This window comes from Olea europaea, chromosome 17 (genome assembly GCF_002742605.1).
Source record: "Olea europaea var. sylvestris chromosome 17, O_europaea_v1, whole genome shotgun sequence".
In the NCBI taxonomy this organism is placed as follows: Eukaryota; Viridiplantae; Streptophyta; class Magnoliopsida; order Lamiales; family Oleaceae; genus Olea; species Olea europaea.
In genome coordinates, this window is record NC_036253.1 from 11,322,996 (window position 1) to 11,380,527 (window position 57,532).

The 57,532-nt window shown below is 34.9% G+C and overlaps 3 protein-coding genes across 4 annotated transcripts; 2 read left to right on the forward strand and 1 right to left on the reverse strand.

Annotated features, from left to right (window-relative positions):
* The first annotated feature begins 7,477 nt into the window (after positions 1–7,477).
* LOC111365623 (protein FAR1-RELATED SEQUENCE 5-like) lies at positions 7,478–9,410 on the forward strand. The gene is made up of 2 exons (XM_022986162.1): positions 7,478–9,317; positions 9,379–9,410. The coding sequence occupies exons 1-2, from the start codon at positions 7,478–7,480 to the stop codon at positions 9,408–9,410; spliced, it is 1,872 nt and encodes a 623-aa protein (XP_022841930.1).
* Positions 9,411–9,774: 364 nt separating this feature from the next.
* Positions 9,775–11,758, forward strand: LOC111365624 (protein FAR1-RELATED SEQUENCE 5-like). Its single transcript, XM_022986163.1, has 4 exons — positions 9,775–10,371; positions 10,483–10,941; positions 11,018–11,207; positions 11,293–11,758. The coding sequence occupies exons 1-4, from the start codon at positions 9,775–9,777 to the stop codon at positions 11,349–11,351; spliced, it is 1,305 nt and encodes a 434-aa protein (XP_022841931.1). The 3' UTR covers positions 11,352–11,758.
* Positions 11,759–22,889: 11,131 nt separating this feature from the next.
* LOC111366321 (nucleolar MIF4G domain-containing protein 1-like) lies at positions 22,890–31,990 on the reverse strand. Of its 2 annotated transcripts, none has more exons than XM_022987061.1 (14): positions 31,842–31,990; positions 31,630–31,740; positions 31,427–31,521; positions 30,216–31,284; positions 30,057–30,124; positions 29,532–29,614; positions 27,842–27,941; positions 27,588–27,673; positions 27,212–27,294; positions 26,241–26,368; positions 26,062–26,163; positions 24,498–24,791; positions 24,291–24,413; positions 22,890–23,436 (listed from the first exon to the last, which is right to left on the reverse strand). In XM_022987061.1, the coding sequence occupies exons 2-14, from the start codon at positions 31,631–31,633 to the stop codon at positions 23,053–23,055; spliced, it is 2,619 nt and encodes an 872-aa protein (XP_022842829.1). In that variant the 5' UTR covers positions 31,634–31,740; positions 31,842–31,990; the 3' UTR covers positions 22,890–23,052. The 2 variants fall into 2 exon arrangements, with proteins under 2 accessions (XP_022842829.1, XP_022842830.1); XM_022987062.1 differs by having other exon boundaries at positions 23,195–23,324.
* Positions 31,991–57,532: the final 25,542 nt, after the last annotated feature.

The following is a 57,532-nucleotide window of genomic DNA, read 5'->3' on the forward strand; positions in this document are numbered from 1 at the left end:
TAGATATCTCGAATAGTGCAATCTAAAATTTTTGAAATGTTTTAAATACCCTAAAACTCTAACAATTGCCTTCAAGTACTTAGGGCTCGGATTATTCAATTTAGTGTGATTGAGATAATATGAGAAGATCGAATGTTCTAGGAATTTTAATTTCTAATATAACATCGGCCATACTGACACCCTTCATTTCAAATTTACTTGTTAGCATCATTTTGATGTTTGAATTATGGTATCACTGTTATCCATAATTAACATGTCATCTATGTATAAACATACCATGACATATATATTTTGAGTGCTCTTGACATAAACATATATGTCACCCTCGTTCATTTTGAAACCATTTGATATCATAACCGTATCAAATTTTTCATGTCATTTCTTAGGAGCCTACTTTAATCCATAAAGTGATTTAACAAATTGATACACTTTCTTTTACTGTCCTGAGGCCATAAATCCTTCCGATTGCTTCATATAAATTTCTTCATCTAATTCACCATTCAAGAAAATCGTTTTAACATCCATTTGATATATATCCAAATTATTCAATGATGCTATTGCGATAAGCATACATATGAAAGTAATTCTTATCACAGAAGAATATGTCTCGAAATAATCAAGACCTTTTTTTTCTCTTATAATTTTTAGTGACAAGTCTAGCTTTATATTTGTCAATTGATCCATCTGTTTTCATTTTTTTTTTTGAAAATCCATTTAGAACCCAATAGCTTATTGCCAAAAGGAAGGTCAACTTATTTCCTTGTATGATTTTGTAGTATACATTCAATGTCACTATGAGCAGCCTCTTTCCAATATGAAGCTTTGATCGATGACGTAGCCTCTTTATAACTTTGAGGTCCATTTTCTAAAAAATATGTTTAAAACCAAGCCCAAATGAGGTTGTCATCCTAGCTCTCTTACTGCAAGCCCAAATGAGGTTGTCACCCTAGCTCTCTTACTGCATCTAGGTTCTTCACTTATTCCTTTTCATTTTCACAAGGTCTCTTTAGTGAATTTGATTCAGTTTACATATTATAAGGGAAAATATTTTTGAAAAATGTTGCATCCATCGATTCATTAATCGTATTAACATGCACATCAGGTATTTCAGATTTATGGACAATAAATCTATACACACTACTTGATAAGCATAACCAACGAATACGCAATCAATGCTTTTAGGTTCTATCTTAACCTTTTTAGGTTTAGAAACCCCTCCCTTAATCAAACATCCCCATACTATGTGTAGTTACTTTCCATAATTTATAAGGTATCTTATGCGTTTCTCGATGTGATAGTTTGTTGGGAATATGATTGGCAAAAAGCAAAACTTTTCCCTTCAAGTTCTGTGGTAATCCAGAACATCTCAACATAGCATTCATCATCTCCTTCAATGTTCAATTCTTGCGTTCTGCAATGCCATTAGATTAAGGAGAATAAGGCATGGTAGTTCGATGAATAATTTCATGTTCCGTGCCGAATTGTTCAACCGGAGGATTATATTCACCACCTCTATTACTTCTGACGACCTGAATCTTTTTGCTAAGTTAATTCTCAACCTCTAACTTATAGTGTTTAAACGCTTCAATTGCTTCGTCTTTGCTTTTGAATAAATACACATAATATCGAGTGCAATTATTGATAAAAGTGATAAAGTATTTTTATTGCCTCTAGTTTAAACAAAACTTTAAATCACAAATATCTGTGTAAATTAAATCTAGAGATTTGGTATTGCTTTCGATAGAATGAAAGAGTAAACGAGTCATTTTCGCTTCTACACATATATCGTATTTGCGATTAGGATCTGAATCGCACTTTGATAATAAATCCAATTTGATTAGTCTCCACAATGCATTAGAGTTTACATGTCCTAATCGTTCATGGCAAATATTAAACGATTCAAGCAAGTAAAAAGATGTAATTTTATTCATGGTAGGAGGTACAATAGTCATTACATTCAAGTTAAAGAGCACTCATTTAGGTAGTCATTCCTTACAAACATATCATTCTTTGTAAGTACAATATGTCCAAAACAAATACTAACTTAACCCCGTTATTGCTTAGCAAGGAACCGATACCAAATTCTTTCAAATATTGGACACATGAATAGCATCATTCAAAGTGAGCTCCTTTTCACTTGTCTTTTTAGCACTATAAAGATGTTTGGTGAGGATTAAAATTAGATTTTTAATATAATGTGATAGAAGTTTTTGAAATATGTGGTTAAAAAGTTTTGGGATCCATGAAAAATGTGGTTAATAATGACTGTTTAACTTTAACTTAGATTAAAATCAGATTTTAATCAAAACCAAACCTGGGCTATCTTTCCATTTCCGTCAACTTGGAAGATGAAGAGTTCTCCATGTAGAGTTGTTCATCATGATCCATCGTTTTGTAGGTAGAAAACATCCAGCGATTTGAACATATATTGATCTACCATTCCTTAGTGTTTCCAATTAAGTTGTATTCAGAAATGACAACAGAAAGATTTATGTTGAAAGTTCTAGGAACGCGCTACTACACTTAGAAAGTTCACGGGAACGCTATACAACGTCAAATTCAAATTTTAAGCATTTACCAAGTGTACGTTCCAATTACCAATTCGATCTTACGTGCGGAATTAATCTAACTAAAGTAACAAGTCACTTTTGTTAGTTATCTAGATGATTAGACATACAATCCAATTTAATCCTATGTTGAATTACCGCATATTATTCTAAATAACTGAAAGTAGTAAAAACAAAATCAACACAAGAATTGTTGACGGAGAAACCTAACACGGGAAAAACTCCAGGCACAAGCCAGTTACCTCCACTAACGATACTTCAAAGATTACAATGATTCGCCAATCAAAGAACCCATCAAGATCCACTGTCACAGCTTCACGATCTACTGCGTAGACTCTCTAGACTCCTGCTAGACTCCTAAGTCCACCTCTTGCAGCCCAATCTGCTGTCTCCTACAGTCTTCTGATCTTGTAGTGAATATCCTCACAAGTGGAACGTCAAGAACCTCATGTTCTTGTGCTTGTAACTGCACCTTGCACCACTCTCTCAATCCACCAAAGAGAGAGTTCCTTCCTTCAATCAGTTGAGGAAGCCAGGTGTTTGTCTTCAAGAATGTTTGATGTTTTCCCAAGAAATGGTTGCCGGATCACAAGAATTGCATAGATAAAATCTTCAATCAATATTGTCTTGGATCTCTTGAAGAAGATATAGAAGAAGAATATTATCTTGGATCTTCAATTGATTTGCCTTGGATCTCTTCAAGAATGGAGTAGAAGATGTTTTTCAAGAGAGGCACAATGAGCAACCACCCTAAAATTCGTGTTAGGGCTTAGGTATTTATATCTAAAGGTGTTTTGGTAGTATGGGCCGAGTAAAACACTTAAAAACGCGTACTAGGGATTTTTTCGGCGTAGAACGGTCGCTCGAGCGAGGGTGGGGCGAAACTCTAGCGAGACCCATTCTGTTATTATCGCTCGAGCGAGGGTCAAGCGAAAGTCGAGCGACTGCTGAGTAGTCGTTAGTATTTTCATCATAACTTTCTCTCCTGATATCCGATTAAGGTGATTCAGTTTTGTTGAACAGCTAACTCAAAGGGCTACAATTCTTCTAGAAATAGCCTTGTCCAAATTCCTACTGTTTCTATGTGTAAAATGTGTTCCAAGTGAAAACTGAAAATCCGAAACATAATTTGTGCGGCTCTTTGATATCTTTTAGACTTTCAATTGCATTCCGATGATCTTATGTGATCTTCTTGGATATCTTGGACTCCTTTAACGACTCAAACACTAATTTACCTCATCTATACAAAATTGCACCTCAAGTCCTTGACTTTTACAAGAATGTTCAATTGAGTCCCTGACTTTTACAAACATACGATTAAACCCATTTTGTTCACAGAATTGCCAATAACACATTTAGACCTAACATATGTCTTACATGTTGTCAGAAAAAGTTGTCATGTTTTGTTACATAGGCTTGAGGAGTTTTTTCTAGACACGCTTAGGCTTCCAACACACCTTGGATCAATGTCCTACCTTGCCGTAATTATAACAATTCGTTTTGAACTTTTTAAGAATTTTTGAAGAACTAGTTTGCCCTTCACCATTATGCTTCATCTTTTTGCTAGTTTTGAAACATCATTCCATAATGTTGTGATTTGGTTCCATCGAATGTGATGCATCACTCCTCCTTTTAGATTTATGATTGTCTTCCTCTATTTCTCAATCGAACAATGATATTTTCAAGTTTTATTTCCTCCCACTTATATTTTAAGTAATTCTTGAAGTCTTTCCAAGAAGCTAGCAATTTCTCAATCAGCAATCCAAAATGATTCGCTTCGTTTCATTCATTTAGCTTAGATATCACTGAATATGATTTGAAATTCATGAACCTAAAATTTGACGGTCTTGCTGTCAATCATTTTCTAATCCAAAAAATAATCGATAATGAATTTCTTCATGCCGACATCTTCAATTTTGTACTTGATATCCAAGGATTCCCACAATTCTTTACAGACTTCGTATTCCAGTACACATTACATAATGTGTTGTCTAGTAGAAAATTTGATTGCTTCTATACATCAACCTCGGCCAATTTTCTCAACATCACTTTCTTCCTTAGTGTATGAAGTTGCATCTTCTTTGAGAAATTTTATCAAACTTAATGTTGTCAGATAAAAAAGCATTTTGTTGCTAATGCTTAAATCTGGCCCATTAAATTTCTCCATTTTTCTTTGATCGTATTAGGGAGTGTAGTATCGAAAGTTACCATTTCTGATATATAATTAGAAGATAAACAGTAAGAGGGAGTAGAAATAGAATAAACTAGAATAAAAGAAAATTAGTTTTAAGATTGTGGTTTCTGGAGTATAAGTTTCTCCTTCGAACTATCTAAAAATAATACGCTAATAGAATTACCGTATTGTATCTTGCACAATGTAATGAAATGATCAACAAGATCAAAATGTTAATTCAAGCCCACCGATTTCTCGATATTTCCTTAAAATGAGTTTTCTATCTTCACAGTTGCTAAAGGCATTCAGCAATAATTTCTCAGGATAGAACGAATTTCATCTTTTACGGAAGCAGCACAACAATCTGCAGGAGTTCTAATGAATTTAATGGTATTTTCACTTTGAAAATAATATCAGAATGAGAGAGAAAGTGGGAGAGAAAGAGTGAGATTCAAAGCAGAGAACATTTGCAACGAGGATGATGTAACTTTTCTGATAGCGAGATAGGCTATTTGTGGACACGTACATGGACGTTCGAGCATTCTTCAAGCCTTTTCAAAACAGTTGATACTGTTCAGATAGTCTCTGTACTTGAACAAACAGCATTGTTTAGTATCGAGTCTATCAAGTCAATTAACAAATGTCTGTTACGTCAGTTAATAGACAATTCAGGCAATAAAATTACTCAAAAATATGCCAATTAATTCCATTAAATACCTAAGAATTTGGCCCAAAAAACTTAAATAAATTTTGTCCAAAAAGTTATTATAGTACAAGGACCTCCCGCACCCGAACACAACTCAGATTCGGACATGGGCATGAGCCGTGCCAAGCTGAGCCTACGGTGGCGACACCCATGTGGGCTAAGGATCGAACCCAATAGAATATAGGTTTCTCCCTTCAAAAGACTATTGATACCCATTGTGGCCCAACCCAATTCCCAAACTTCTACTATATAAATCATACCAAAGTTTCCTAATTTTTCTATGCGGGATAAGTGTTTGACAATTTTCAATAAATCAAATTCTTCACTAGTTTACAGTTTTAAGTGAGTCATTTTGATATCAAATATTTCATTCAATTCTAAATGATTTTCGATAAACAAATATATTACATTAATCACCTCGCGGAGTAGAACATGAATATGCTTGATCCTGTTAAAACTAAAATATGGATCTCACTGAAATTAGATCTTAAAGTTGACCTATTTCAATAATAATAAACCATTTCCAACAATAACTTGTAATCATAATACACATATTAAGGAACTGCTGACTTGACTGTTGCTATTTTCTCAATTAAGCTTTTCCTTAAGACTTGTTTGTTTTGTCTGTGTCCTAAAATTGAATGCAACCAGCAACCTCGTCCCTAATTTTTTTTTGCAATAGATACCTCCAAAAATTTAGTTGACATCATTCTTTATTTTAAAACCCTGTATTTTACCCTGTTTGCAAATCTGGATGAATAGCATTTTTCGCTAAATTTTTGGAGGGAAGGCCAAATATTTCTTTCTAGTGGTCTTTGTCCAACCAAATTATACATCCATTTCTAGCCTATTTCGGAGACAGAGTTTCCCCAAATTGACAAAGTTTAGTTCCTTGGTTTTTTGGTAGAAATTCCCGTCGAATTTGGTACTTTCGGGTTTTGGCAACGCGAAAGGAAAGCAGCCCATTATTTTTTGTAATTGTTCAGGAGCTTGTTGTTGCGGTCGAGGGAAGATATTCCTTTCATTTTTGCTACTTCCGATAATGTGGTAGATATCCCGTCGATTTTGCTACCTTCGGGTTTCTACAACGTGAAAGGAGAGCAGCCCAATTTTTTTTTTAATTGTTCTTGTCCGTTGAAACCCAACGTTCAGGAGCTTGTTGTCGTGGTCGATTAAAGATATTGTGAAGTTATTCCTTGCTACTGCCGGCAAGGTGGAAGGTGAATGTAATAAATTATTCATAATTTCAATGTATGTACTTCTTATGCTGTTTAATGCTTCATGGCCTTGCTCCTGTTTTTAGTTGAACTTGTACTCATGTTATTGCAGCAGATAATTATGTTTAGTATTGCAGTTTCAGGAGTTTTATGTACTTCTTATGCTGTTTAGTGCTTCATGGCCTTGCTCCCGTTTTTAGTCGAACCTGTACTCATGTTATTGCAGTAGATAATTATGTTTAGTATTGCATTTTTAGGAGTTTGAGCCCTTGATACAGACGCTGAATTCTATTGTCTATTTCCACTCCGCAGCATCATTTCAGGCGTGAGTTAATTTTCGTCGCTATCTTTTGCCCTTAACATCATTTTCCCTATTCTGGTCATTGGTTATTTGATCTAAAACCATTATTTTTCTCTAATTCATTTGTGCAATCTGGAAAAAGAATTTCAAGTTAAAAGAAAGATGGATGAATTTTTGTGCTGTTATGGCTGGCACTAAATAAAGTTTTGTGACTCACCCTCCATATTTTAGTCAGTTTTTAACAGATGGTACATGTTTGGCTTAGTTTAAAAAGAAGTTGCATGAAGTAACGTTTTTGTTTGCAAACATGGCACTGAACATGAATGTTGTTTTTTTTTTTTCACAGCGTAATAAAGTATGGATTTGAATGTGCAAGACAAGCAGGACGATGTTTTAGTACAATCTGATAATGTTGAGTTGCTGGAGTCCGTGAATGTAGTGGAAGGTGTAACATCAGGCGGAGATGGTGTAATTGTGCCCGAAGTGGGTATGTTGTTTAAAAGTGAAGTAGATATGTATGATTTCTACAAGAAATATGCTTATGTGGTGGGTTTTCCAGTTAAGAAAAGGAATTCAAAAAAAGGAGATGATGAAGTTGTGAGATACATGACGTTGACATGTAGTCATGAAGGGGGAATAAACAGTAATAGTAGCGGTTCTTTGAAGCCGCAACCCACAGTTAAAATGGGTTGTAAGGCTAGGATTTTTGGATCTTCCGATACTTTTGGAAATTGGAGAATTAATGCAGTAAACCTCGACCATAATCATGAAACAAGTCCTTCTAAATCCAGGTTATATCGGTGCAACAGACACTTGAGTGCACATGTGAAACGGCAGCTTCAAGTGAATGATTTAGCGGGAATCCCATTGCATAAAAGTTATAACTCTGTTGTTGTAGAAGCAGATAGATATGAGAACATGACATGTATTGAAAAAGATTGTCGTAACTACATAGAACAAGTAAGGTGTTTAAGACTTGGAGAAGGAGATGCTGTAGCAATTCAAACTTACTTTTCAAAAGTGCAAGCACAGAGCCCTGGATTTTTCTTTAGTATGGATTTGGACGACGATTTGCGACTGAGAAATGTATTTTGGACAGATAATTGGTGTAGGCAGGCATACAAGGAGTTCGGTGATGTCGTTATGTTTGATACCACTTATCTAACTAACAAGTATGACATGCCGTTCGCCCCTTTTGTCGGAGTAAATCATCATGGACAATCAACACTGCTTGGATGTGGTTTGGCATCCAGCGAAGACACAGGTACTTTTATATGGTTGTTCAGGACATGGCTTGAATGCATACACTATCATGCTCCACATGGTATAATTACCGATCAAGATAGAGCAATGCAAAATGCAATTCAGGTTGTTTTTCCAAATACGAAACACAGATTGTGTCTGTGGCACATTTTAAAGAAGCTACCAGAGAAATTTGGCTACCAGGTGGATAAAGGTTCCATATTTGGGGATATACATGGTTTGGTATATGATTCACAGTCTACTGGGGAATTCGAAGACGGTTGGAGAACAATAATTGACACATATGAGTTGCACGATAATGATTGGTTATCTGGACTATACGAGAACAGAGGGCATTGGGTTCCATGCTTCTTCAAAACCACTTTTTGGGCGAGTATGTCAACTACACAAAGAAGTGAAAGTATGAATGCATTCTTCGACGGTTACGTGCATTCAAAAACCTCGTTGAAGCAGTTCGTCAAACAATACGAACGTGCTCTTCGGAATAAGGTTGAAAAGGAATTTCAAGTTGATTTTAAGTCATTCTCGCAGATGGTACCTTGTGCAACACAATTAGAAATGGAGCAACAATATCAATCAGTTTACACCATCTCTAAATTTCGTGAAGTTCAAGCAGAATTCACGGGGAAGGTGTATTGTGACATTCAGTCCACTTCGAAAGATAGTTCCAAAGTGACATACGAAGTACGAGACACTATTATGTGTGAGGGCCATCGGAGGAAAAAGACGTATACCGTGTCTTATGAGAGAGATGAATGTGAAATTATTTGTAACTGTCACTTGTTCGAGTTTTGGGGAATACTTTGCAGACATGCGATCACAGTGCTGGCACTGAATGATGTCACACATATTCCGGACAAGTACATACTACGGAGATGGAGGAGAGATGTGCGTAGAGCACACACGAGGGTTGCCGTAAACTACAATGGGTTGGTTAGTACTTTAGCTCAAATGAGATATGACGAGATGTCAACTGGTTTTGCGCAGCTAGCAAACCTTGTTGCAGATGATGAAAGGCGTTCACGTGCGATAATAGAGTGGATAAAATGTCAATGTGAAGAGCTTACGTCTACAAAATCGAGTATTGGAAGTAATGTCGCAGCGCAAAACACTGTTCAGGTTCTCACTCAGTGTACTGATGTGGCAAATAGTACGAGTGTTAGCATATTGGATCCAAAGTTGACTCGAAGAAAGGGAACGCCAAAGAAACTCAGAAGAAAAAGTCCATTGGAGACTGCATCGAAGAAAGCGAAGGTTTGCTTGATTCTTTGCTTGTATTTTGCTGAGTTGTTTTGAACTAAGATTAAGAATAACTTTGTTGCACATGCAGTCCGGTTCGAAGTCAACCACCTGTAAGAGATCGACAAAGAGCAACACTAGTATGCTTGATGGAAGATTTGACGTCCAGCCTTATCAAGCACAACTCCATGTGACGCCGTTCCATATTTGTCCAACTCCATGCTGACATCGTTCTCCCTTCCACAATATTCCATTCCCACGCCGTTTTCCCTGCTCCACATGGTATAATTACCGATCAAGATAGAGCAATGCAAAATGCAATTCAGGTTGTTTTTCCAAATACGAAACACAGATTGTGTCTGTGGCACATTTTAAAGAAGCTACCAGAGAAATTTGGCTACCAGGTGGATAAAGGTTCCATATTTGGGGATATACATGGTTTGGTATATGATTCACAGTCTACTGGGGAATTCGAAGACGGTTGGAGAACAATAATTGACACATATGAGTTGCACGATAATGATTGGTTATCTGGACTATACGAGAACAGAGGGCATTGGGTTCCATGCTTCTTCAAAACCACTTTTTGGGCGAGTATGTCAACTACACAAAGAAGTGAAAGTATGAATGCATTCTTCGACGGTTACGTGCATTCAAAAACCTCGTTGAAGCAGTTCGTCAAACAATACGAACGTGCTCTTCGGAATAAGGTTGAAAAGGAATTTCAAGTTGATTTTAAGTCATTCTCGCAGATGGTACCTTGTGCAACACAATTAGAAATGGAGCAACAATATCAATCAGTTTACACCATCTCTAAATTTCGTGAAGTTCAAGCAGAATTCACGGGGAAGGTGTATTGTGACATTCAGTCCACTTCGAAAGATAGTTCCAAAGTGACATACGAAGTACGAGACACTATTATGTGTGAGGGCCATCGGAGGAAAAAGACGTATACCGTGTCTTATGAGAGAGATGAATGTGAAATTATTTGTAACTGTCACTTGTTCGAGTTTTAGGGAATACTTTGCAGACATGCGATCACAGTGCTGGCACTGAATGATGTCACACATATTCCGGACAAGTACATACTACGGAGATGGAGGAGAGATGTGCGTAGAGCACACACGAGGGTTGCCGTAAACTACAATGGGTTGGTTAGTACTTTAGCTCAAATGAGATATGACGAGATGTCAACTGGTTTTGCGCAGCTAGCAAACCTTGTTGCAGATGATGAAAGGCGTTCACGTGCGATAATAGAGTGGATAAAATGTCAATGTGAAGAGCTTACGTCTACAAAATCGAGTATTGGAAGTAATGTCGCAGCGCAAAACACTGTTCAGGTTCTCACTCAGTGTACTGATGTGGCAAATAGTACGAGTGTTAGCATATTGGATCCAAAGTTGACTCGAAGAAAGGGAGCGCCAAAGAAACTCAGAAGAAAAAGTCCATTGGAGACTGCATCGAAGAAAGCGAAGGTTTGCTTGATTCTTTGCTTGTATTTTGCTGAGTTGTTTTGAATTAAGATTAAGAATAACTTTGTTGCACATGCAGTCCGGTTCGAAGTCAACCACCTGTAAGAGATCGACAAAGAGCAACACTAGTATGCTTGATAGAGGATTTGACGTCCAGCTTCATCAAGCACAACTCCATGCTGACGCCATTCCATATTTGTCCAACTCCATGTTGACGCCAAACTCCATTCCACAAGATTCCATTCCCAAGCCATTCCTCCTCTCACAAGGTATAAAGTTATGTCTTTGATGTAAATTGAAAAATCATTTTCTTATGATTGCTTTATTGAACGTTGACAATGTATTTTATTGTAGGTCAAAATATGTTGTTTCACTATCCAAGCTTACCGGATGAAGGTGGAAGAGGCATTTGAGTGGGTTGTTTCACAATGTTATTGATTTTTTTTTTCACTATCAAAGCTTACCGGAAAATGAATTGTAGTTTTTCTTGGCTTTCTATCCTGAAGCGAAGGCATGGTGTTCTTTTTGGGTCAATGGAAAAAATCTCATAATGTGTGTATATTGTTGTTCACCATCGTATTGTTGCTGTTCATTTTTGTTTTCCGACATTGCGGCTTTGCTATTTTAAGAATTTTACCTCTTCTTCCAGATATGGAGGATTTCTTTCGGCTAGTTATATCCTGTTTCCCTATTAATGCGATAGAACAATTGCTGGTGCAGACACAACATGTCGGCGCATCAGCTGTAGTAAGGAAAAAGCCCATTGGTTCAGAAGTTGTCAAAGTTACTGGTTGTTTCAGTCGCTTATTGCTGGGAGGAATTCAATGAAGATGATAACTACGACCGGCGACAATGAGGGGTTTGACAGTGACCGAAAACAATGGGTCAAGCGATGGCGGAGCCCTTATATTACGTTGCTTGGAATTGTGGCTAGCGATGGAAACTTTTGCCGACGGTTTCGAATTTGGGAAGATAGATTTGGGGAATGGGGTTTTCTTCTGGTTCAGGGAGAGAGAGAGAGAGAGAGATTTGGGGGCTGCGTTCTGTCTTGGTTCGAGAAGAAAGAGAGAGAGAATTTGGTTGAGGAAATGGAGAGAGAAACAATAGGGTTTCTAATATATTTTGTTTATTTTTTAATTCTTTTCAGTCAAATTTTTTTTTCCACCTCAGTCTGTTTTCTAGTATGTTTGTGAGTCTATCCGAGTAGCACTAGTGAAATTTAGCTTACATCATTCTTTATTTTAAAACCCTGTATTTTACCCTGTTTGCAAGTCTGGATGAATAGCATTTTCCATATAATTATAGACTTTTGACCATGTCCACTATTTCTATATTTACAAGTCCTACATGAAATTTGGATGAAAAAAAAAAAAAAAAACCCACACACACGAAAACTAATAAAAATATAAAGTAGTATTTAAATTAATAAATTATTCATTTTTTGATAATTAAATAACTCGGCTAATATAAAAAGTAAAAATTTAAATCCTACTATTATTATTTTATGGGGATTTTAATGTGATTTTGAGGCAATAAGAGCAAGAATATATAATGCCTTACGGGCTAAGCATTACATATATTGCAACTGTCGTTCAACCATACGACTACTTAGCCCCTATATAATGGTTATTATTTGGTTAAAACAATATTTTGAATAGTAATTTTTAGGATATTGTTGTCAAAAAGTAAGGAAAAATTTTGAGTTTACGTGAAGAATATTTTATCGTGTGAATATATGATTGAAAATGAGTGCATCAACAAAAAAATTCAAATAATGATTGTCAAACAAGGGATTAATACCACACAATTTACTAACATTGATAAGCTTCAAACACAAGTTTTATTCATAAACTAAAACAGCAGCATAAATCTTCATACCTTAAACAGGCTTGAAGACCAAGGTCATGACTGATAATTTGGGGGTCTTATGCCAACTTTAAAGATGGAGTCCCTGTATTTTGAACTTTTTTATGCGGAGTTTTAATATAATTATGAAAAATCTAATACAAGACAATTAAGTCCAAAATTTGAAGAAAAAATAATAAATTTTTTCTTAATTTCAACATGCAAATACAAATTAGAAGTGAAGTATGGCAGGCAGAATTGCAATGAATAGCAATGGGGTCTATTCGTTTCTTTAATCATTTTCTCACTACAACTATTTCAAACAAAATTAAATATGCATTTGAGTGATTTATGTGCAAAATTTGAGAATGTTGACTGAAAGAAATAGTATAACAAAATAATGTAAATGACTTTCAAATACAAACGAGCTTCTAATTTATATTAATTTATAAGAAATTAACTTACAAATAAGAAGTATGTGTTACAGATCCGTTTCTTTCGCTCTCTTCAACGGTCAATTGATGGTCCAACATTCATGGAGTTTTTAGTTTCAACATTCATAGGAGTCTTAATTCCACCATTGATTGGAAAAATTGATAACTTAAATCATAACTTGATGAGAGTTTTGACTATATATATAGATGGGTTTGGTGCCTAAGTTCCACCAACGAAAATATACATTATACACCATCAATTTCAGTGTGTTGAGAGCTTGAAAGTGCCATTAACTAAAACAAATGAGAGCTTCTAAACAATATCAATGGCCGAAGGTATGAACTCAATCCATAAGTTTTCGTATAATTGTTTTGGATTGATTTTTAGTCTAAATTTGGTATCAAAGCCTATCTAACCTTTGCCTTGATAATTATGAAGCACTTTGCAAAAATCCATTGTTGTGGACCATTTTTTTTTTTCTCCATAAAATCATTTTCTTGGCTACTGTATGGTTTTAAACTTAAGATTTCACATTGGGAAGATGAGTTTGATCAGGTCTAGAGTCGGGTCAATTTCCATTTGGCTAGAGGTTGAAGATGACACTGTTTGAGACTGTTATTTTCAAATACGTGGCTTTTTTTTTTTTTGTGGGGTAGCCAGTGATGAGGATTTTTCATTTATCAAGCCATCTTATTATTTCCATATAAAAAGGTCATCTGATCATTTAATGGGCCTCAATCCATAGACAGTGACTTTAAAAATGATAAGTGTATGTTTATGGGACCATTTTGGAAATAATAAGGATATTTTATATTGGGCCAGAATCTTCACTTATACTAGGCCGATTTTTGGAAGATTATTTCTTGGACACATGCATGTATATTTGGGATTAATTTAACGGGAAAATTTCTATATAAGAGATTGAGTACGAACATTTTCAAAACTAGGAAACAAGTTTTATTATTTCAAAAATCAGATATTAATTAATTTTTTTTTGAAATAATTAATTAGATATATATTTTATTAATCAAATATTAAGATTACAATATTATATAATTTATAGTCAGGGTTGTGTATTAGTCACAATAACAAATTTCACATTTACAAATCACAAATTTTATAGGTCACGACTTATTTTTCGATCACAAAATTATCAAATTAATAGGCCACATAGCCTTCAAAATGATGTCTACACGGTGGTGGCTTATGGGGGCATGGAGAAGCTGTAGCGGCTGGTTGAGGGCGAGGGTTGCTCCGTTTTTGAGCCTGACACATTTGGTTACTACGCTCTTCAAGGGGCCGCCCTAAATAACCGAACTGATGTCGAACAATACATCATCAAGGTGCACTAACACGCACAGTTATGGGTTTGTCATTCATGTTGTATACAGGGAATTGTACATTGAGTTAATGGCTTCATTGAGAATTTAATTGCTTGGTAAATATGTATATCAGTTCAAATTTGTACTTCATTGAGCTAAGTAAGATTCTGTATCTAAGCTGTCAAAAGTAAATTTCCCACAGAGCGATTGGAAGACCAACTTCCTGAGATGTGAAGTGGCCAAGAAAAATTAAGCAAAACCCATTAATTTTTCCCTAGTTTTTGGGTTTTTTTTTTCATAAATTCACATATATAATTTATTGAAATTTTGATAAATTTCAATGCTCTCCAATTTGGTAGGTTATGAATAAAATTTGTTTTTCTTTTTCTAAGAATATATTTTTAACTTATTTGTAATTTTTTGAAAATTTGGGACTTTGGTTGCAATTAGTTCGTTATTTTTCATTTCTTTTGTTTTTATTTTATTTAAATAAAAGGGTAAAATCATCAAAAATGAATGAAAGTGAACCTTTGATCAAATTAATAGGCCATACATTAATTCTTAAACACGAATTACAAATTTTACAAATCACAATTTATTTCTAGATCGCATATTAACTTAACAAATTTTTAGCTCACACATTATTTATTGGTCACAAATTATCTATTTCATTGATCATACATTAACCAATTTATTGATCACAATTAAGCAAATAATTTGTGGCTGCCACCACCATTTGTGACTTCCAATTCGCCACTGCCTCTAGCAGTACCTTTGCCAATACCACCGTTGCCAAATTCACTACCACCACTTCACAACAATTGGCAGCACCACCACCACGTGCTCCATCTCAAACAAACTAGCATCCACCACCAAAAACCGCCACAGTTTTCACCACCACCGCGACGATAGTGACATTGACATTATATACGCCAACACCAACACCAACACCAACAAAACCGTTTATGACCACCAACTCACCATCTCAAAACCCCAACAACACCAAAACATGAATACCACCATTGTCACCACCACTCCAACAACAACAAAAACCAAGATCTCACGGCCAAGAGGAAATTATCAGTGGTCAGAATGCTATCGACATGAATTACAGTCTCTTGACTGTGGCTGACTGGGCGGTTTCAAAGATCAATTCCAATGGCTTCTTCGAGATTTGTGATCCATGGATCGGGGCCACTCATATACGCTGAATCTCTATGGCTAATAGCGGTGGTGGCATCCCCAATGTATGATATCCACTACGAAAAAAAGGCCATGAATGGCGAACGGCGACGTCGTGAGCGCCACGCGTTCACAACACCGCTGGCTGATTCGGAGTAAAGGGGCGGCCCAATAGCTTTGTAGCGACGTTCGCTACTTCAGAGCGATGTCGCTGTGATGGTGGAATATTGAGGGCCACGGCGTGGTGCCAACATCATGAGCTCCATGGTACCGATGTCATGAGTGATGTGGCGACGACGGTATCTCCAACGGTGATGAGAGAGAGACAGTTATTAGGGTTTGTGTTAAGTAGATTAATTAATTTTATAATAATATATTAATATTAAAAGTTTGAATTACCATCTGATTATTGAACGAAAAACGTTTGAATATGAATTTTGAATTGGATAGTTAAAAAACATGACTAGGTGTAATTTCCACTAATTTAATTCTTGGGCGGATTTTTTAAAATTAATTTAGTGGGTTAACTTTTTAGAGTTTAATTATTCGGAATGCATATGTTAATTATTATGTTTAAAATAGTATATGCAATTTTAGGATGAATTAAATTATGAAAAGTTTACTATGCTCATATTTAGTTTACATGAGTTAATTATATGTTAAATTATTTTGTGCTATTTACAATGTTTATGAGAAATGTTAATCAAAGTTTTTCTATTAAAATTATTCTCATATGGTGTTAATCGTTTATGCATAAGAGAGTTAATGTCTAGTGATCCATATAATTTTGTTTAATTAAGAATTAGCCACAACATTTTTAATTAAATGAAATTATATATTAAGTTTAGGATCACATAGAGAGTAAAGATGTTAAATTGTAATTAATTATACTTGATATAATAATTTTTTTTCCTACGGGAACTTTTATTATATTTATATAATTAACTAGAATAAAATATCAAATTGCCTCATAATTTGCTCATAGGAATTATGAATAAGTATATAATTTGATAGTTTTATTATCAAATTTACTTTAGGATAGATAATCAGATTATTTTCATAATTAACTTAAATATGAATTAAGTGCATAATTTGATAATTTCTATCATAAAGAATAATTGAACATGGTCGAATTAAACATTTAAACCATATGCAATTTTTATATCATTATATTTAGTTTTAGCATGATTTACATTAGTAATTAAGCCTCTATTTTAACATAAGCAATTTTAGTATTACACAGCTTCACAACCTACGAATTTCTCTGATATTCGTTGCGATATTCCCGAATTAAAGGGTGATAACTACAAAGTATGGAGGAGAGAATTCATCTCCATTTAGTTGGATAGATATTGATTATGCTATTAGGAAAGATGAACCACCTGAATTTATCAATGGTAGTACTGCAGCAAACATTGAGCTTTATCAAAATGGGAGCGGTCTAATCGCTTCAACGCGTGTTCATAAAGACTAAAATTTCTTATAGTATACGTGGTTCCATCGATCAACATGTTAAGGTCTAGGGCTTAATAAATGTCATTGATGATCAAGTTATCCCTTCAGATAAGGTATTAGCAAATACCCTTATAATGAAGTTTTCTTTCTTAAAGCTAACCAGTGTGAAAGGTGTGTGCAAGTACATGGTGCAAATGGGAGACATTACGGTTGAAATTAAGGAACTCGAGGTTGAGATGTCTGAATCCTTCATTGTGCACTACATCTTGAATATTTACCCACAATAGTACAGACCTTTCAAAATCTTGTATAACACACATAAGAATAAATAGTCAATAAATGAATATGACTATGTGTATTCAAGAAGAAGGGAAGCTACTAATGGAACTAGGTGAAAGTGTAATGTTGAATACAACCCGTGGGAAGGGAAAAACTCAAGCCAATCAAATAGGGAAAAGTGAATATCACCCCAAGTTGATATCAAAAAAAAGGTCAAGTGTTACTTCTATAAAAATAAGGGACACATGAAGAAAGATTGCGCCAAATTCAAGAAATAGGTTGAGGATAAAGGCAATCCAACATCATTTGTTTGTTATGAATATAATATGGTTAATGTAAATATTAACACATAAAGGATTGACTCTAGATCTACAATCAATATTTTAAACTCCTTGTAAGGTATGCAAAATCTAAGTAAGTCAGTGGAAAGTGAGCAAAATATCTTATCCGAAAACAAGATGGGCTCAAATGTGAAGGCTATAGGAACATGCATTGTAATTTAAAGTTGTGGCTTTGTTTCGAAATTAGATATGACATTTTGTGTTCCAAGTTTTTCACGAAACTTGATTTCTATTTTCAGACTTGTACCCATGGGATATTTCTTTAATTTTTCAAACACACCATTTAGTTTATTATATAATTCTGATTATGTTGGGAATTGTATTTTATCTGATGATCTTTATAATACTAATTTACAAAATTATATCACTTATAGTTCAATAATGTTTACCTTGGCAATAAGCGATGTAATATTAACGAAGACTCCTCTAGGTTGTGATATCGGAGATTAGAATGCATCTCTATAGAAAGAATCAACAGAATAGTAAATGATAGGGTATTTAGTACTCTTGATTTTACTGATTTTTACACATGTGTAGACTGCATTAAGGGAAAACAGACCTACAAGACTAAGAAAAGTGCCAATAAGAGTTCGGATTTATTAGAAATCATACATACTGATATATATATATATATATATATATATATATATATATATATATATATATATAGAGTCCAGACAAAGACTCACATAGTCAGAAATATTTCATCATCTTTATTGATGATTATTCATAGGATATGTATCTCTAATTACTTCATAATAAGAGCGAAGCATTGAATGCCTTAAAAACCACAAAGGCGAAAGTAGAGAGAGAATGTGAGAAACGGATTAGGATCATAAGATCAAATAGAGGTGGAGAATATTACAGTAGATACACGGAGGATGGACAAGCACCTGGTCTGTTTGCTAAGTTTCTTCAAATATGGGATAGTTGCCCAATATACCATGCTTGGTTCATCAAACCAGAATGGTGTGGCAAAAAGAAGAAATAGAACCTTAGGCATGTTTAGTGACTTCAATCTTCCTAAATCCTTGTGGATTGGAGCACTTAAGACTACAATGTATATATTAAATTGAGTTCCAACTAAGGCCATCCTAAAGATACTTTTTAAATTACTGAAAGGTGGGAAACCAAGTTTGCAACATCTGCGCGTTTTGGATGTCCATCTAAAGTAAGGATCTATAATCTACAAGAAAAAAGATGGACCCAAGGACCATTAGTAAGTATTTCATTAGATATGCGGAAAAGTCTGAAGGATAAAGAGTTCCTGAGCATGATCATTTAGAATCTCAACCTTCCACCTCATATGATAGATTAGTCATAGTTCATAGCACCCTCCGAGTACAAACAGGCATCGAACAACCAATCATTGAAATTTCACCAGCTACTGACAATGTTCAAGTAGATCAAATAACTTTGAAATTACTCGAGCCTCCTGAACAAACAATTGAACCACATGCTTCTCAGGAATATGATGGTTCAATATTAAGAAGATTTACTAGAATCAAAAGGTCAGTAATCCTCAGTGATTAAAAATTGAACCTACAAGAACCTGACCACAGTGTTGGAGCAGAAAATGATTCCTAATCATTTCCACAGGCCATGAGTTGTAAAGAGTCAAAATCATGGTATAATGCCATGAATAAAGAGATAAGTTCCATAAAGAGTAATGGAGTCTGGGATCTTGTTGAGTTGCCTGGTGGTGCCAAAGTTATTGACTGTAAATATGTCTTTAAAACAAAGAAATACTCATTAAGTAATATTGAGAGATACAAGACAAGACTTTTTGCTATGGGATTTACTCAAAATGATGGAATCAATTACACGGAGACCTTTTCTCAGTATGCAAAAAGGATTCTCTACGTATTATTTTGGCATTAGTAGCTCAATTTGACCTTGAGTTATAATAAATAAATGTGAAAACAGCATTTCTCAATGGTGATTTAAGAAAGAGGTTTATATGTAACAACCTAAAGAATTTCCCTCTAACTATAGTGAGCACTTGATCTGTAAGCTTAAGAAATCTATATATGGTCTAAAACAAGCATCCCGTCAATGGTATTTTAAATTCCAGGGAATAATTTCTTCATTTGGATTTGTTGAAAACCTCATAGATCAATGTATATACTAGAAGGTTAGTGGAAGTATGTAGATAACATTTTACTTGCAACCAATGCTAAGGGTTTGTTGCATGAGATGAAACAACTCCTCTCTAAACATTTCGATATGAAGGGTATGGGTGAGACATCTTATGTTATTGGTATTAAGAATCATAGAGACATCTTACGAGGTATTTTGAGTTTGTCTCAGAAAACCTATATCAATAAAATTTTAGAGAAAATTTCAAATGAAGGATTGTTCACTAAGTGTAGCTCTCATTGTGAAGGGTGATATGTTCAATTTGAATCAACACTCGAAAAATGATCTAGAAAGGGAAAAAGGATAACATTCCATAGCCGTTGTTGGAAGCCTAATGTATGCTCAGATGTACTCAAGAACTAACATTGCATTTGTTATAGGAATGTAAGGATGATATCAAAATAATCGAGGTATGGACTACTGGATAGCATCAAAGAAAGTAAGTGCTAAGCAAACCTTTATTACTATTTCCACTATGAAAGATGTGTTCGTTTCTTGTTTTGAGGCTTCTTCGTACAATGTATGGATCAAGAATTTCATATTTGTGCTTAGAGTTATGGATTCCATTTCTAGGCCATTGAGAATTTATAGCGACAATTCAATTGTCGTCTTTATGGCTAAGAACAACAAAAGTGGTAGTCAAAGTAAACATGTTGACATTAAGCATTTAGCCATAAGAGAACGTATTAAAGAAAAGAAAGTGGTCATTGAATACGTAAACACTGAATTGATGATTGCCGATCATTTGACTATAGGCATGCCACCATTGAAATTCAAGGATCATGTAGAGAAAATGGGGCTTTGTTCCACTATGTAATGGTACACAATTTATGTATAAAACTCTTATTTATTGTGATATTTTCTCATATTCATGCACATCTTAATTTATATGAGTAAATGCATTTATATAGGACCAAGACTAAGACATAGGAAATACATTTATATAGGACCAAGACTAAAACATAGGTTCTTTTCATTAAATATTGTTATCTTTTGAAGAATGATTCTTGGGGAACTAAATGCATCATAATACATGGAAGTTAATACTCAATATTAAAGGATTCATCGCCATGATTTATGTATTTGTTTCTTAAAAATGACAATCGATGGAATTAAGTTGAGACATTAGGTTAAATGTATGAACCAAGTGGAAAAATGTAACAGATCTGTTCCTTTCCATCTCTTCAACAGTCAATTGATGGTTCAACATTCACGAAGTTTTCAGGTTTAACATTAATAGGAGCCCTAATTCTACCATTGATTGGAAAATTTGTAACTTAAGCAATAACTTGGTGGGAGTTTTAGCTATATATATGAGGAAATTTCACAAAATGTCCATTTTTACCTAGTCATTTGCAAAAATGTCTAATTTGGAAGAATTTAGACCAAAATACCCTTATTAACAATTTATAATTTCACACTAAGAGAAAAAAATGGACATTTTTACTATATTGTTATTGACCAATAAAATTTTGACACAACCTGTCATATTTATTTCAAAAAGTATACATGTTAAATTACAATAAATGCTATGTTTTTTATTGATTCAGAAATGTCGAGAACAACATTTTTAAATGTAGAGAAATTTCATGTTCAAAATGAAATGTCATTCTAAACAAATGAAATAGTATTCAAATGTCGAGAATGACATATGAAATGTCGAGAAACATCATTTTAATATAGTTTCTCATGGAAGCAACTTCTCAAAATTCGTGACAAATTGATAAAAAAATCAAATGTTGAGAACATCATTTTAAAATGTAGCTTTTCATTAAGGGCATAATAGATAAATTGACACTAAATTCAAATGAGCAGACGCTTTTCAACTCATGCCCTTAAAATTAGACATTTTTAAAAATGCCCTATATATAGATGGGTTTGCTCCTTGATCTCTACCATCGTGAATACACATTATATACTATCAATTTCACTATGTTGAGAGCTTGGAAGTGCCCGTACTTGGAACAACAAACATCTAAAACGACTATTATCATGACATAAAAGCAAAATAATAATAATAATAATAATAATAATAATAATAATAATAATAATAATAGCATATTTATTTTGTAGTATATGATTTGAAGACAATGGAGAAAGAAAGAAACTTATAAATAACAATGACAATGAAATCAAATCAATATGCTAATTTGAATTTTCAAAATTTTAATTCAGAAAGAATGGGTTAAAAAAAAAATATGGTAAATTATTGTTGTAAGTGAAATTTGAAAAGACAAAAAGACTTTTCGTTTGGTTAAGAAGACAAAAGGGATGTTTAAAACATAAAGAATCAAATTAGTTATATAGAGAGAGAGAGTGCTTTTTGTAATATATTTATGTGATAAATAAATTTAAGTAATAAATTTTATGCCATTTATATGTTTTTTTTAAAGATTTCTGCATTTTTTTTTAATTTTTTATTAGTTTCTTGTGTTTGCATATAATCATTCTATTTTAAAGAATATTATAAATGTATTTTTTTATTTTTTTCAACCAACCAATAATCCTTGCATAATTTGGAGCTTTCACCAAAGCGAGACCTTAAGCAAATCGCCTACCTCACCTATAGTCAAGGTTGTCACTGTTTAAGGCCAATCATTAAACGGTTAAAACATGCAAAAAAGTTTGAAGCCAGTGAGCAAGGATTTTGGCACAAAACTGAGTAAACTGAAGGTAAGACAAACATTCAGAAACCACCTTGGAGATAAAGGACAAGGTGAAGGGTGGAATACTTCTGGATATTGTAATCAGCCAAAGTCCTTCCATCCTCCTTGGAGATCAAGAACACTGGTAATGCTGTTGCCAGAAACCACCTTTGGCTGATTACAATATCCAAAACCCCTTGGAGATGAAGAACGATGGTAAGGCTGTTGCCAGAAAGAAAAATCTGAAAAGCTTACTTAGAAAGGGGAACAGTAGGGTATTGAGACGAGATAAAAATGATGAATCGTAGTTTATCAAATAAAAATCTACTCTAGCCAACCAGATGAAAAAGTAGTCAGTTCCCACAATATACAACTTTAAATATGATGAATAGATATACCTCAGAACACAGAGGTTCCCTCGAAACAACAAAATTGATCTCAATGTCAAAAAATCAAATGCAACAGCCTAAATCACATGAGAACACCTTCAACATTGTTAAGGGCCTTCTTTGCCAGCTTGTATTTATTAGCCAGGAACTTGTTGATACTCAACACATGCTTGCTGATGAAATAGTCAATTCCAATTCTAAGGGATTCATACTCGGGGGTGACAGCAATACGTGTAAAAATGTTCCACACAAGCTTATCTGGAAACTCCAAGATTGCTTCAAATAGCATTCGGAAATGCATAATCTTCTTTGGAGTTAAGAGTATGGGGTTGTTTAGTTCAACAACTTTTAAGACTGCAAGGGAAAGGCAGAAAGTAGAAACCATTTCTGCAATAAATTTTGATAGATGCATTGATCTTTGCAGATCCATTGCCTCCAGTTCTTTGAAATGGTCCCACACACAATACTGCAAAGGAGAAAGAGAGAATACCACAAATGAATGGGAAAACAAATGGTTTAGCAAAAGCTGAATGACTTGCTCGTGTCACAAAATGAATAGCAAAGCAATAATATAAATCATCACATGCTAGCAATTTCTATCACATGCTAGCAAACATTAAATGCTACAACCATGTTAAAATGTTGTGCATAGAGATTAAAACCAAGTAGAACTACAGAGTAATCCTCATTGCAGATAAAATTGAGGTTGGATACATAAATTCAAGCCAATTCACTGTTGAGAAGAACATATTTTACGTAAAAGCTCCTAGTGTTCGATGTTCCAGTTTTTGTTTTGCAGTTGACTTGATTCAGACTATTTATGCTTATGCTTCTACAGATTACTATGAAATCTCAAGCCACTGTTTCAATGTAAAAATGTGCACAAGCATTTATATAATTTGGAATTATTTAAATACAAGCACACTATGCCTTAAATAAAGTTCTTCCGTTCCTACGTATTGAAAGCTTATATGCGCATCGATCTCTAAGTGCATATAAGCAATTCCAATACACCATACAAAAGCAGGGTGCACAAAACATACAACCACGAGACAAGTCATCTGTGTTTACATTTTGCAGAGGTGCAGATATTTCTTTTTTCAAAGAAGCCAAAAAGATGCAGATTTTTTCTTTTCATTTCAAGAAAAAAAGAGTGAGACTACTAATTATCTATATGTTCTTTTGTAATTAATTTGATGCAGTTTACATTCTTTACCTTTCAATCTTTCAATTCTCTGGTCCAATGTAATTGGGAAAGTGCATTAAGGATGCTAATAATTACCGCTACAGAAATGCTGGCCCCAAAAGGAAATGTCATACCTGTAAAGTGAACTTGAAGTTTTTATCATGGTTGCATAATTTGGAAGCAAGAACACAATAGTACTTGTTAAATACTTTCTCCTGTAAACAGCACTCCACAAGAACTCGCATGATCTCTCGATCCTAAAACACATACAAAAAAGTTAACCCATATTAGTAAAAACTTTAGATAATAAACAATAAAGAATGCAAAATGGAGATATTAACCAGCTTCCCAGGCAAGTCTAATCTCAGAAGTTTCTCGAAAGCATCAGCATAGTCCTCTCCACTCATTATCACACAAAATATTGCCCTTCTTGCATCTGTGTTCATCCTTTGTGCTGCAGCGAGCTGTAGCATTTTTTGCGTTTCGGAGACCTCTCTGTCAATTGTGCTAGCAACCTCCTCAATGTTGTGTGTCGAAGAATCAATATCACCAGACAACCACCACTGGCCTTTCTTGTTGGGGTCAAGAAGTTTACTCCATTTTAACCCTCGAATTAATATGTCAACTACTCTCAGCTGAAATAACACGACAATGCACAGAGGGGAATATTAATTTACGCACCACATGAAAGTTTAAAGTTATCACATTCTTTCGAAAATATACGACACTAAAAATATATCTCAACACAACTCTTATACAGACTTACTGCAATTAAAGAAAACCTTTGTTTGGTTGCCTTAAAATATGCTAAATATTCTCTCTTCAAAATCAAACATTGATTTTCTAGACGTATTCCGTAGGACCCACACATACTACCAATTTATCTACCATTCACTTCTACCAACTTATTATTTTAGTAACTAAGAGGGAAACCCAAAAAAAGGCTAATTATTTCAGCCATCAATTTCATTTTCCGTTGGAACTCATCTTTCTCATTCAAGCAAGGAGAAATTTATACAGGGATCTTAAAAATTCAAACGAAGTAAAAGAAATGTTAATATGCTGACATGGATAATATGTCATTGTAAAGATTGCATTAGCATATAATATAATGTGTGCGTGTGTGTGAATGTATTCTGGGTTTGCTTGTTAGCCTTTGTTTTAACACAACATGGACATGCCCACATCAAATATTCAGAAGAAAAGTAGGGCATAGACACATACATATTTATTAAAATATTGAAAAATATACATTATATCTGTTTGGCTTTGATTTTAAGTTTTACAAGTGAAATCGTTTAAATTCAAGGAATGGTTATTTGTTGTATCAAGATAACTTAGGAATGTACTTTGTATTACTAGTGCCAAGAAATTAACATCAAAAGTACATAGAGTGGACATAAAACCAATTCGAGATTCAATTTGCCCAATTTTTCTCCCATTTGTTGACTTTTTTACATAATTCTTAATAATAAATATTTCCCTTTACTTTATATTCAAAAACTCATAAAACTGATCTGATAATGGCCCTCACATGTTGGGCCATCTACCTTGCTAGTCAATATTGGAAAATATAAAAATAGGATATGTCACATGACACGTGTTCAGGACATGTCAGAACCATTTCATTTGCAAGTCAAAATTTAAAAAAATATATATAAAAGATAGAATGCGCCATGACCCATCGGTCATGTGTATCAGGGTCCAGAAAGTGCTACTCCGCCCTAGGAGCGTGTACTAAACAATTTTTAACAATGGTTCTTATACCAACTTGCATTATATTTATACTTCACGTAGTAAGAGCATGTGGTGGCAAAGATGTTAGATTGTGTCATACATAGGCAAAATAAGAAAAGGGTGAAAGAAATGTTCTCTGCAAATCCAAGAAAGTCAGGCTGAAAGTACCTCCTGTAACCATTTCTTTATTCTGGTATGCTGCACAGCATTTTCTGTTGGTCTTTTTTTGTTATTCTTTATATCACATATCATTTCAAGCATGAAATCCATCTGCAGAACTCCGAGAAAGTCAGTAGTACTTAAAACAAATCCCATGAAACCCACTCAAAAATTCAATATAAACATACCCTTTTGCTGGTTATATTTGATTGTCCATCTCCAGAACAGGCCTTCATCTCATTTACCCGACTCTGAACATTTGAGATGAAGTTTTTCATCTCAACAGGATCATCTCCTCTCAGTTTCATTCCACAAGCTGTTTCAGAAGCACTTTTAGATATTTTCCGAGCAGCCGGTACTAATTAATGAATTTTACATACCAAGAGCAAAACGAGTGACGAAATGTGCAATTAAGTACAAATGGTGATACCAAGGATCTTTTAAATAGAAGCTTTAAGATATCACAGATCCCTGTTGTTTCTTTCTATAGATTCATAGATAAGATTTTTATTGGATATGGCACCATGTGCTTCTTATAAATAATGATTAAGATCAGAAACGGTGAATAAGTATTTTATGGCAGAAGTCAGCAGAAATTTTAGCATTTAAAATGTACAACTCCCGGCAACCGCATGCTACCCCTTGGTCATACTAACTCAGGTGATTACGAGTGTCCTGTTTTACGAGTCTGTTAAATACTAAAAGCAATGTACCATATTTGAATCTATATTATTTTGGTGGTTGAGGTGAAAATTAGAAAATTATGTGGTATAGAAAAAGTTATCATGATTAAAAAAGGAATTTTTTTTTTTTATCAGAACTAGTGTTGGATAAAAATTAAGAACTATCGAAACCAGAAGATCAACAAATTAACCACAAAATCACATTTTCTAGTTCTTTTCTTCTTAAGCAACTTCACACTTTCTAAAAAAATTCTTTACCTTAACCAATTTACTTTTAGAAATCAATCAAAACATGTGTTTGAACTAAGCAAAAGAAAAGCTAGAGTCAAAAGCAAAAGCAGCTAGTTATCTAATTTCTGTCTCTCTTTTTCCCTTTCTTTCATTGGCAAATATTAACTAATTGGACATCAATGCATTAGATATCTGAATCCTATTCTTAATTACAATATAAAAATTAGTGACTAAATATGACTCACTTTGCATGACCGTTAAGACTGTAGAAACATCAACCTCTGTCAACCGCTTGCTAAGCATTGTTAGGAAATCATACACCAACTCACTGAAAATCATCAAATGGGGAATCTAATCAGAGGGGAAGAGATAAAAGAGAAAATATTAGGAAAAAAATATGTCCACTCTTCTCTTACTGTAATAATTCAAGTAATGCACGGCAGTTTCTAATAGTAACAACATGCTATGACATTAAAAATAATACATAATTTCAAGAAAAAAGGATTTGTAAATGTAAACTGTGCATGATAGACGGCCATGCCTGTGCAAATGATGCTTATACCAGGGTTGAGAACATAATTCACATTAACAGGTAAAAGCTTTTATAATCATGTTACTAACCTTGAACAAACTCCGAAAATATATAAATAGGAAAAGAAAAGAGTTAGATTCCGCAAAGACAAATTGTCTTCTTCAAGATACTCTTCCTGGAGATTGAACACAGTGAATTAGTCACAGACTAAAGGAAGCAGCAAACCAAGAAATTTTTCAGGAGCAAAAAGCTTCATATTTCAATAGTGATATGGGTTTAAGTCAGAACTCTGTATTTTTAAATACTAATCCATGATTATGAAATTTGTGAACAGATCAAGAACCTCAAAACATTTAGCAAGACACGCAAGAAGCTTTGCACCAAAGTCAATCCCAACCAAACAAGCCATGCCAGCAACAAAAGCTGCAAAAACAGCAGCATACCTTCACATAGAAATATTGAAAGCAATGTCAATCACAATCAAGATGACAAAAAACAAATAAAAGCCAACGATATATTGTTTGGAGTTCCTAACAAAAGCAGTGCAGAAAACTCTAGATCTCACAACATATGTAATTACGTGTGCGGGCGCAAAAAAAAGTTGGAAAACGCAAATATAGCAACAACACTAACACCCAGAGAAGCTTCAGCGGCTATATCAATAATATAGTAACAGATGCACTAAAGATTGGCATTGGTGTATGAGAAATGATAATACTAATTCACATTTTCATATGATATCTGTGAACATCTAAAAAATCTAGAAAATAAATATCAACACCAATTTGGCAATGTTGAGACGTTACAAAAAATGTTCATAGAAAATTCTTTTGGTGTTAGTTAATGAGTTGCCTGACATTTGATATGCTATTTGACTATTTTTTCATATAGGAAAATGAAAAGGGTCATTTGTTAGTTAGTATGTTCTAAAGTTCAAAAAAGCAACAAGTTGGACAGTAGCTTTAATTATCTTTTTGTGTATGAGCTAAAAAAAGGGGCACTAATCAGAAAAGGCGATTCACCAAATTTTCGAAACCGTTTCTGTTTTTGTTAAGTATCAGATAACATCCTTTGGTTTGTTTTTACAGAAGCAACAGCTTTTTGAAAATTGTTTTCACAATCTTTTTTCTCCAAAAATTCCATAATGATCAACTTCCCACTGCTCCTGCTGTTTTCCGGAGTAAAAGATATGTTCTCTTGAAAATTACCATATAAATTCTAAACAAATCTTAATGATGCTTATTCATACATGAAGCAGTATAAGTCCCAGACTTGGATACTGCATGTTCTTAATCAAAATGAATCAGTATCGTCTGCGTATATAATCGTGTTCCATCTCACAACTCTAGCAGTTTACTTGCTGAAGTCCTACAGTATTAACTGTATGTCCAAAACAAAAGGGTGATAGCAGCACAAAAATGAACGGGTTTCCAATACCTTCAGATTTCCAAAATACAAGATCCTAGAGCAACATAAAGCACATGATGAAAAAATCTAATTTGCAACAAAGATCAAAGAAATATCCGCACAACAATAGAGGTTCTCAAACCGAATTGAGCATAAAAAATTTAAGCTTATTTCATAGATATGGAGTTGATGCTCCCATTTTCCCAAACCAGCAAATCAACAAAACTGATAAATGCGAAATATCGTGATGAATATCAAATCAAACTGAGATGTGTAAACTTGTAATTTCCTCTTGACAATATTATGAAGCCTAAATTCATTTTTTGTATATGTTATCCCACTAGAGCTTGGAAAAAAACCAACTTGATTCTGGAATCCTCGAGTGAAGAATTCATAAAAGCCATACAAAAGAAGAGATATGCCCATTCTTGCCCCATCCTCCTATAGCATATGCTAGAACTTTTTTATTAGTTTTTCACTAATTAGTCATAAGTACAGGAATTCTTAATAAGGTGATTCAGACTCAATTATGACTTACTAATTCCATTCAGCTGGAGCAAATCGGACAATAATAAGGTAGTGAAGAGAATTAAAATTAAAAGGGGGGAAAAAAACAGATTCTTAACTGGTTGTTGCCACGAGGACCCCCAGAACACGATGCCACAACCTCTTCGTGAACAATTTGGGAACCAACACTGCGACCAACAGACTGCACAGTAGAACATAGCACAACTGAGACTCCAGATATCAAGCAGTACAAGCATAAAGATCTAACAATAAAACTATATCCATAAAAATAACAAAACACGATTAATTTGTTCCAATATTTTTAAAACCAGATCTAAAAATTTATTTTTTATTGTCAGTAGGACTTCCATTAAAAAGAATAACAGCTTCCTTATTCCGCCAACTCTTCAAGTACACAGTTGCAAAACCCGAATATATTATTCTACTAAATTGATACTTATGTTCCGGTATTCGGCCAAATTCTTTAGTAGGCATATACAAAACCTACATTCATAATCTATATAAAAAAATTCAAGTAAAATTCAAATGACCTGTCCTCAATCATTCTACAGTTTTAAAACACGTCAGTGCTTATACATGTCATTAACACAACGAAGAAATGGCTATGATAATTAGTAACTTACCTTGAGTATTGTAAAAATTTCACCCGTGATTGATTCCAAATTGGATTCTGATAACCTGTTTAGAAGTCCTGAAGAAATTTTATGGAGATTATGTATTGAAATCAATAACCACAACAGGATATCATGCTAAACTATAACATGATGTAGCTAGTTTCATACCTCGTATTTGTCTACGTATTTGAGCATATTCTTCTGATTCTTTTTTAGCCTGAGATCGAAGATGAGGAGCCACATACTTTCCTGGCACATGACAAACCTGTTCTGATGTCACTTCTGCACCAGAGGGTTCTACTAGTTTGGATACTCCAAAAAATGGGTCAACTGCCACCTTAGCTCTTTTCTCTTGATCGATGGACTTTCGCTTTTTAAGTCTCTCACCTGAATAGCTGTTATCAATGCTCTTCTTGGGATCTTCATCAGAAGTTATTAGTTCATCCCTTAAGGAATCAAGCACTGAAGGAATTTCCTTGAATAACATGTTAATGGCGTCATTTTCTCCACTTAATCTCCCTTTCTTCACCTTGAGATTCTTTGCTAGCTTTTTTTCCAATGCCAAATCTGCTTCACCTGAAAGCATATCACCCTGCCTTTCAGTCTCAAGATACTTTTCGAACTTTGTCTTTTTCCTATTACGCTTCTTTGAATCCTTATGCAAGACCACTTCCGCAACATCATCATGTTCGTCACTAATAGCATCAAGTGTATAAGATTCTTCATCCACATTATCAACCAGCTTTTCAGCCTTGGATTCTATATCGGCAAATTTACTTGTCTTTCGTTTTTTGTGCAATGTACCATTATCAAAGTTCCTTTCAATCCCTTCTTCATCTTCCTCCAGATTGCTTAGAATAGAAGGTATTCCTTCGAGTAACATGTCCATATCATCACCAGCTCCTTGCAACTTTCCATTCTTGACCTTGAGTTTCTTCGCAAGTTTCTTTTCCAACTTCAAATCTTCCTTCACCAACAACGCTCCTCCCTTCATCTCCCGTTCAAGATACTCGTTAAACTTGCTTTTTGAACCTTTAATCACAGCATTCCTTTTCAAATTACTCAATTTACCCTCAAATTTCTCCTGAATTTGAGGCTCCTCAATGCTGTCCTCGATATCCTTATCAGATAGTGCTAAACTAACATCATACTTTCTCTCATCCTTCTCATCCTCTTCTAATTTACACACTTTTTCTGAGTTCAAATTCAGCGATGATTTTAATGCTTTCCACGATTTCTAAATTAACAAACAAAAAAAAAAATATTCACTTAAGAAAAAGCTCGCCCAATTAAAATTTCATGCTTTAAAGTCAACAGAAACATAACTAATTACAGGGAAAAAAAATTGGAGAGGAAGAATTTATTTGCTATATAATTACTTGATGTTGGACCCAAGAATCAAACTTCTTCTTGTTCTTTGATAAGCGGGCTTCCCTTCTTCGCTCCCTGCGAGATTTATTGCTGGAATTTTCGTCTGTAAAAGGGTAGTGAAAATCATAAAGAAAAAAAAAATTCTACATTACTCTTGCTTATAAAATAGTTAATATAGACCATAAACTGAAAATTAGCAGAAAAAACTTACCCATTATAGAATTGTGTCTCTGCTAATGCCAATTAATTTATACTTGAGAGGTATTATAGTGAAAGAGAAACAGATAGTTGCAGGCTCGTTAGTCAGCTAGGGCGGCCTTGGCTATTGAACGGCCATAATAACGAGGTGATTTATTAATATCAAATTAAATAATATTTATAAATGTTTCGAACTAAGTTTTAGTATTATTATTGGCTTAGCACCTGTTCAAGTGACCTTATGCAAATCGATGGCAGTCGGCAGCAAGCAGGTCACAACTCCAACTCCTTCAGCATCGGATCGGGCTGCGCAGTCTATAGGGAATGGGGGGTTTTGAAGTCTTCTGTGTATGCTTGCAATTTTGCAAGCTGTTTCTGGCAAAGGACGCTATGCATAATATTAATATTAGTGGGCCTATTGATTTATTTATTTTTAAAAATCATATCTAAAAGATTAAAGTATAAAAAGTATTTGGTACCAATTTGTTGGAAGATTTGATGAGTCTCACACGAATTAAAAAAATAAAATTTAACATAAAAACTTAAGAAAATAAAATTGTACTATCAAAACTCAATTTTTATTATTCAGATTTTTTTGTAATGATGAAATATTATAAATGAGAAATTTTTTATATTACAATTGATTCATAAAAATTAAATGTTAATACATAAATTTATATACCCATTAAAATTTCTAAATACATGAATATGAATAAATTCATCTATAATAACTCTGGATTCATGTAATTCAAAATTCATCAAGTGAAAATTTATTGTGAATGTTAATTAATAGAGAATTAATTCCACAAATTTCATAAATGACAATAATTATATAATATTTATTACATATCGAAAAGCAAGAAATTTTTAAAATAATTGAATTATAGGAAATTAAAATCGTCCAAAAAATGATTTTCCCTTAATGTGTTAATTTAATATATTATAGATAAACAAAGTTTAAAATATCAAAAATCAGATATTAATTAAATTTCATTTATGAAATAAATAATTTAAAATATAATTTATTAATTAAATATATTAAGGTCACGATTCTATACTATGTGGTCCCAAATTTATGAATTAATTGATCATAAATTATTTCTCAGTTATGAATCAAAAATTTATATGTCACAATTTATTTATCAATCAGAAATAAAAAAAATTATAGATTACAATTTATTTATCGATTACAAATAACAAATTTTATAAGTTACAATTCAAAATTTTAAATCACATATTATTTATTGCTTATAAAATATCAAATTTACTGGTCACAATTTCAAATGATCGGTAACATACACCTCTACACTATACGACACCACACCACCCGCCCACAACCACTAACCACAACCATCATCAATGCATCAGCACCATCACTACAAGAATAACCACCACCACAAGCACCATCGCCACTGCCAAATACATCACCTCTAGATCCTACACCAACAATCGCTTGCTCAACAACTACCTCCACCTTCATTTGCAACTCTAATCGACCACTACCAACATCTGCTAGAATCCACCATCTCATACAACACTACCACACCATAGCCACCACCCTACCAGCAAAACCCCCAAACCCGCAACAATTACCAACATTTTGTGGTAGTATCTCCAATCAGCTGCTTTATCAGAGTTCCAAACAATGCACAAGGGTGCCAACTTTATGAGCGGCATGGTGTCACTTCGAGCCACACGCAACGATTGATAGAGGATGCTTCACGCGATCATGGTGCGATGAGCTGTCGCCGTCGACAAATAGAGAATGAAGGAGATAGCAAAGGCGATGGTGGCACACGATGGCGATGATGGGTACACGATGCTTCTCGCAACGGTGACATGTGACTATGTCACCGACAAAGAGAGAGTGGAGAAGGGGATGAGGGAGATTGGAGAGAGACAGAGAAGAGGATGAAAATTTTAGGTTTAAAATTGCCGGAGAGTATAGAGAACAAAGAGAGAAATTTAGGCTTTGAGAACGAGGTAGAGTGAATATGTAGGTTAATTAATTTAATTTTATAATATTAAAATATTAATAAGTAGCTAAATTTTGAAAAGGAAAATATATATATATTTCCATCTATTTTGTGAATTGTGCTTTTTAAAATACTGGGTAGATGTAATTTCTACAAAAAAATAAAGGGTAAATTAGGTTCATTACTGCCCAAAAATAAGAAAATTGAAAAATAGAAAGCATCACAAATAAATAGTAGAAAATACGTTGCTTTCCTTTTAATTAGAGCAATGTTATGTAACTCCACTGTAGTTACAAGCCCTGTTTAGGTGGCATTAGATTACAGGTTTGATGAAAGGTGGAATTAAATGAGTTATTTAATTCACCTATCAATTAATGTCACATTAATGTTAAATTAAATTGAGATTACAACTCTTTTTAAGTTAAATAGCATTACTCTTTATCCTTTCTGAGCCAAAAAAGGGCTCAAGTTGTCTTTTTATAAATTTCCACATTTGGGCTTTTTGCTGGTACAAATCTCCGGTTCTTAAACAAATCTGCTTCCAGGTCAAATTCTCAATCATCGACGAACAGGTAAAATAACTACGAATTTATTTTCAGCTTCTGCACACGTCAAATTCGGATTTCGAAGAGAAATTTATTTCATTTTTATACCTAAATTTCTTCAGATTCTTATATCTAAAATATCTAGGTTTATCATTGTAAGTGAAGCAAGATTTTGGTAAAATGAAGGCTGTGACTGAACTTGTAGATGAACATGTTGTGGGTTTCATTTCAGATGGATGGACTTATTTTTTTTGGGGATGTGGATTATTTTTCTCCAGTTTAGGTGTTGAGTTTGGGGATGTTGACTATTCTTCTCATTAAGGCATTTTTTTTGTATGCTTGTTAACAGTAAATAATATAGTCCCCGTTTGAGCCCCATTACATTAAATTTCATTACATTTTATTTTTCTCTCTTCTATTTTCTACCACACAATTTTTCATAAAATAATATTACACGTAAATCGAAAACTTTTCATTCTTTTTCAACCACTCATTTTTCAAAAAAACACTATTTCACCCATTAATTTTTCCACGTAATGAGGGTCAAACACGGGCATAGTATATAGGGTAATTACGAGCCTCTGCTTTTTGAGCCATGTTCTCTATTTTAATATTTTTGTTTTTCATTTGGACGTGGGAACAAAAAGATCTAACTTAATTTATTTTGTATTCCCCAACTAGTAGAAATTATGCTACTATTCAACATGAAAGAGATTCTGTTCAACTTGAAAGGAATTGTTGTAAGTTACCTAATCTTTTTCTTTGCATTCAAAGAAGTACTTAATTTTTTTTTTTTAATGTTTTGTGATACATTCAGGGAAAAAAAATTTGAGATCATGGGTTGAAATAAACGATTTTGTACAAACAGCTTAGGAGTGGAAAGTTGAAAATCACAAAATGATCCCTGAATGTTTAATTACATTTTGATGTTGATGAATACAAATTGGAGATGATGAATTCTGTCGAATGTTTTTCCAAGGGAGGTGGAGCGGACTTGGGGAATGCAGGAAAAACAACGGTTGCATCTGAACAAGTCTTGACAAAAGATATTGAACTCAGAGAGGCATCAAACTTACCACTAATGTATTGTGTTTTTAGAATGTGGTACTGTGGGTTTTTATATTTTGTGAAGACGCAGCAGGGAAATTTTATCTTTGTTGCACAAGTTTCGACATCTTTGTAGACTTGTTTGTACAACCATTTCATTCACTGGGTAAATTCCATAAAGCGATGTATGGTCATATGTAATCAAAGAACCACCTGATTCGCAACTTTGTTGATATGGGACCAAACACTTCGAGTTAGATTCACTTTATTGAATTGATTCCAATATCTTAATTGTTATTTTGTCACTTTTTTTGAGTGGCACTTTTTTTAATTTTTGTCACTTTTTTGAGTTTGTTAATTTTTTTTTTGGGATTTTGTAACTTTTTGAGCCTTTGTCACCTTTTTTATTTTCTGTCACTTATTAAAAATTTTTGTCACTTTTTTAAAGATTTGTCAATTTTTTAATCACCTTCTTAATTTCTATCACGTTTTTTAGTGACAAGCTAAAAATGATATTATATGTCATTTTTAATTTAAAAAAAAGTGACATTGTGTCACTTTTTAATATTACACAGTATTTTTTTACTTTCAATGAATTATTCATGAGTTTTTAAAAGATCTTTTTCATTTTAAGAGTGTTTTTGTAAGTTTCCCCAAAAAAAAGCTCAAAGTAAAAAGAATTTTTGGCGCAAACTCAGCACTCATCTTCCTCACTCTCCCTTCATTCTTAACTCAGCACTCTTCTTCCTCACTCTCCCTTCATTCTTAATCTTTCTGCAGCCTGCAACAATGGTGATTGCCCAATGCCCTCCCTCCCAACCTTATAATTTCAAAGATGTCAGCACAGGCAATTGCGCTAACACATCGGGTGCTAGCTCCACCAGATACCAATAGCAATTTGATTTAAGGCATCACAATGAACAAGATAAAGAAAAGAACGAAAACTCGAGCGTCAACTTTGTTTTCGGTGATTTTACAATTTCTGAAATCTTTGATAATAGATTCAAGAGGAAATTACAGAAAACCATGTACTAAAACACCTAAATTCAAAATTCAAGGTTGAAATTTATTTATGCAAAAATCAGATATTATATATAATTAACCCACCCAATTCAATTAAAAACCATAATCATTTCCCCTCTCTCTTCATTTCACTCACTCTCCATCTCCCTCTCGTCACTGACTCCTTCTCTTCATCTGCCTAACTCCATCTCACGTCTCTTCTCCGTCAGACGCTGTTGCCACCAGAGCATGTCATCGCTGGAGTAACCTTCGCTGGTGCTACTGTAATGAAGAAGCACCATGTCGTCGCACTTTTCCCATCTCGAATCACCACGAGCTGAGGTAGTGAAATAAAATCGCGAAGTAAATCCATCACTCTGGTGGTGAAATGAAATTACCAGAACATTGTAGCAGCCGCGTGAAGCAAAAGGTTGGTGGCGATTTTGTGAGTTTGAACTGTGTTTTGTGTGGTGGTGTTGGTGATGGCAATTTTATGGTGATAGATCTGACAGTTTGGGTAGGGTTTAGATGGTGTTTTGTGTGCTGGTGGTAATAGTATTTGTGTGGTAGATATTTTGTGCTGGTATGTGACCATTATTTGACGCATTGACCAATCATTTAGTTATCTATGACAAACTGTTTAAGTTTGACTTGAGAATTTGACAATCTATGACCAAATAATTTGACTTTGAAGTAATCTTAGACTTGTAAATTTTGGATCTGTGACCTACAAAATTTTAGATTTGTGACATCAAAATAATCTATGACCAATTAATTTGATGATATGCGACCAGAAAATAAATTCGTGATCTATAAGTATGAATTCGTGACCATTAATCGTATGATTGTGACTTTATTATATTTAATTAATAAATATATTCAATTAATTATATAGACCCCTGAATTTTGAATTTTGAACTATGTATCTAATTTGTGAATTGGTGTAAACAATATACTTGAATTATAAATTTTTCCCTAGATTCAAACCTAGGGGCTGAATATGTAAGGTAATAACCTAGTCACTGAAAATAGCCTTAGAACTAAAACAGGGGCAGCCCAAACGATAAAATGAAGAGAACAATGAGCCAAACAAGACAGCCCATAAAAAGAATTAGTATAAGTCCGTTGAAATAAGGGCTTGAACACTCTAAATGAGATGGAAAGCAGGAAAGTCATCGGTCAAGTAAAGTAATTTACGGCATTAGTTAAAAATAAATTATTGGGAAAATTAAGCAAAATCATGTATTTTAAGTTTAATTATCATTAATTATGTCACTAAAATTTATTTTTAAAATAAGTGCATTAGGCTTTTAAAAATATAAAGTATAAATTTTAATATTTATGAATCTAAATTATCGAAAAATTTAGTAATTAGTTTCTAAACTAAAGGTAACTAAATAAGGATGATAATCATATTTTCCAAACCGCTCTCTCACTACCATTTATTTCTAGATGTTCCATCTTCTATTTTTTTCCTCTTTCTACATTTATCTCTACATTCTCTCTCTCTCTCTCTCTCTCTCTCTCTACAAACAACAATGTTATTAAAACCAGACCGATTGGTTGGTTCAACCGGGAAACCCATAAATCGGTACAAAATTCAGTCCATTGTTGCTTAAAATCCATTTGATTCAAAATCAGTAAAAAAAAAAAAACTATTCATTTGATTGGTTTAACCATTAACCAGTGACTCGGAACCGATTTATTCGGTTCTGCCAGTTATTAATTGTTTTATATAAACTTTTTCAACTTCCAACCTAATAATTGTTAGGGCTAGGAAGATTATGATGCCTTTGTTGGCCCATTTATTTGTAGGCATCATTTCTAGTGCTTCAAGTACAAAATTTTGATATAGGATTATTACCTTTAGCTGTGTTATTGTGTATTATACTAGTATGTATATTTAATATTTATAGTTAATTATTCCATTGAGTTAATTAATCATCTTTCTATGTTTCCTAAATTAAAAAAAAAAATTTAAAATTTTTCTAACATTAATTAGCAATATTATATTATTATATAATCTTATTTAGTGTTTGATAATATTTATATATCTTCACTTTTTCACTATCCGGTTAGATCTCGGTTCGACCTTTTAACCATTTTTCTCTTCCGAGTCGATGATCAGATCAATTTTAAAACATTGACAAACATAACTCAAAAACCATATCTCCATCGCTGACGACCGCGCAGACAAGCAAATAAGATTTGCCCTCGATCGTTGTAAACAAGCCCATTTTGTGCACTGAGACTTCATCTCCACCTCTACAAACGACTATAGAGGTGGAAGTCATTAGATGGCTACAGATTTGATGACCATTGGTATTTGTAGATGAGGTACATGTGATGAAAATGGTGGAGGTGTGATGTTTTGGTTGTTGTGGTGAGTTGCGGTGTGTGTACGTTGTGGTGGCGGGCTGTATTCTGTGTGCTGATCTTTGTGCTATGTGTGCAGGGTTGTGTTGTGTGGTGTGTTTGGAGACAGTGGTGATGAGTTGGACGAGGTAGTGTATAGGTTGTGGTAGATATTTTTTATATGAAATTTGGTTTCTTTGTACATGTTTATGATTGTTTTCACCTTCTTAATACTATGAATGATTATTTTTCATACATACACGCGATAAGAATAAGGCCGACCCTGGGTCAAGGAAAATAAGGCCACTGCCTTGAGTCTTACAATTTCAAAGGGCCTAAAAAAATGGCCCAAAACCCACCCCATTTAAAACCCATCAAGTCCCTAAAATATTAATACATTTACCTTATGCTTAGAACAACTCAAAATCCCACTAATGCCTATTATTTGTTGTATAAATAGGTAGCGTGAAGGTTCTTGTTCAAATCTCTTTTGGAATTAATGCCTAAAAAGAGGTGGCCATGAAGTTGCCTGTTAGTTTAGAGGATGAGAATGTGAGTGACGTAATCCACAAAATAGTTGCAAGTGGGTAGTTTCGTTGCCCCCATTTTGTCAAATTCTTTATCTAAGATAAAATCGATTCTTAATTTGTCGAATGTTAAATGAGAATGGGGGTTGTAATTGGTAAAGATTTCTACTTTGGTAAATATACTCTTAATTGTCTTCTCAGTGGATTTGGCCTACTTAATAATTCAACATATTCTTATATTTCTTTATTTATTAATTTCCCATACACAATTATTGCGTTTGGATTGGTTCCATTATTTGATAATTATGCTTAAGAACCTCGAATAATTAGTCGCCTTGGATATCAAAATGCTTGTGCCCAACCTTGGATAAGAAACTGTCAATGATGATTGCTATATCATTGAAGTTGTGTTTTGTATGAAGTAAAATATTAATAATGTAATTGTGACAACAGCTCACAGTCAGATAATAACAGGTCACAAACATTAGCAACAAACACAAATGGTCATAGATAGAGCTGGACAAAACTCTCGAATAGAACAGAGCAGTTTTTCTTAAGTTAAATACCCGAATGGGTATCTAAATCGAAAATCGATGGATTCGGTTCAATTCTTGGTTCTAGATCAAGAACTGAAGAATCGAATCTCCCTAATGTTTTAATTAATTTATTTTAAATAAGCTAAATTATTTTATTTCTTCTAAAAAATTTGCTAACTAGTTAATTTAGCTCAAACCCAAAAATATGATTTTCATATTTCCAATTTTCAATACAAAGTCAACTTAATCAAATTGAACTAAGTTTTATCCAAATCTATTACTCTACCGTAGTGTCGTTTCTACTATTTTGAAGAAATCGAAATGAAGTTCGATGATGCCCCTCTTAATTATTGTGAGCTTGCTATCTTCTTCTTCCTGTGATTTTAACAATCAAATCTATGAAAAACTTAGCAAAAAGAGACGTAAAAGACACATAAGATTGTATTACTTTATTTTGTAAAAGCTAAGATTGGACACATCATTAATTGAATTAATGTTGGTTTGTAAATATTAAAAAATTTAATTATAATACCGAACTTGGGAATCAACTGGAATCGAGCCGAGCTGAACTAAATGGAATCGAACCTAATGTAAACCCGTGTAGGCAAATTATGCGGAACCCATGAACAAGATAAAAATCTTTCCAAGAGAGCCAAAGCAAAGTTTTGGATTCGAATTCAATAAATCTGGAACCTAGCAATCCGAAACGCTGACGATGTGCGGACCTCTTGTTTAAGTAAAATTATGGAATCTCACCCGATTGATTTGAACGCCACAAGAATTAGATCTTGATAAGTTCGAAAGTTGTTCAATTGGAAGAACAAAGAGAAAACAATTAAGCCTTTCAATTAATCAATATGTCAAAAGTATTTTTTTTTTACAATGAAAAATAATAAGAGTATTTATACTAGTCCTAAGAATCTAGGAAATTTCGTGCATAATCTCCTAAATATGGTAAGAAATCAATTAAATATAAAATTCTAGCAAAACTAGGAAATCGCAAAAAAATAAAAAAACGCATCTGAAAATAACCATGCGGTCACATGGTTCAATTCCATGTGGCTACAGGGAATTGAAGTCTAGCCTCCTTCAACTCTCGGCCTAGCTCTGTGCGACCGCAGGCCATTTGTGCTATGCGGTGGCACAACTTTGGCTCTCCACTTCGTTTTCGTTCGCCTTTAACACGTTGATCCAAGTCTCTTGGGCCTTAGACCCCAACATGAAACTTGTCTCATTTTGAGTCTCGAATCAATAGTTGCCTTGACGAGCAATTTCATCGCCTCTTTTACTCACTTTGTCCTGACTCGAGTCACTGGACCGCTCTTGACTATCAATGGATCTTTCTTAGGGCTTGACGTTGGACTTGACTTTGACTCTTGCGGCCCCTGGTTCACATCTTCCCTCCCTCTTTGAAAAGATTCGTCCTTGAATCTGTACATGTATCAAAGAGAGAAAGATCAGACATATTAAAAGTTGTTGAAACATTATACTCACCTGGAAAATCTAATTTGTATGTGTTATCATTGATCTTCTCAAACACTTGAAACGGTCCATCTCCCCGTGGTAACAACTTTGATTTTCTTTGTTCAGGAAATCACTCTTTCCTGAAATGCACCCAAACCCAATTTTCTGATTTGAATATAACAATCTTCCCGCCCTTATTTGCTTGCTCTGCATAGTGCTTACTCTTCTTCTCAATTTGCTCTCGTACCTTTTCATGGAGTGACTTCACCAGCTCGGCCTTCCTCTTCTTATCCAAGCTACCTCATTCATTCACAGACAAATGTATTAAATCCATAGGTGTTATAGGATTAAAACCATAAACAATTTCAAATGGAGAAAACGATGTAGTGGAGTGTGTGACCCTATTATCTGCAAACTCTATGAAAGGTAACCACTCTTCCCAATTCTTCAAATTCTTATCAACCACAGTGTGCAATAGTTATGTCATGGTCATATTTACTACTTCAGTTTGTCCGTCGGTTTGTGGGTGATAAGTTGTAGAAAATAGTAATTTCATGCCTAACTTATTCCACATGACCCTCCAAAAGTGACTAAGAAATTTTACATCCCTATCTGACACAATACTTTTAGGTACTCCATGCAAACGCACAATTTCTTTAAAGAACAAGTTTGCAATGTTAGTGGCGTCATCAGTTTTGTGATGTGGAATGAAATGTGTCATCTTACTAAACCTGTCCACCACTACAAAAATCGAATCCTGTCCTTTTTTATCCTAGGCAAACCTAACACAAAATCCATTGAGATGTCTACCCAAGGTTTACTAGGTACTGGCAAAGGTGTATAAAGCCCATGAGGTAAGACCCTAGATTTAGCCTGTTTACAAGTTATGCATCGACTACAAATTCGTTCCACATCAACTTTCATTTTAGGATAATAAAAATGCTCAGTTAATATTTATAAAGTCTTTGCTACCCCAAAGTGAGCCATTAGACCCCCACTATGTGCTTCTCTAACCAATAATTCACGCATAGTGCAATTAGGAACACATAATTTATTTTTCGGAAACAAGTATCCCCTCATGCTTAAAGAACTTATCAACAACCCACTTATGACATGAATTGTAAATGTTGGAAAATTTAGAATTATTAGCATACATGTCCTTAATGTACTCAAAACTAAGCAATTTTACACTTAAAGTAGTTAAAAGTACACACCTTCACGACAATGCATCTGCTACTACATTTTCCTTACCTTGTTAGTAACGAATGACATATGGAAAAGTTTCTATGAATTCCATCCAGTGTGCATGTCGCTTGTTTAACTTACCTTGACCCCGCAAATATTTCAGTGATTCATGATCAAAATGAATTACAAACTCTTTTGGCCACAGGTAATGCTGCCATGTCTCCAAGGCTCGAACAAGTGAATAGAGTTCCTTGTCATACGTAGGATAGTTGAGAGTTGCTCCACTTAGCTTCTCACTAAAGTAGGCTATAGGTCTCTTATTCTGCATTAAGACTGCTCCAATACCTATTCTTGATGCATCACACTCAATCTCGAAAATTTTGTCAAAGTTAGGAAGTGTTAAAACCGGTGCTTTACACAAACAATCTTTGATGATATTGAATGCATGTTCTTGTTCTACCTCTCATTGAAACTCCACATATTTCTTGACAATCTCAGTTAGTGGTGTGGTGATTGTGCTAAAATCCTTGACAAAATGCCTATAAAAACTAGCCAATCTATGAAAACTCCTGACCTCGGTTATATTTTTAGGTGTCGACCAATCTTTAATAGCTTTTATTTTCACTTCATCTACCTCTACACCATTATCACTAACCACAAAGCCTAGAAATGCAACTCTATTCGTGCAAAAAGTACACTTCTTAAAATTGGCATAAAGTTGTTCCTTTCTCAAAACCACAAGCACACATCTTAAATATTCTACATGCTCATCAAGATTCTTGCTATAGATTAAAATGTCATCAAAGTAAACTACAATAAATTTTTCAATGAAAGCACGCAAAACATGGTTCATTAACTGCATAAAAGTGCTTGGTACATTTGTGAGTCCAAAGGCATGACTAACTATTCATACAATCAATATTTAGTTTTAAAAGCCGTTTTCCATTCATCACCCTCCCTCATTCGAATTTGATGATACCCACTTCTAAGATCAATTTTACTGAAAATACATGCGCCATGTAGCTCATCTAGCATATCATCTAGCCTAGGAATTGGGTGACGATACTTTACCTTAATGTTGTTGATGGCTCTGCAATCTACGCATATACTCCAAGTTCCATCTTTCTTTGGCACCAACAACATAGGTACTGCACAGACTCATGCTTTTCCGTACATATCCTTTGCTCATCAATTCCTCAACTTACCTCTGAAGCTCTATTGTCTCTTCTGGATTACTTCGATAAGCTAGTCAATTCGAAATGACAGCGCCAGGTATGAAATTAATTTGGTGCTCAATTCCTCTAATGAGTGGTAGCCCACTAGGCACATCCTTCGGAAACACGTGTTAAAATTCCTGCAACAAAGAAATAACCAAACTAAGGAGGGATATGTTATGCTCCCCAAAGTTGAGGAGTGATTCCTTATAAGCCAACAATATTATTTGTTGCTTCTTAACTATTGCCTTTTTCAATTCACTCTCTCTCATAAAGAAATTTTGTTTCGACTTTTCTCTCATCTCGAAAGTCTCTCTGTCTTTTCTCTCATGTGGCTCCACTCTCTTTTCCTCTCTATTGGTCACCTCACTATTTTCTTTCATTTTCGCTAACTCTCTCACTCTTTCTTCTTCATTTTTCAATTGAATTTGGTCCTTATATACTTGTGCCGGTGTTAATAGTGTAAGATTGATAGACCTCCCATTTTTCACAAAGCTATACTTGTTTTTATACCCATCATGTATTGCTTTCCTATCGTACTACCATGGTCTTCCCAATAAGATATGCCCCGCATGCATAGGTACAACATCATAGATTATCTCATCTTGATATCTACCAATGAAAAAATTAATCAACACCCTTTTTGTCACCTTAACTTCCCCACATTCATTTAGCAATTGTAATTTATAAGGCCTAGGATGTTTTAATAGTGTCAAAACCAATTTTTCCACCATGTTAGTGCTAGCCACATTAGTACTACTATCATCATCTATTATCACACTACATACCTTGCCATTGACGTGACATCGCGTGTGTAATATGTTTTCTAGTTGCTGCTCCAAGTCATCCGCTTTGATTTGAGCACTAAGAGCTCGCCTCGTGACCAACAACTTACTGTTAACAGCATACTCCATTGTATCTTTTTCATCAACATCCTCCAATTCTGGCATGTCTGTATAATCACTCTCACTTTTAGTTTCCACTTTCCGATTGTCTCGCAGAATCATGGTTCTCTTGTTTGGGCACTGAGAAGCATGTGCCCCACTCCCAAGCAACGAAAACATTTTGATGTCTCTGTTTCTTGATGACTGTGACTCCCCCTTTGGCAAGGCCTTGCTAACACTCTCCTTCTTGTCTCTTAGTACCTCAGTTCTTCCTCTTGCAATAGTTCATTCTCTTTTGTTATTGTCCCACTTCGGTTTCCCAGAAGAATTAGAACCCGAAGATCCCGATTGGTACCTTGTTGTTCCCTTTCGCTTCAACTGCCTCTCGATCTTCATTGCCACATGTAACATGTCTTCAATTTCCACATGGTACTGCATTTCCACTATATTTACAATGTCCCTATTCAATCCACGCAGAAATCGAGCCATGGTAGCTTCACTATCCTCCTCGATATTTTCCCTAATCATTAGTGTTTCCATCTCTTTATGGTAATCTTCCACATTCATGGAGCCTTGATATAAATTTTGTAATCTTTGATGAAGCTCCCGGTAGTAGTGTGTAGGTATAAACCTCTTCCACATTATAGTTTTCAATTCCTCCCATGTATTGATAGGTCGTTCTCCACTTCTTCGCCTCAAAGTCACCACCTGATCCCACCAAGTGATTGCATAGTCCGTGAATTCAAGAACTGCAATATTCACTTTGTCGTCTCCCGAGTAATTGTTGCAATCAAAGATTAACTTAATTTTCTTCTCCTAGTCCAAGTAGGCCTCCGGATCACTCCTGCCTTTGAACGAAGGAATGGTCATTTTAATGTTGCTCAAATTTCCATCCACCTCGTCTCCACAGAGATTCCTACCTCTCCTTTCTTGCGTAACTCCTCTATTTCTACCCCTTCCAAAATTCGCATTCACAATCACACTTCATCCATCCCACTATCAACCTCAAATTCACTAAGCTCCTTCATCCTAGGTTTTTGTCTACCCTGTCTCTGTGCATTAAGACCTCCCCTTCATGTATTGGTAGACAATGGATTTTGCCTTTTCCCCCGTGCATCCTGCTTATCCATCCGATCCTCTCATATCTACACATATCCGCTCAATCCTTCGCACCGAGTCCTCTAGCATGGAAACTCGATCATCAATTCTACCTGAACTCGATCCTTTTTTATTAGACATCCTAAATCTAAGTTATTTTTTTGCCTCACAATTGTTCACTCAGAATTTCACTCAATGAGTTTTTTCCCTCGATTGTTCTCACCATTCTGTGTTTTACCACTCGTTGCTTTCACCAAATCCCCAAAAGAACAATTTCGGAACTCAATCAAAAATTTAATCACGTGGAATTCAAACCGGTGTGAGTGAGATTACAAGGTCAAGGAATTTTGAACAATTTGACTGGCAATTCAAACTAGAAGTAAAGAATTTGACTCAAAAACGCAAAACAAGAAAGGAAATTACTGACTGAAGATTTAAACTAGACACAAAATAATAAATGGACTCAAGAATTCGGTAATTCCCAAGATCAACAATAATAATAACAATTTTTTTTAAATTCGGATTTTTTTGGAATTTTTTTTACTATACGATGAACAGTAAATATTTTTTTTTCTCTTGGAATAGAAAAATTAAAAACAAAACTGACACAACAAACGGAAGTTGATTTGGATGCAAATTGAATTCAAAAAACAACTTTTGAAATTTTTTTATAACCTTTTTGTATTAAAAACTCTAAATACTAATGGCCTCGAAAAACAGTAAAGAATAGGAATAACTGACTTAATAAGAATTAAAAAGAGATATAACTTTGGATTGGAGCCAAGCTCTGATACCAATTGATGTGAATCCGCGTAGGCAAACGCTACGAAACCCACGAACAAGTTGGAAATCTTCCCAAGAAAGCCAAAGCAAGGTTTTGGATTCGAATTCAATAAATCTGAAACCAAGCAGCCCGAATCGTTGACGATGTGCGGACCTCTTGATTATGCAAAATTATAGAATCTCACCCCGTTGATTTAAACGCCATACGAATTAGATCTTAATAAGTTCGAAAATTGTTCAATTGGAAGAACAAAGAGAAAGCAATTAAGCCTTTCAATTAATCAATATGTCAAAAGTCTTTTTTTTTTTTTACAATGAAAATAATAAGAGTATTTATACTAGTCCTAAGAATCTAGGTAATTTCGTGCATAATCTCCTAAATATGGTAAGAAATCAATTAAATATAGAATTCTAGCAAAACTAGGAAAATTGCAAAAAAAAAAAAAAAAAAAAAAGGGGCGTCTGAAAATAACCATGTGGTCACATGGTTCAATTCCATGCGGCCTCATGGAATTGAAGTCTGGCCTCCTTCAACTCTCGACCTATGTCTGTGCAACCGCACAGCTTTGGCTCTCCACTCTATTTTCGTTCGCCTTTAATACGTTGATCCAACTCTCTTGAGCCTTCGATCCCAACATGAAACTTGTCCCATTTTAAGTCCCGAACATGGTTTCATCAATAGTTGCCTTGACGAACAATCTCATCACCTCTTTTACTCGCTTTATCCTTGCTCGAGTCATCTGACCGCCCTCAACTATCAACGAATCTTTCTTAGGGCTTGACGTTGGACTTGACTTTGACACTTGCAACCCCTGGCTCACATCAGAACCCTAACGATTTCATAATTAAATTTGGACCCGACTGTTTCAGTTATTAAATACTCAAGAAATTCAGGTCCAATTTGGTTCTAATGTTTCAGGTCTGATTCAGTTCTCATTAGAACCGAATCGAACCATGTTTAGTCCGAATAACAGACAATCACATTTAATACAAACTTGGTCGTAGAAAGCAAGAGTTAACACATAACAAAGTCACACATGGTCATAATGAACACAAAACTGGTCACAAAAAAATTAGTGTTGACATATTTACATCACAATCACTATTTTACATATACATAGTCTCAAAGTTATTATAGAGTAGGTCACAGATAGTCACAACTAAATAAGTCTATGTCGCATTTAGTCACAGTTAAAATCATTAACTGGTCATATACTATTGCAGTTTTGATAGACACAATCACAAACAGTCACACTGAACACAGACATGGTAACAAAAAATAAACACTTACATATATCTAGTAATAAAAAATAATAGATGACACGTACTTGGTAAAAAAAAATAATTGAATGTTATAACAAACCTAGTCATATATAGTTATAGTTAAGAACTTATATGGTTACGAATAGTCATAGTCAACATAAACCAGGTCACAATCAATACGTGCTTACATGGTCTTGGTCATTCAGAATAATAACTCACACAGATTTGGTCAAACATGCGCTGATGACCTAAACCTGGTCATATACAAAAAAGATAGCATATTTAATGGACCAAATTCAATAAACTTGTTCACAGATCATGAATTCATATATTACAAAAAGAATTCGAAATTCATAATTAATATCAATTAGAAAATCTTAGTCCAATAATCCGCCAATTCAACAAATCCAATAATACTCCTTCTGTGATAGAACGAAAGAACTTGTAACTATAAAAAATATATATATTCTAAGCTATTTAAATTGATTTGGCTATTCATTTGCCTTCAATTTTCCCTCTTCTTGCAAAATCAAGGTTAGATTGTTTGTTGGCAATGAATTTAGATGTTCTTCAATATGGTAGTTCTTTGCCGCCCTAATGACTACATTTATAAATTCAACTATGTTCGATAGTGTTGACACACAAAAAGTTCAGCCCAAATCGAATAGCTCAAGGAATGAAGCCCAATTGGAGGATCCCCAAATCAGATAGCCTAAAGAACGGCCCAATCAGGATATTTAGGATAAAGGCCCAAATAAGGAAGCACATGAACGCGGTAATACCATCATCCAAGCTTGCAAGTCGCCCAAGATTTGAGCGAATGGATTGCCATGCAGTAGCCCAGAGCCGTGACCCTGTTCTTGCCCAAACCTTCGAGTCGCCCAGGATTTTGGCAAACATAAGATATTATGGTTATCCAAAAGTGCGGTTAATGAAGTAGTTATTGAGTAACCCTATCACGTTCCACGATTCAAGGAATTCAATTGAAGACGATTGAACGACAAAAAGTAATGGCAGCAGTTAGAGAAGGCAGTTCCATGACAAGTTAGCCACTATGAAGAAGGTGAGCAGTTATAGAGCGATCAATCAGTTTTTAAGTGGTTGATCATGAAGAGATCATTCAGGGAGTATAAAAGGAAGAAAAGACATAGAGCAAAAGACCCCAAATCAAACACTCTCAAACAGAGAATATGTAACTTTCAATTTCTTAGTTTAGCTTTAAACACTTCTTTTTAGTAACTCGTGTGCTTCCGCCCCTTGGAGGCATTCTGTTTTATTTTCCAATTGTAAAGTCATCGCTAATAAAAACACCCCTTTTTGGGACTTTGGCTCAAGAGGTTTGTCCCTTACACAATCATCTGATCCCTTTTTAATTGTTAGCGACTAACCCGCGTGAAACAATTTGGCACACCCAGTGGGACAGTGGTGTTTGGTGTTGAAGATACAAAAGGTGAAACAATATGCCTCAGAGATCCGATAAGGAAGCAGCAAGTCAGGGAAGAGTCCAGTCTGTGACCGAGCGATATGAGGAGCGGCATAGCTCTCCATGAACAGATGGACAGAATCAGAGCAGCAACAGTCGTTACGAATCAATGACAGTGTTGAGTCCTCGAACTATGCGTGCACTACTTGGAGAACTCACACAAGATGTTGTTGAACAGGTAAATCTTCAAAATATTCATAATATGGAAAGATTTACCCAGAATGGGAATGCACATTATGACAACATGACCAAACAACTGAATACTTTGAACGAAATAATGAATAAGTTAGTAGGCCAAATTTGTTAACCAGTTATGCCTCTTGCAAACCACTTTCAAACTAGGACAATTGTGGGACATAATCCCCTAGTCCTAAATCCAAATCAAGGGATAGAACCACCTTTTAGTCCTTCTACTTCAAACCAGGGGATGGTATAATGTCAAATCAGAATAATGGTAATGGTACGCCTAACTTGGGGAGTAATCCAAATGTAAGAGATAATGTCCTAAATAATGGGCAGAATACCCCACGTGTTAATGAGGGAATAAATATTTAGGCTAATGGTAACAATGGCTCAAATCATGGTAACTTTGTTGCCAATCAAGGACCAAACATCAGGCCTCAAATAAATCAACCGATTAATCAACCTGTAGGAATTTCATATGACCCCAACGTTATGTTGATGAATCAAATTATGAAAATCATATAGGATCAGATGGCTTTTGGGGGCACGTCCTGTCATTAGGCCGACTTACACAAAGCCATATCCTGATTGGGTAGACCAAGTATATCCATACCCTAGAGAATATAAAGTGCCAGAATTCTCACTGTTTACCGGTTTAGAGGAGGTGTCTACTCTAGAACACATAGGGCGATTCACACTGCAAAGTGGTGACGTAACTGATTATCATAAAATGAGATTTTTTCCTAGTTCATTAATAGGAGTAGCTTTCTCCTGGTTCATCAATTTACCAGCGAACTCTGTTCAAATATGGCAACAATTGGAACAATTATTCCACGCTCGATTTTATAAGACTGAGTCTAAAGTGACTTTGACCGATTTGGTGAATCTATGTCAAATGCCAAACGAATGGGCAGAATTTTTCCTCCAAAGGTTCAAGACAGCAAGAAGTAAATGTTTTGTACCTTTACCCGAAAAAGAGTTTGTCAAAATCGCTTAAGGTTGTTCGAGCTTTGATTTGAAAAAAAATTCCAAGACAAGGAATTTCTTGACCTTTTCCAATTGAGCGTGAACGTGATTAGATATGAACGATTGATAAGAGAAAAAGAGCAGATAAAAAATTCTAGCAAGGGGACTTATTATAGAGACCCAAATTTTTATGTTCATACTGTTAGGAAAATGTTGTAATTGGCAATCTGTGACCAAAAGGACTAATTTGTCAAGTTTGTAAAGTCAAGGACCAATTTGTCAATGTCTAAAAGTTCAGGGACTTGTGTTGCAATTTCGCAATAATTAATGTATAGGTCTAGGGTAAAGTTGGATGCTTTGTAGATGAAAACGACGCAAGATTGGTGCTAGAGTTTCGCCGTGACCTTGTTCGAGCCTAAATAACAGAACCTGCGTCGCTGGAGTTTCGCCACTACTTCGCTCGAGCGAGAGTGCGTCGCTAGAGTTTCGCCGGAACTTCACTCGAGCGACAGTGTGATCCGGCGTTTGGTAATTTTCCTGCCTCTTGAATTTTAAACGCTCCATACTACCAAAAACGACCTGCTATATAAACAAAAATTTCGCTTTTCATTAATAACCTTTGGCAAAACACATAGCACAATATTTTCCTCTCTACCAAAGGATCAATTGCAAAACTCTTCACCATATAATTCATTGAAGAAAAAAACATCAAACACATTTTCAAACAAAACACCTATCAAAAATCCTCACTACTTCCAGAAGATCAGTTGATTGAAGATCCGGGAAGGAGATTGATTGAAGAATTGGAGTTCTTGTTGATTCACGGGAAATAGAAGAAATACAAGGTTGGGATTTTGGCGCAGATTTGCAGAATCCAGGACAGCTTTGGTTGATATAGTAAGGAGGTCAGAGTGTTGTTAGATACAGTCATGTCTGGCGTACTATAAGTTGGAGTCTTCTATATTGAACTCCTACTGGCTTGTGCCCGGAGTTTTTACCCAGTTGGGTTTTCTCCGTCAACAATTTTTGTGTTATTTATTGATTTCTGTCAATTTCAATTCAACCGGCAATTCAACCTAGGTAGTTAAATCATGTGAATGAATCTAGACAACGTTTAATTTATGTGACTTGTTGCATAACTTAATTAAATTGTTAAATTCCACATAGACACCTATTCACCCCCCTCTAGGTGTTGGTTAGGTCGAACTATAGCCTTTTCAAGTGGTATTAGAGCCAAATCTTGAGTCCTGACCCATAGTTGTCTAGATGAGTCAATCACTTTCTGTACCTCCGTACTTTGACGGAAGTAATTATGCTTACTGGAAGGTTAGAATGCGTGCGTTTCTTAAGTCCTTAGATGAGCATGTTTGGTTGAGTGTGCAAAATGGCTGGAAAGCTCCCTCCACTCTCGTATCAGGAACTGTTAACCTTACTGATAAATCACTATGGACTAAGGATGAGATAGTTAAGTGTAATTGGAATAGCAAGGGACTTCATGCCTTGTTTATGGCCGTGTCTACCGAAGAGTTTAGGAGAGTGTCAATGTGCGAAACTGCTAAAAAGGTGTGGGATATTCTTGAAACTACACATGAAGGAACTAAAATGGTAAAGAACTCGAAATTACAAATGCTAGCTTCTAGGTTTGAAGAAGTGAGGATGAAAGATGACGACACTTTTGATGAATTTTATGCAAAATTGAATGATATTGTTAATTCTAGTTTCAATTTAGACGAGAAAATTCCTGAGTCTAAAATTGTTAGAAAAGACCTTAGGTCCTTGCCCGAGAGATTTAGGCCTAAAGTTACTGCCATTGAGAAAAGTAAGGATCTAGATGAAGTTAAAATTGAAGAACCTGTAGGATCCTTGCAAACTTATGAACTCATTATCACATAACATAAGAAAGAAAAGTCCATTGCTTTAAAATCCATCAAAGAGGATGAGTCTTCCGATACTGAGTCTCTGAGGGACGATGAAATTGCTTACTTTGTGAAGAAATTTCAAAAGGCTCTCAAAAATAGGAGAAAGTCTCAGGATAGAGAAAGTGGAGTCCCTAGCAGATTCTCAAAAGAAAAAACTGAAAGGTTTAACAATAAAAGTTCTAGTGATAAACCACATTTGGTTAGGTGCCATTAATGTCAAGGTATAGGTCACTATAGGAATGAGTGCCCTAGTTATACGAAGAATCAAAGAAAAGGGCAGGGTAAGGCCTTAGTTGTTTCACTTACTGATAACGAGTTTGAGACCAGTGATAGGCAGGAGTCATCTAGTAGTGAAGATGAAGGGAACTATATGGCATTTGTGTCGAGAGTGAATCTGATAAGGAGAGTGACAAGGTTGAGGAAGAACTTCACAACAATAATTCTAGTAATGAGAATGAGGATGACATAGACATACATGAGGCCTATCAACTCTTGTTCAAGGAAAGTCTTAAAATAAAAAAGATCAACAAAGCCCTACTCAAAAAGGTTGATGAACTTGAAAGAGAAAAAGAGAGACATGCTAGTAATCTCCAGAATTCACTTAAGAGTATCAGTGAGTTAAAATGTGTCAATGAGAAGTTGGAAGACAAGGTTAAGACATTAATTAGTGAATTGGAGAAATCTAATGCTCATCTTTAGACTTTCAAAGTGGAACTAAGAAATTGGATGATATTTTGGGAATGAATAAGCCTACGGGAGATAGGAAAGGTCTAAGATATGTTAAGGGTAATACACATGGTGCTGGTCCATCTAAAACTGTATTCATTTCTGCCTCTAGGAAGTCTAATGCTGTCAACAGTCCAAATAAGGGTAAGAATGTTTCGAGGGAACAAAGTCATCAATCACGTAGAAATTTTATGCCCAAACACCCACAAACACATACCTTTGAGCCTAGGTTCATTCCCACCTGTCACCACTGTAGAGCTCTAGGACACACTAGGCCTAGATGTTATAAGTTAGGCAATGAGCGTAGAAATCAGAATATTCCAAGTCAGGTCAGTTTTCTGACTAATCAGCTTAGTCATTTGACTGAGATGCTTACTAGGCCGACTAGGAGTACCATGTCATCTAAGAAAGTTTGGGTTAAAAAGGAGGATCTAGCTGGACTTTCAGGTCAGGTAAATTGCTATGTTGCTCATGTTGCATTAAAAGCCCAAGATTTCAATATGTGGTACCTTGATAGTGCTTGTTCTAGGCATATGTGTGGTAACAAGGCTTTATTCACTACTCTTGATGAATGCAATGGGGGTATGGTTACCTTTGGAGATGGGGGCTCTGCACCTATTCTTGGCAAAGGTACTGTACAAATACATGGGTTACCTGTGATCTCAAATGTGCTTTATGTGAAAGGTTTAAAGTCGAACTTGTTAAGTATTAGTCAAATTTGTGATGCTGATTTTGAGGTTAGCTTTGTGGAAAAGAGAAGTACCGTGTATGATTCATTCGGTGGGGTGGTCCTTGAAAGGGTTAGAACGTTTGATAACTGTTATGGAGTCCTATCTAATTCTAACTATGTGTATAGGAGTGCAAAAATTGATGTGAGTGAATTCTAGCATAAAAGATTGGGTCATTTAAACTATAAGAGTCTAGTACAACTGGCTAAAAAGGAGTTGGTAGATGGCTTGCCTAAAATAGGTCCTAGTGAAAATGTTGTGTGTGGACCATGTCAACTGGGTAAACAAATTAAAGGAATCCATAAAAAGACTTCTAAAATTTTGACCAAAAGACCCCTGGAATTGATATACATGGATTTAATGGGGCCATCTAGGACTGACAGTCTAGGAGGTGAGCTGTATATTTTGATTGTGGTAGATGATTTCTCGAGGTTCACATGGGTAGAATTGCTTAGGGAAAAATCTGATGCATGTGACCTTATAAAATCTTTGTATAAATAGCTTAGTAATGAATTCAATCACAAAGTGTCCAGAATGCGAAGTGATCATGGAAAAGAGTTTGAAAACTTCAATCTTGAGAGCTTCTACATGGATGAAGGGATACTACATGAGTTCTCTTTCCCTATCACTCCTCAACAAAATGGGTGGTTGAAAGGAAGAATCGTATTCTTCAGGACATGGCAAGAGTCATGCTTCATGGCAAGGGGCTAGCCTTACATTTTTGGGAAGAAGTTGTTAATACTGCATGTCACATAATCAATAGAGTCTACCTTAGACCTAAAACCGATCAGACTCCATATGAGATTCTAAAGGGTAAAAAGCCTACTGTCAAATACTTTCGTGCGTTTGGGAGTAAGTGCTACATTTTGCATGATAGAGAGAACTTGAGTAAGTTTGAATCTAAGAGTGACGAAGGAATCTTCTTAGGGTATTCTAGAAATAGTCGAGCATTCTGAGTATATAACTCACGTACTCGTACTGTGATGGAGTGAGTCAATGTTGTGATAGATGATGGTGTGAGTGAGGGGGAGAATGTTGAAAATTATGATAGAAATGGTAATCTTATAAGGTCTAGTGATCCTACTGAACCGCTTGTGCCTGAATCATCTTTTAAAATTCTTGAAACTCCTGAAAAGGAAACACATCCACAAGATCAAGACACAATCCCTAAGGAACCATCAACTAGAGTCAATTCAAATCATCCTAAGGATAATATCATTGGGGATCTGGATGAAGGTATGAGGCTTCGTAAGAGAGTACTGAACAATCTAGCATATACTAGCTATGTTTCACAGGTAGAGCCTAAAAAAGTCAAAGAGGCCCTTAGTGATGATTGTTGGGTGAATGCAATGCATGAGGAACTCAATCAATTTGCTAGAAACAATTTGTGGATCTTAGTACCCAGACCTGAGAATTGTAACGTTATTGGTACTAAGTGGATCTTTAAGAAAAAGATAGATGACCAAGGTACTATAACTAGGAATAAGACGAGATTAGTTGCTCAGGGTTATACTCAAGTTGAGGGAATTGTTTTGATGAGACTTTTGCTCCTGTTGCACGACTTGAGTCTATTCGGATTTTGTTTGCTGTTGCCTGTACCTTAGGGTTCAAGCTACATCAAATGGACGTTAAGAGTGTCTTCTTGAATGGACTTCTTCAAGAAGAAGTCTATATGGAACGACCAAAAGGATTTGTTGATCCAAAGTTTCCCCACTATGTCTACAAACTCCACAAAGCACTCTATGGTCTGAAACAAGCTCCTAGAGCTTGGTATGAGAGACTTACGTCATATCTTGAGGAACATGGTTTCTCTCGAGGTGGTGCTGATAGGACCTTATTTATTAGACACATTGAAAAAACTATCACTATCGCTCAAATTTATGTCGATGACATCATTTTTGGTTCTCCTATTGAGTCTCTAGCATATGAGTTTGCCGAGTGTTTAAAGCAAGAATTTGAGATGAGTATGGTTGGTGAGTCGAGTTATTTCCTTAGACTTCAGGTGAAACAGACTGAGGATGGCTTGTTTATTTCACAGTCTAAGTATGCAAAGGATCTAGTTAAGTGGTTTGGGTTAGATAGTAAGAAGCATACTAGGACACCTATGAGTACTAGCTTGAAGTTAGGTCGTGATCCTGCAGGTAAGAGTGTAGATCCTTCCCTATATCGAAGCATGATAGGTAGTCTTCTCTATCTCACAACTACTAGACCTGACATTGCTTTTAGTGTTGGAGTGTGTGCTCGATTTCAGGCAGATCCCAAAGAATCACACTTAAGCTCTGTTAGACGCATCATTAGATATGTGAGTGGTACTATTGATCTAAGGATTTTCTATTCTAGAAATTCTAATCTTGATTTGGCTGGCTACTCTGACGCCGATTGGGCGAGGAATGCAGATGATAGAAAAAGTACTTTCGGGGGCTGTTTCTACATGGGTAGCAATCTAGTAGCCTGGTTAAGTAATAAATAAAATTCCATATCCCTATCTACGGCAGAGGCCGAATACATAGCAGCTGGAAGTTGCTGCATTCAGCTTCTCTGGATGAAGCAGGTGCTGAGTGATTATAGGATTAATCAAGGGACCATGACTGTTTTCTGTGATAATATCAATGCTATAAATATTTCTAAGAATCCCATTCAACATTCTCGAACAAAACATATTGACATACGACATCATTTTATTCGTGAACTTGTTGAAACACATGTTGTCTCCTTAGATCATGTTTCTACTGACAACCAATTAGCTGATCTACTTACGAAACCACTAGATGGGATGAGATTTGAGTCGCTTCGGACAGCTGTTGGTATTTGTTTGCCTATCTGATCATGAATTCATGCACATTCATGCATTTATCATATCCGCACTTATTCATTTCATATCTTGTATGTGATAAATGTGTGTGTGGTACATTTTGTTTGTTAGTTATTTTTTTTAGTTTTTATTTTGAGTATTAAGTTTGCATTTGAAATTTAAAATAAATAAATAAATAAAAATTTTTGTGTGCATCGTGTATGACGTTATGATGTTTGCATTCAGGATCAAACTCTATTTTTCATCATGTGTACGAGTCCGAGGTTCCATCGTAGTTCTCACTTTCTGTGGAGTTCTTGGTATAAGGCTCGTCATGCATTTTCGCACAGCACACCTGTAGTCCTGTAGGTGGGTCTTGACCGCATGTGTGAGACTTGGGATAGTATTCTTCTGTGATTGGGGTTGTTTGTCCATTTGACTTGATCTGTGACGAGTGTAACCTAATCAATATTGTCTTTCCCCATTTTCTACATTATTCTTTGAATTTATTTCTGTCTTCGGGGCCTATTTGACTCGAAATTAAGCCTTAGGAGTTTCTAACCTAGTGCCCTATGGTCGTCTGGCTTAGGAGTCACCGGCCCAAAGTTTGTTACAGGGGTCATTTCTGTTGCCTAATGAAGATAGGATTGCACCTAAGTTCTTATGTTATTAAAAAAAAAATATATATATATATATACACACACACACACACACACACACACACACACACTGTTTGATATAGGTTCTCGTGGAATTGGATTTAACTGGCACTTTGTCAATATACACTCTTTTACAGTTGTTTTCACGTGTCATTTCTCACTAATTTAAGGTTTTTAGTCTAACTTGCATGGATTACGTGGCACGTTTCACGCTGATGTTCTGTATAAAATTTACTTCATGGGATTTTGAACTATGTGTGGACTTAAGATTTGTCTACATGCTCTGAATGTCGGGTTTGTGATTTTGTGTATATTATTCGTATCGTCTACATATTTGGGTATGTACTTCATCATCGATTTTTTAGTTTGTCTTTACAAAAAAAAATAATAATAATAATACATACAACTGAAAATAAAAATAAAAGTTTTTGGACCTATTTTCGTTATTTTCCAAAATTGTGCTACTTTTTATAAATTTAATTTTCGCTCGAGTCTCGCTTGGACTTCGCTCGAGCGACAAAAGCAAAAAGGATGTCGCTCAAGTTTTGCCCCAGTCTCGCTCGAGCGACATATATATTTAAA

Bases quoted from the DNA above. Each gene is read 5' to 3' on its own strand.
- LOC111365624 (XM_022986163.1), top strand. From the start codon at position 9,775: ATGCAAAATGCAATTCAGGTTGTTTTTCCAAATACGAAACACAGATTG. The intron at 10,942-11,017 runs GTTTGCTTGATT...TTGCACATGCAG, and splicing joins CTGCATCGAAGAAAGCGAAG to TCCGGTTCGAAGTCAACCAC. The intron at 11,208-11,292 runs GTATAAAGTTAT...ATTTTATTGTAG, and splicing joins GCCATTCCTCCTCTCACAAG to GTCAAAATATGTTGTTTCAC.
- LOC111365623 (XM_022986162.1), top strand. From the start codon at position 7,478: ATGTATGATTTCTACAAGAAATATGCTTATGTGGTGGGTTTTCCAGTT. The intron at 9,318-9,378 runs GTAATGTCGCAG...TGTGGCAAATAG, and splicing joins TACAAAATCGAGTATTGGAA to TACGAGTGTTAGCATATTGG.
- LOC111366321 (XM_022987061.1), bottom strand. The intron at 27,942-29,531 runs GTTAAGAATCTG...TTCTATGTGAAG, and splicing joins GGTCCTCGTGGCAACAACCA to GTATGCTGCTGTTTTTGCAG. The intron at 26,369-27,211 runs GTGAGTCATATT...CTTCTGAAACAG, and splicing joins AGTCTTAACGGTCATGCAAA to CTTGTGGAATGAAACTGAGA.